General features: G+C 53.3%; 4 protein-coding genes across 12 annotated transcripts in view; 1 reads left to right on the top strand and 3 right to left on the bottom strand.

Moving 5' to 3' along the window:
• SIGLEC1 (sialic acid binding Ig like lectin 1) overlaps positions 1-3,447 on the bottom strand; it is a 24,974-nt gene extending 21,527 nt beyond the window's left edge. For 2 of the 7 annotated variants that reach the window (XM_009216491.3, XM_009216492.3), the window contains exons 1-2: positions 3,264-3,447; positions 2,178-2,273 (exon numbers count right to left, since the gene is read on the bottom strand). The gene's annotated coding sequence lies outside the window, so the exon portion shown is untranslated. Of the gene's footprint in view, positions 115-2,177; positions 3,183-3,263 lie in introns of those variants that run through there. The other 5 variants (XM_009216493.3, XM_021921197.2, XM_003905011.5 and 2 more) reach the window with 3 other exon arrangements.
• Positions 3,448-20,014: 16,567 nt separating this feature from the next.
• Positions 20,015-39,956, top strand: HSPA12B (heat shock protein family A (Hsp70) member 12B). The gene is made up of 13 exons (XM_003905012.2): positions 20,015-20,129; positions 25,959-26,018; positions 28,106-28,203; positions 29,560-29,684; positions 31,912-32,098; positions 32,512-32,616; positions 32,934-33,050; positions 35,041-35,215; positions 36,059-36,145; positions 36,577-36,681; positions 36,796-37,054; positions 37,631-37,734; positions 38,336-39,956. The coding sequence occupies exons 2-13, from the start codon at positions 25,976-25,978 to the stop codon at positions 38,989-38,991; spliced, it is 2,061 nt and encodes a 686-aa protein (XP_003905061.2). The 5' UTR covers positions 20,015-20,129; positions 25,959-25,975; the 3' UTR covers positions 38,992-39,956.
• A 398-nt stretch (positions 39,957-40,354) lies between these two features.
• Positions 40,355-55,570, bottom strand: C16H20orf27 (chromosome 16 C20orf27 homolog). 2 transcript variants are annotated; one of them, XM_003905014.3, is made up of 6 exons: positions 54,852-55,570; positions 46,954-47,058; positions 45,407-45,549; positions 42,334-42,472; positions 41,257-41,379; positions 40,355-41,021 (listed from the first exon to the last, which is right to left on the bottom strand). In XM_003905014.3, the coding sequence occupies exons 2-6, from the start codon at positions 46,970-46,972 to the stop codon at positions 40,921-40,923; spliced, it is 525 nt and encodes a 174-aa protein (XP_003905063.1). In that variant the 5' UTR covers positions 46,973-47,058; positions 54,852-55,570; the 3' UTR covers positions 40,355-40,920. The 2 variants fall into 2 exon arrangements, with proteins under 2 accessions (XP_003905063.1, XP_003905064.1); XM_003905015.3 differs by having other exon boundaries at positions 54,398-54,959.
• Positions 55,571-65,912: 10,342 nt separating this feature from the next.
• The window catches only part of SPEF1 (sperm flagellar 1), a 4,690-nt gene continuing 1,829 nt past the window's right edge, over positions 65,913-68,773 (bottom strand). Inside the window, exons 2-8 of one of the 2 annotated variants that reach the window (XM_009216496.3) lie at positions 68,115-68,226; positions 67,593-67,749; positions 67,349-67,388; positions 67,147-67,207; positions 66,829-66,952; positions 66,621-66,724; positions 65,913-66,380 (exon numbers count right to left, since the gene is read on the bottom strand). In XM_009216496.3, coding sequence (XP_009214760.1) covers positions 66,056-66,380; positions 66,621-66,724; positions 66,829-66,952; positions 67,147-67,207; positions 67,349-67,388; positions 67,593-67,749; positions 68,115-68,226 — 923 coding nt within the window. In that variant the 3' untranslated portion in view covers positions 65,913-66,055. Of the gene's footprint in view, positions 66,725-66,828; positions 66,953-67,146; positions 67,208-67,348; positions 67,389-67,592; positions 67,750-68,114; positions 68,227-68,773 lie in introns of both variants that reach the window. The other variant, XM_003905016.4, reaches the window with a different exon arrangement.

Genomic DNA, 68,773 nt, shown 5'->3' with positions numbered 1-68,773 from the left:
GCCAGAAACATATATAAGTAAAACGATAAAACTCTCAGAAGAAAACATAGGTGAAAATCTTCATGACCTTGGATTAGGCAATGCTTTCTTAAGTATGAAATTAAAAGCACAGAAAAAAAAATAGGTAAGTTGGACTTCATCAAAATTTAAAACTTGGCCAGACACAGTGGCTCATGCCTGTGAACCCAACACTTTAGGAGGCTGTTCACAAACAAACAAAGCAACACAGAAAATAATAAATATTGGTGAGGATGTGGAGAAATTAAAATTATTGTGTATTGCTGGTAGGAATATAAAATGGTTCAATCACTGGGGAAAACAATTTGGTCATTCCTCAAAAAGTCAACATAGAATTACCATATGATCCAGTAATTCCACTCCTAGGTATATACCCAAAAGTACTGAAAACAGGGACTCTAACAGAGTACACCAATGTTCACGGCAGCACTATTCCACTAAAAGGTGGAAACAGGTCAAATGTCCATCAATGAATGGATGTGGATAAACAAACTGTGGTATGTACATACAATGGAATATCAATTGGCCATAAGAAGGAATGAATTCTAACATATGTGAACCTTAAAAACATTATGCTCAGTGAAATCAGCCATATACAAAAGGGCAAATATTGTAGGGTTCCAGTTACATGAAATATCTAGACTACGTACATTCAGAGACTGAAAGTAGGATAGAGGTAACCAGGGGCTGCGGGGAGGGGGAGTTAATGTTTAATGATGGCTGAGTCTCTCAGATAATGAAAAAGTTCAGGAAATAGACAGTGGTGATGGTTACACAATATTGCAAACGTACTTAATGTCATGGGTTGTACACTTAAAGACAGTTAAAACAGTAAATTTTATATTATGTATATTTCACCACATACACACCCATGTTGCCAACTTTGCAATCCTCCCTGGTCCTAAATGCTGACTTGGCCAAGTGAACGGGGAGGCTGGAAGTGGGGACAGGAAACTCATGACCTCCCAGCCCCCAGCCTATCTGCCTCAGGGGCTGGGCTCAGCAGATTCCTATGACTACCAGGGGGCACACCTGGGAAGGGGCTGAGCCGAGGCCCAGGGCTGGTCAGGCTGACCAGGCGGGACTTAGCGCACTGCAGAAGGCAGAAGGTGCCCCAGCAGGGAGCACAGTACAGGGCGGGATTGGGACAGGAAGGACACCTCTCCCCAGGGGACCCAGCCCTCTCGTGGGCTGCTGGAGTGGACCGGTCTGGCCATTTGTGGAGGCCCAGGGGCTCATCTCCAGTTCTCTGGGAAGCCCTAGGCCTCCTCCCCTTCTGGGAAGATGCCCCCCAGCCTCCACACCTGGTTCTTGGCCACTGGAGAATAGTGTAGCTGGGGCCCTGGGGCCTGGACACCTCCCCGTGAAGAAAAGCAGCCTGCTGGGCATACTGGGGGTCAGATGTGTCCCTGGCCACAAGGGATGTCAGGGTCAGCTCTACTATGGCCAGGGCAGCTATCTTGTCCAAGCTCCCCTGTTCCTCCCATTTGGGGTCCCGAAAAGTACAACGTGAACCTGATGGAAGAATGGTGGGGTTCTGGACACAGCCACCCTGGAACAGGGCGCAGGGGAGGACCCTTTCCAGGACTACTACAATCACATCATGTAGAGGCCACCTATGCTTAGCCCGGTTCCAACCCCAAAGGGGCTGGCCCCACCAGAGTCCAGCCTATTGGTTCAGCCTGTTCCACCACAAAGACCAGCTTCAGCCCAGATAACTGTTCTGGAAAGAGAAAGAGCAGGGACAGCCCAGAAAGGAGACCTCTGTCCCTGTTTGAAAGCCTGGAGTTGAGGGGACAGTGCGCACCCCGCGCCTCCCCCTGTCCCCCTCCCCCTGCCCCCTGCCCCCTGCCCAACAAGTTGGGTTGCGGCTGTGGCCTAGTGAGTACCCAGCGTCCCCTGGTGGTCGAGGCGGGATTGCAGGTCCCGGGGAAGGGAGCGGCGTGCTAGGAACAGGGAGCAAGTGGCTCTGCAGCCCTGAACCATCTTGGGTGACTCTTTTGGAAATCGTTGTCCCCCAGACAGAAGTTCCTGAGGTTCAACCTTGAGTCTCCAAGTCTTGGGTGCTCTGAAGACAGGATTCTAAATCCCCACTCCTAGTATTGGTATATGTTGAATCGGCGTGCCTTGGGCTGGCCTGGTACACAGTGGGTACTCACGTTTGCTGCCTGTTTGAGACCAAGCGCCTCAGGAGGTCTTGGAGGGTGGGCTGGGGCCCCAGGTTCCTGACCTCTGATTCCAGACGCCAAGTTCAGCTGGGGAAGAAAGGGCAGAGGCAGTTTCCCTTTGGACAGCTAGGCCCTGGCGTAGGACTCAGTTTCTGTTTCCTGACACCAAGGTTTCTCCCCAACTTCCCCATTGGGCTAGAGAAAGGAGGACACAGGGTGACAAGGCCAGCTGGATGTTGCTGGCCCACAGATAGGGAGTCAGGGTACAGATGGGTAATTCCTAGAGCAGATTACGGTCAAAATAGTGGAAATCCCCAATCACAGGCCAAATGTTAATTATCAGAGCCATAGAATCCATAATGAATGCCTATTGGCTTTGACATGGGCAGTAGAAATTTCATACTTCATTCCTTAATCTGGCTCTAAATACTTCTGGCTGGAGTGCCCACTCTCCAAACTGTGCTGGACAGCACCAGAAGCCCTCCTGTAGACCGACAAAGTGGTGATGGATGAAGTGGAATGGGGCTGGGGTTAGAGTAAGGAGAGATTATCATTGGGCTGGGCTGGGGCTGAGGTCAGGGTGATGGTCAGGTTGGAATTTTGGAAGCAAATTAAGGCTGGGATTGGGGTGGACATTGAGGTTGAGTGATGGGTGGGGGTAAGGGTGAAGGTTGGAGTTGGTTACAGGTGATGGTTAAGATACGGTGGAGGCTAGGTTGAGATGAGGATGATAGAGTCGGAGTTGCGGTTAGGGTTGGGATGATGGATGGTTGGAATTGGATGGATGAGTAAATGGTTGTGGTTGGGTGCAAGTGAGGGGAGGGTGAGGTAAGGTTGGAATAAGGGCTGGGGCTGGGGCTAAGGCAGGGTCAGCGGAGGATGATGGTCTGGGATTGGGATGCAGGTTGGAAGGATTTGGGGTGGTGGAAGCATTTCAGTTGAGTCTAGCTTTGATTAGTGCCTTGGGCTTGGGTTGGTTTGGGGTCCACCACTCACACCCAGATGGACTCCCCCCACCCCTGCCCCTACCCCACTCAGACAGTTTCAGTCCAGCCCCGCTCCTAATGCTCCACTCACCCTCCGGGCCCAGGGACCAGGGACAGCGGTACCTGCTCCACAGGAGGAAGTGGCTGCGGGGGTGCTAGACCTGCGGAGAGGAGAACAGGAAGGCCGGGCAGAAGCTCCTAGTGCAGCTGGCTCCCCAGGGCTCTGCCGGCTGAAGAGAGAAGGATCCCGTCTCGGGGGCTGCTTCCTCTTTCCCAAAGCCTTAGCTCTACTGTCTAGCCCGGAGGCTGGTCAGGGAGGCATCTGCAGGCCTTGCGCAATGCCAAAATGGGAAAGACCTCCATAGGGGAAGGCCCTCGGCAAGGCCAGGGACTTAGGGACTCCAGCAAGCAGAAGTGGGACTGCTGCGATGCTGGAGCCTCCCCAGGCAAAGTGAGAAATGGGGTGGGGGGCTCCCATTCACCAGCCAAGTCCACACCCCACTCTCTCTGAGCCCCCTAGGGAGGCTGGGGGAAGTGGAAGGGGGCTTCCTGCAAACAGCTCCTCCCTGACACCTGAGAGGGAGGCACGCGCAGCCTGGGGTGGGGACACACTACACAATGCCCTGACCAAGGCAGTTATTCTCCAAGCCATTCGGGAGCCTCGCTGTACCACTGGGTACTCTTAAGAGCCCCCAAGAGGCAGTCTCTTGTTGTGGGGGACATAGGGCCCCAATGTCCAGGACACTCCTCAGGTTTTCTCTTCCCCTGCTTACTATCCTGTACATTTTTTGGTTTTTGGTTTCTTGTTGTTGGCTTTCTTTGTTTTGTTTTGGTTTTGCTTTTGAGATGGAGTCTCACTCTGTCGCCCAGGCTGGAGTGCAGTGGCACGATCTCGGCTCACAGCAACATCCACCTCCCAAGTTCAAGCGATCCTCCTGCCTCAGCCTCCCGAGTAACTGGGATTACAGGCATGCACCACCACATCCAGCTAATTTTTGTATTTTTGTATGTTGTCCAGGTTGGTCTTGAACTCCTGACCTCAAGTAATCTGCCTGCCTCAGCCTCCCAAAGTGCTGGGATTACAGAGGTGAGCCACTGCACCCGGCCACTATCCTGTATCTTCACCCCTACCTTGGGACAGGAAAGGAAAGCCCCCGCCACAGCTAGTTACTGTTACATTACTGCAGCCCATCTTATTGAGGGGCTACTTTGTGCAGGCACTTGACATGTGAAGCAGATGTTAATTGCTCCAAGCAATCCCAGATATAAGCAACAAGACTTTTTTTTTTTTTTTTTTTTTTTTTGAGACCGTGTCTTGCTCTGTTACCCAGGCTGGGGTGTCCTGGTGCAATCTTGGCTCACTTTGGCTCACTGCAGCTTCAAAATTCTAGGTTTGAGCAATCCTCCTACCCCAGCCTCCTGAGAAGCTGGGACTACAGGCGCTTGCCACTATGCCCGGCTAATTTTTTAAATTATTTTGTAGAGACAGAGTCTCCCTATGTTCCCAGGCTGGTCTCAAACACCTGAGCTCAGGTGATCCTCCCACCTCGACCTCCCAAAGTGCTGGAACTACAGGCGTAAGCCACCACTCCTGGCCATTTTTTAAAAAAATTTCACAACTCAAACTTAATTCAACTCAGTCCCTGCCTACCTGTACTGGCAAGGAGCTGGCCACAGCAAATTAGGCCCCTGTACCCTGAGGGCAAGGCCAAATGTGCAGGTATAAAAGGATGTGAAACCCTGAATTAGGGTGGATCCAGAATCTCAGGCCATGGTGCCCCAAAGCAGATGTCTGGTGACATTCTACCCTGAAATGCTCAGGCTCCAGAGATATTAGGTCTCTTTCACTCTGTTCCTCTTTATAGCCCCTGTGTCCACTGCTATGCTTGGGCCATTTCCTCTTTTGACCAAAACACAAAGGGTTCATCCCATTACTTCCTCCTTCAACAGCTGGTACAGAGACCCCCAGCTCTAGGCCTGTGGGGTTGTGACACATGTGTACTGATCCTTCAGTCCACTGGGACTGTATACATGGCTTGGCTGCATGGTGGGAAAGCATCCCTTTACTTTGACTTTAGGCATATGACTTGCTCTGGCCAATGGATGTGCATGGACATGACTCAAGCTAAGTCTTGAAACATACTTAAGCGGTTGGCCTCCCCTGAATTTCTGTCATTGCCAGGCAAGAGGCAGGCTCCAACTGACCTGCCGGTCCAAAGAGGATGATGAACACATGCAGATGACCTGAATCAGACCCATGGTTTGAAACAAAACTCAGCTGAGCCCAGCCTACGTCCGCCAGACCCCAGCCAACCTGTGGATGCATCAGTTTATTGCTGGATGCTGCTGAGAATTCTGTGGCTACATTAGCAAAATGATACAAGGCCTAAGTCCCAGAACAACACACCCAGAACTTGCTTACCTTTCCTTAGGGTGAGGAGAACAAAGACTTATCTACCTTGATTAGTCAGGGAGCATTGCTTCCTGTCATTTCCTTCAGTATACAGCAGCCTAAGTAAACAAATAAAAATAACTAGGTAAGCTGGGCACGGTGGCTCATGCCTGTGATCTCAGCACTTTGGGAGGCCGAGGTGGGCAGATCGCTGGAGGCCAGGAGTTCAAGACAAGCCTGGCCAACATGGCGAAACCCCGTCTCTACTAAAAATACAAAAATTAGCCAGGCCTAGTAGCGGGCACCTGTAATCTCAGCTACTCAATATGCTGAGGCACGAGAATCGATTGAACCTGGGAGGTGGATATTGCAGTGAGCCAAGATCACACTACTGCATTCCAGCCTGGATGACAGAATGAGACTCTGCCTCAAAAAATTTTTTAAAAATGCAATTTCTCAATAGGTCACACTGTTATACATTCATCTCATAATAATTACTCTTTTTTTTTTTCTTTGGAGACAGAGTCTCACTGTCACCCAGGCTGGAGTACAATGGCACAATCTCGGCTCACTGCAACTTTGACCTCCTAGGCTCAAGCGATCCTCCTGCCTCAGCCTCCCAAGTAGCTGGGACTACAGGTGAGTACCACCAGACACAGCTAATTTTGTATTTTTTTGTAGAGATGGGGCTTCACCATGTTGCCCAGGCTGTTCTCACCCTCCTGAGGTTTTGCCGGAGGCAAAACTTTTTGGTTGAAAAAAATAAGTTTTGCTACGAGTACAGAAAACACCAAATAATGGTGTTTTAAATAAAACAGAAGTGTTTCACCCTCTCCATCAAGTAAGTGTTGGCATCCGAGATGATATGGCAACTCCACAATCATGAAACTAGATCCCTTTTTATTTTTTGGCTCGGTCATTGTCAATGGGCTTCTTCCAGTCACGGTCCAAAGTGGCTGCTTGTGCTCCAGCCACTTTATCTGCATTCAGGAAAGCAGGATGGAGGAAGGGACAAAGTAGGCCATGCCACCTACTTTAAGATAACTCCTTAAATGGCTGATGTGGTGGGTCACTCCTGCAATCCCAGCCACTCAGAAGGCTGAAGCAGGAGGATCACTTGAACCTGGGAGCTCGAGGCTGCAGTGAACTATAATTGTGTTGTCACTGCATTCCAGCCTGAGTGACAGAGTGAGATCTTGTCTCTTAACAACAATAAAAAAGGTAATTCTTTAAATTGCACACTTCATTGCTGCTTATATTCCACTAGCTAGAAGTTAGTCACATGGTCTCATGTCTTTATTCTAACAGGTGATGTGCCCAGGTAAATCCTGGGGGCCCAGTGCTAAGAAGTAGGGGGAGATGAAGCCCTGCCCTCCTGTGCAGCAACCAGGACCTTCATTCATTCATTCATTCCTTGGACCTACCCAGATTCCAGCCTCAGGCCGCTGCCCACCTCCTTGCCAGTATCTCTGCAGAGCCTCCTGCCTCCCCCAGAGGGTGCCAGAGCCCTCTGCTTCCTCAGCCTTCGGACCCACTTGTTGCGTCTCAGGTGGGGACAGCTCAGTCTATAGAGGCCCAAGGGAGATCTTTGAGACCCATGCTGTAGTCAGCTTGGGGCAGATGGGAGTCATGTAGCTCAGTGGCTAAAAGCCTAAGCCCTGCATAAAGCTGGGTTCAAATCCAGACATATCCTTTACCTGCTGTGTGATCCCCGGAGTCGCTCAATGACTCAAAAGCTGGAGTCCTCTGGAAAGCTTGTATGAAGAGTTCCCAGGGCCTGGAACATCAAAAGAGCTCTGAGAATGTTGGCTCTCCTCTCTCCTCCACCCAAGGTGACCTCTGCTCTCATAGCCACACCCTGGACCCTCGCTCATTCAGTCACCTCACCCAGCCTGTCATCTGTTCCTCCGACTCTCCTCTCCTGTTCATGCATCTTGTACTCACCCACTTCCGTCCCTGAGTGTTTCAAGGCTCTGGGGTTTTCAGAGACACTGAAGAGACCTCCCTCCCCAACACAACCACAAGGTCTAGGTGGAATGACCCACTAAGGGACCGGCTCTGAAACCAGACTCCCAGGGAAAGTCAACAAGCCCAAGGATGCCTGTTACAAGAAAACTGAAAGACCCAAGTACATGTCCTCCCTTTTTATTCCCTGCACAGGATCTAGGCATCCAGTGTGAACACATGCAGGCCCCAAGGGACACCATCTGTGCAGAGTCAGATGGAGTTAAGAACATTTAGTCTGGGCACGGTAGCTCACACCTGTAATCCCAACACTTTGGGAGGCTGAGATGGGCAGATAACCTGAGGTCAGAAGTTCGAGATCAGCCTGGCCAACATGGTGAAACCCCATCTCTACTAAAAATACAAAAATTAGCTAGGCGTGGTGGCAGGTGCCTGTAATCCCAGCTATTTAGGAGGCTGAGGCAGGAGAATCACTTGAACCCAGGAGGCGGAGGTCGCAGTGAGCCAAGATTGCGCCAGTGCACTCCAGCCTGGGTGACAGAGCAAGACTCCATCTAAACACACACACATACACACACACACACATTTAAACTACCACATCAACATCTGGTTCAAGGTGGTGGACGAGAACTTGTCTCTGCCATCCCTGGCCCATCCAATACCACTGAGAGCACAGTAAGCAAAGGTAAAAGGAAATAGAAGGGCTGGGAACAGGATGTCTGGGGGATGGGGAGTATCCACTGCACAGGGATTTTGATTTTGATTTACTTCTGGAAGATAGAAAGAGGAAGGATCACGTTCAGGAACAGATGAAGGTAAAGGAAACCAGAGCCAAAGCACGCTGAGAGAAAGCTGCCCCAGAGGCCGAAGCAGGAGTGGACTCTCTACGGGGACTCAACATACCCCAAAGGGTCGACAGCTGGCACATGTACCTCTCCACCCCCACATGTAACACTGCAGGGCAGAGGAAATGCCCCATGTGAGTTCCAGTATAATCAACCTGTAATCCCAGCTACTTGGGAGGCTGAGGCAGGAGACTCGCTTGAACCCTGGAGGTGGAGGTTGTGGAGAGCTGAGATAGTGCCGCTACACTCCAGCCTGGGTGACAGAGTGAGACTCTGTATCGAAAAATTTAAAAATAAATAAATAAATAAAAACCAACAGCAAAGAGCTATTGCATCCTTACTGTGGGTCTGGCAGTGTTATGACAACTTTTTTTTTTTTTTTTTTTTTTTTTGAGCTGGAGTCTTTTTTCTGTCACCCAGGCTGGAGTGCAGTGGCTCAATCTCAGCTCACTACAATCTCCGCCTCCTGGGTTCAAGTAATTCTCCTGCTTCAAACTCCCAAGTACCTGGGATTACAGGCACATCCCACCATGCCCGGCTAATTTTTATATTTTTAGTAGAGATGGGATTACAACATAGTTTCACCATGTTGGCCAGGCTGGTATCGAACTCCTGACCTCAGGTGATCCACCCGCCTCAGCCTCCCAAAGTGCTGGGATTACAGGTATGAGCCACCACACCCATCCAGTGTTCTGACAATTTTATACTTATTAACTCACTTAGCAACCCTCTGAGCTAGGTGCTACTGTTATCTCCACTTATAGGAAACTGAGTCACAGAATGGTAAAGTAAAATAACCTTGACCGAGGTTTATATGGCTGGTAAGGGGCAGAGAAATGAAACTTGAACCCAGGCAACCTGTTTCCTGAGTTGAGCTCTGAACTACTGAGCCATACTGCCTATTTACTTATTTATTGAGACAGGTTTGGCCGGGTGCAGTGGCTCACGCCTGTAATCCCACCACTTTGGGAGGCTAACATGGACAGATCACTTGAGGCCAGGAGTTCGAGACCAGCCTGGACAACAAGGAGACAGGGTCTCGCCCTGTCACCCAGGCTGGAGTGCAATGGTGCAATCATGGTTCACTGAAGCTTCGATCTCCCAGGCTCTAGTGATCCTCCCACCTCATCCTCCCAAGTAGCTGGGACCATAGGCACCCACTATCATGCCCAGCAAATTAAAAAAATTTTTTTTTGTAGAGATGGGGGTCTCACTGTATTGCCTAGACTGGTCTCTAACTCCTGGGCTTAAGCAATCCACCCACCTCGGCCTCCCAAGGTACTAGAATTACAGGTGTGAGCCACCGTGCCTGGCCAATATTCTCTCTTTAATAAACTAAACAAAAAGTGAACAAACCAATCCCGGAGGGAACAGATAATTCAAGGAATACAAAGAACTTATGAAAAGAAAGATTCTAGTGCCAATATATTCATAAAACAAAAAAAAAGCAGCTATGAAAAGAAAGCAAAAAATAATTCTTGGAAATTTAAAATAGAATTGCTGAAATAAAAAGAAATCCAATAGAAAAGGGTGTGAACATCTGTGGTTTTGGTTTCCAAAATTAGTTCACTCTTCTTTTGGTAAAAATACCCTGATTTTCCTCCTGTATTCTCAAGCCCTGTGGGTTGGTGGAATTGACACCTCTTCCATTTACTGCACAAGAGAAGCATGTTGCTGCTCACAGTTCATTATGAGGAGCCAGCGGGTAAAGACAACACTGAGAGCAGAGGAAAGATATATACTGACCCTGGGTCCTTCTGGACATCATTGAGTCCCTGGATCAAGCCTTACCTGAAGCTAAAGGGATGAGTGCTTCTCACCGTTAATAGCTGCTGATCAAATCCCATAGAAGGACTCCAATTATCCTTGCCTCAGTTATGTTTCCAGCCCTCGGATGAGCTGCCATCAAGGGAAACTGCCAGACCTTGGTGACAGGTCCACCCACTTAAAATAGGGAAAAAACCTAAGCCACATCATTGAACTGAAAGAGCTGCAGTTCCCCAAAAGAGAGGAGAGAAGGAATGCTGGATAAACACAACAACTACTTCATCTCAGTGCACCTGCAAAGAATGCAGGCACAGGAAGGTGGGCACAGCAAGTAGTCTCTCTGGTTGACATAATGGAGACAACATCTGTTTCTTCTCTCAGAAAGAAATAAGAAAGGCAATTGGAGAACCAGAAACAACAAAATCTATTCCAGGACCAAATAGAAAACACATCTGAGGCATGATGTTGAGCAATTAGTGGAGTGTAAGAAAAGAGAATCCATTTGACCTTGACATCTGAAACAGCAAATATTCTCCATCAATCCACTTTAGGGTAGAGGAAATGATACTATATTTCCTTCTCAAAGGAGCTATCTCGTTACTTGGTTCTGCAGTAAATAATGTTTATACAATCATAACATTAGTTGGTTTTCAATTTTCAGAATCAACCTGAAGATAAAGCATGGAATATTTCATTATAATTACAGAACAGCATGTAAATGTTACAAACTTTGACCATGAAACATAAAAAAAGAGGCCAGGCGCAGTGGCTCACGCCTGTAATCCCAGCACTTTCGGAGGCCGAGGCAGGTGTATCACAAGGTCAGGAGTTGGAGGTCAACCTGGCCAACATAGTGAAACCCCATCTCTACTAAAAATACAAAAATTAGCCAGGCATGGTGGCACGCACCTGTAGTCCCAGCTACTCAGGAGACTGAGGCAGGAGAATCACTTGAACCCAGGAGGCGGAGTTTGCAGTGAGCCAAGATTGCACCACTGCACTCCAGCCTGGGCAACAGAGCAAGACTCTGTCTCAAAAAAAAAAAAACAAAAACAAAAAAGAAAACAGCATAAATTAGAGGGAGATGGCAGGTGGCACGGGGCTGAGGGGGGCACAATTTTTCTTACATAGTGATAGGGCTCAAGAAATTCTGTCTAAAATTGATGTATGAGGAACAAAATTTTAAATATAGATTGTTTAGAACTTCAAGGAGCACCAACATAGGACTCCAATAATAACACAGCAAACAAAACTGAGAAAACAGACATGGGGGGGCGCATGAGAAAGTGTGATTTCAGTACCCTGCTTTAATGATGAGGTGTCACTAGATGCTCTCTTGAGTTACTAAATTGAGAAACAAAGATAAAGTATATTGTTTAGAGGTGTGATGTTCAAACTCCAGAAAAGGCTGGGTGTGGTGGCTCAGGCCTGTAATCCCAGCACTTTGGGAGGCTGAGGTGGGCAGATCACTTAAGCCCAGGAGTTTGAGACCAGCCTGGGCAACATGATGAAGCCCCAAAAATTAGCCAAGCATAGTGGTGCACACCTGTAGTCCCAGCTACTCAGGATCTCACCACTGCACTCTAGCCTGAGGAATGAGAGTGAGACCTTCTCTCAAAAAAAAAAAAAAAAAAAGAAGAAGAAAATTCCAGAATATATAAAAATGAAAAGAGTGCAGAAGAGTGGAACTGCGGGGTAGGAAATTTTGCATTTTGTTTTATCTCTCTGTATATTTTGACCTTTTTTTTAACCTACATGTACTACGTCATATCTGTAGCCCCCACCCATCCACCAGGCTCCACCTGCTGTGTTTACATGGAGGGTTGAGCAATTATTCCTGCCTCCTTCCAGTTCATCTTCCTGTACTGCAGAGGCTAGAAAACTAAATTTATATCGCCCAGATTCCCTTCCAGCTACCTTAATGCCACCACCTCATTCAGCCATTACTGATTCTCCACTTCTCCAAACTGGTCAATAATTGTCTCTTCTAAAAATGTTAGAATTGGGACTAAAAGACACTACAGCTGACCCTTAAACAACATGGGTTTGAACTGTGCTAGTCCATGTATACACAGATTTTTTAAAAAATAAACTTATTGAAAAAATTTTGGAGAGTTGTGACAATTTGAAAAAACTCGCAAAACCATAGCTAGAAATATCAAAAAAAAATTGAAACAAAGTTAGGTATGTCATGATTGCATAAATATATATGTTAATTGGCTGTTTATATTATTAGTAAGGCTTCCAGTCAACAGAAGGCTATTAGTAGTAATTAAGTTTTTTAGTCAAACGTTATACACAGATTTTTGATGAGGAGGAGGATTAGTGCCCCCAAAGCCTGAGATGTGGAATGGTCATATGCATGGAGAATAAATAAATAAGCAGTTGTTGACCCAGCGCAATGGCTCATGCCCATAATCCCAGTACTTTGGGGGGCCAAAGCAGGCAGATGACTTGAGGTCAGGAGTTCGAGACCAGCCTGGCCAACATGGTGAAACACAGTCTCTACTAAAAATACAAAAGTTAGCCAAGCATAGTGGTGTGCACCTGTAATCCCAGCTGCTTGGGAGTCTGAGGGATGAGAATTGCTTGAACCCGGGAGTCAGAGGCTGCAGTGAGCCAAGATTGCACCACTGCACTCCAGCTTGGGTGAAAGAGTGAGACTCTGTCTCAACAACAACAACAAAAAAGCAATTGTTAAGAGAATAAAAAGACAACCCACAGACTGAGAGAATATATTTGCAAAACACATATCTGAAGACCCAAAATACAGAAAAAACCCTTAAAATCCATCCGCCTCGGCCTCTCAAGTGCTGGGATTGCAGGGGTGAGCCACCATGCCTGGTCTAAAATGTCCATTTTTAAAAGGCAGTCTGGCTGGGGCAGTGGCTCACACCTGCAATCCCAGCACTATGGGAGAAGGCTGAGCAGGGAGGATCTCTCAAGCCCAGGAGTTCGGGGCTGCAGTGTGCTGTGATGGCGCTACTGCACTCCAGCCTGGGTGACAGAGTGAGACCCTGTCTCTAAAATAAATAAGTAAATAAAAATAAAATTTAAAAAGGCAATCTGCAGCAAGAGAAGATGAAGGTAGCAGGTATACAGAGAGCAGGACAGAGGAGAGTCCATGAACAACAGGGAGAAGAAAGTGGTCGTGGTGGCAGCTCCCAGGCTCCTGGCATATGTTCAATTCCCTGTTCCCAGCCCTCAGGAAGCCCAGATGTCCCCGCCCACCCCTACATACAAACCCTGGATCCTTGACATCAACTTCTCCTTTCCTTCATGTGCTCTAATGAGTTTTTGTTACTTGGGAACATTTAACTAATGTCATTAAACAAGTGGACCTGTCTCAGAGCGGTGTTATGAGAAAAGAACAACCAAAAGACAGTTGTGGCTGAGCACAGTGGTCACGCCTGTAATCCTAGCACTCTGGGAGGCCGAGGTGGGTGGATCACCTGAGGTCAGGAGTTCGAGACCAGCATGGCCAACATGGCAAAACCCCCTCTCTACTAAAAATATAAAAATTAGCCAGCTGTGGTGGCGAGCGCCTATAATCCCAGCTACTTGGGAGGTTGAGGCAGGAGAATCACTTGAACCCAGGGGGCAGAGGTGGCAGTGAGCCAGGATTGCGCCACTTCACTCCACCCTGAGTGAAAGAGCAAAACTCTGTCTCAAAAAAAATAAACAGCTGCAACAAATTTCAAGTTTTGTGTGTTTTCTTTTCTTTTCTTTTTTTCTATTTACTTTATCTATTTTAGAGTCAGAGCCTCCCTATGTCACCCGGGCTGGAGTGCAGTGGCACAGTCACAGCTCACTGTAGCCTCAACCTCCTGGGCTCAGGCGATCCTTCCACCTCAGCCTCCTTCCTAGCTGGGACTACAGGTATGTGCCACCACATCTGGCTTGTGTGTTTTCTTACATACTGTCAAAAGGATACTCATACTAAAAGGCAGCACATTCTCAAGCGCCTTCCTTTTCTTCTCCTATCCTTTTTACCACACACCAAAGCTGCTCTTACCATTTTCTCCTTAAAAACTCAAAAAAGCTTCCCCCAACATATCTATCCACTTCTTGTCCTCCCCTCGACCCTGCTCCATTTTGATTCTGCATCATAAAAGCCAAGTAGAGTTCTGGGGAGGCAGAAGCCTCCTCATACGATATTCGAAGCAGGTGGATGAAATTGAGCAGACAAAGCCAGAATCCTCTTTTGTGGAAAGACGGGGGCAGTGAGTAGAAGGGAGCAGGCTCATCTCTTCCCCTCTCTTCCCTTCCCTTCTCTTTCACACCACACGCTCCGCCTGGGTGAGCTCATCGTCCTCGTGTCTTCAATTTCCACCTCCAGGAGATCGACTGCCAAATTTCTACCCGCAACCCCAAACTCCACTCTGAGCTCCAGACCCATCTACTAATTGCCTAGTCAACATTTTCCCTGTGAGGTCGAATCAGATAGGACTATATTCTGCTGTGACTAACAGAGACTGAAAATGAAGAGTCCTAAACAAAAGACTTTCTTTTTCTTGTGCTGAAAAGTCTGGAAGTACACAGCCCTGGGCTGGAATGGGGATACTGCTGGGGGGCTCCGTCTCTTTGCAGGCTGCCCCTCTGCTATCACCAGGGTGTGTCCCTCAACCATACTGTCCAAAGTGGTGACTGAAGGACCAGTCCTCCCACTGACATTCCAGGCAACAGAATGGAGAAGAACAGGCTGAGGAAGGAGGAACCACAGGCGCCCTCCAGATGTTTCAAGGACAGTTTCTGGAAGATGCTACATAACAATTCTGTTTATATCTCATTAGCCAGACTTAGTCACGTGGCAACACCTAGAAGCAAGAAAGGCTGGGAAATATACTGTTTCTGCTGGGTTACCGCATGCATGACAAAAAAGAGAACGCTCTGTTCTTAGGAAAATGAGAATAGACCGGGTTGCGGGAGGACAACCAGCATTGGCTACACTGCAGCCCCACAACCTCCTCATGCTTGATGTGGCTGAAATAAAAAGAGCATCTCCCCCCAGAATTTCGTTTCCCTTAGTCTTGTTCCTTTTCTGTACCCCACACCCTAGCAGAGGGGCAATTCTGTGGGGTGGGCTCAGTGGCAAGGGGAGGTCTCACCCAAGCTTAGTGAAGGGTGAGCAGAGAGAATTGTGCAAGGAAGCTGAATTTCCAGGGGTCTGGAGGAAACACTGAAAACCTCAAACAGAAGATGTCCAGGCGGAGCAAATGGGGCTGAGAGTTCTTGTCCAAGGGGGCAGAATGCCAGCAGAGTAGGACACAAGGGCAGGTCTCTACTGAAAGCACCAGGGGCAAAGTCACCCAGCCCTTCATCCCGCTGGCCACCAAGCACATCAACTCTACTCTGCCTCCTGCCTGTGCCACCCTTTGCACTTTTGTCTGTACCATCTCCTCTACCAGGAATGCCCTTCCCGCTCCTCCATGTGGTATACTCTCAGCCACCCCTCAGGTTCAGATCCGGAGTCACCTCTTCCAAGAAGTCTCCACCTGTCTGCTGGGAACCCTCACATCACACTGGGAGAAGAGGCCAAAAGTTGGGGAGTCAGTATAGAGGTATGGGAGGTGGGTCCAATCCTGGCTGGACCTGTCCTTGGGTGTCATTTGGGACAGGCTATTGGGGAGGTTCAGCAGGAAGGTGGGACCCCAAGGCTTTCTTTTTATTAAGGAGGAGGCACCAGCTGTTGACAGAGCAGTGACAGCAGGGAGCCACCAAGGCTGAGCCTTGAACCCTGGGGCACCAGGCTCCTGCAGGCAACTGGGAGCAGCTCAGCCTCTCACACTCGCGTTTCCAGGGAGGAAGATGATGCAGCCTGAGGCAACTGGCCACAGGGAGGAAGTTCAGCTGGGCGGGGCAGGCAGAGGAATTCCTGGAAGGAAGCTCACCCCTCAGCACTGGGGTAGAGGGACACTAGAGACAGGGGTGGCCCAGCAGCTGCCCACCTCCTATCCCTATGAATAAGCAGGTGGACCTGGGTGACCGGCTGGGAGCCACCCCTGGGTGCTCAGGTACCACGCTTCTGGCCCAGCCTCCTGAGCTGTGGCACAGGCAAGAGCATGGGCCCATGGGGGCTGCATGGGGCAGTGACCTGTTCTCTCTAAGCTTCAGCTTTCTCATCTGTAAAAAGAGGGTGAAGAGTGCTTCCCCACCATGGTTGTGGCGAAGGTAACTGAAGCATCAGGGTAGGCGACCCAGCAGGGCACCAGCACACCTGAGGTTCAGTCAACAAGGCCCACTGGTGAAGAAAGTCTCCTTGCCTGCCCTCTCTTCCCTCCTGAGGCAGGTGGTGGAGGCACCTGCCCTCCCCATTGTGTGTGCATGAGTGTGTGTGTGCATGCATGTGTGTGTGCATGCATGTGTGTGTGTGCACATGCACATGCATGTGTGCCATGCATGTGTGTGAATGTGCATGCCAGTGTGTGTGCATGAGTGTGTGTGTGCAATGAACATGCAAAGTTCTCTCCACAGCCCCTCAGTGCTAACAGGCTTAGGTGGGGGATGACATGTCTTAGAAACAAACTTCACCCTCTGCCCCAAAACTGCCTGTTGGTCTGTCACATCGGGCCAGGCAGTGGGCACTTCGAAACAGTGCCCTGCTCCTGCCTTCCAAACCCAGGAAGTCTTCTTGAAAGCCTCACGGAGGGGACCTGGGGCCAGGGGACTCCCCAAGCAGGCACAGCACCCACAAGGGTCTCAGGGACCACTTTCTCCCCAACTGCCTGAGGTAAGGATGGATGTGGACAAGCAGCTCAGGGCTGGGGCTGGCCTAGGTGGAAGGTTCAGAAGCACAGAAGGCAGGATGTGCCTGAGGGGCCGGAGATGGGGTTGGAGGCTAGGGCTGGGAAAGAGAGTTTGGGAGATCAGCCAAGGGTAGTCCATGCCTAGGCTCTTCTCTAGGTCATGGGGAGTCATAGAGAATGTAGGAGTGGTGATGGGATGGCACCATATTTGCACCTTTGAAAGTCACCTCTGGTTGCAGATAGAGATGGATTGAGGGCAGGGCTGCAAGGAAGGGCATCTCATGGGAGAGGAAGACCCTGGCCACGGTCCAGAAGAAAACAGCGGGCCTGGGGAGAGGCTGCTCCTGGGGAGGACCTACTCAGAGGCTGATTCTTCCTCGTGCTCCCCCACCCAAGGAGACACAGGAAGCTGGTGAGGTCAGTGGGTGGGCCTGCAACCCAACCTGCGCTGGAGAGGAGCAGGAGGGAGATGGGAGGGCACAGAGAGGTGGAGGGCAGGGACTCTGAGGACCCTTATCCATGCCCACTTGGGCAATTGAATCGAGCTTCCTCTAGTGTGGAATGTGGGCTCACTGGGGCCATTTGCTATCCTTCTCTCATGTCAGACTAGACGCGGCCCAAGGGTGGGGTCTGTGACTCCCTCATCAGACTGAGGGGGCCTGAAATGTGGGGGAAGGAGGGAGCTTCCAAGCAGGAGGGTTTGGAGGGCGCTGGCACTGAGGACAGGGGATACGCCCCCCATGAGTCATCACCCCTGCTCAGAACCTGTTGCTGTGGCCCTCAGAGATGAGCCCATCTTTGGAACTGGAGGTGGGGATGGAGGAAAACCAGATGGAAGGGAAAAAGAAAAAAGGAGCAGGCATGAGTCTGAGGCGTCAGACCCTGCAGCCCCCAGGACATGCACAGCAGACACACTTCAATCCCTCTTGACTCTGCCCAGCCTCAAACGAGGTGCAGGCCTGCAGGCCCTGACCAAGGACTCCTGTTATACACAGACAAATGCAGACACACACTCACACACAGATACAAAGACACAAGATGCAGCAACACACACACAAAATACACAAACACAGTCACACTAGTGCACACACAGACACAAATAGACACAGTCAGACATTCCAAGAAACATACTCACACATGAACACAGATGTACAAGCACAGTCTTACATATACAAAGACACACTTAAGCACAGACACAAACACATCAAAAGATGCACAGATGGACACACATAGAAGCACACTGGGAGGCAGCCTGTGGAGACTGCTGATTGGATGCCATGCTGGCTTGGTATCCAGAATTGTTGGTGCAGCGCACCCCACGTGCCTGACCTCATTAAGGAGACCCTCTGGGGCAGTGGCCCTGAGAAGAAAGGCAGCAAGCCTAGGGAGGTGACACTGTAGCTGGGGAGCATTTTGGCTGGGCAGAGAGGAGGAAGGAGACCATTCCAGGGAGGGAAAATAGCCCCTGCAAAGGTTTGGAGTGGAAGAACGGGATGTCCCAAGAACTGTGCCTTGTTTGATGGGGCTGCGGGGCCCTTGTCTGACAGGCAGCCTTCCCCGGCACAAAGGGAGGTGGACTCAAAAGCATCTGGAACTTCTGTGGGGGCACATGGGGCAGAGGGGAAGGGGAGCAGGCAGAACCAGTCAGCTGTCTTTGAAAGCTCCAGGAGGGACCTAGCAGAAAGTCATTCATTCATTCATCCGTTCATTCATTTATTTGTGACAGGGTCTCTGTCACCCTAGCTGGAGTGCAGTGGTGTGATTACACTCACTGCAGCCTCAAACTCCTGGGGTAGGCCGGATGCGGTGGCTCACGCCTGTAATCCTAGCACTTTGGGAGGCCAAGGCGGGTGGATCACCTGAGATCAGGAGTTCGAGACCAGCTTGGCCAACATGGTGAAACCCTGTCTCTACTAAAAATACACAAAATTAGCTGGGCACAGTGGTGGGCGCCTGTAATCCCAGCTGCTTGGGAGGCTGAGGCAGGAGAATTGCTTGAACCTGGGAGGTGAAGGTTGCAGTGAGCCGAGATCATGCCACTGCACTCCAGCGTGGGTGACAGAGCGAGACTCCATCTCAAAAAAAATAAAAATTAAAAATAAAAAACCTCCTGGGCTCAAGCAATCCTCCACCCCAGCTTCCTGAGTACTGACGTGAGCTACTACAGACGTGAGCTACTACACCTGGCTAATTTTTAAATTTTTTTAGAGACAGGGTCTCCCTTTGTTGCCCAGGCTGGTCTCCAACTCCTGGCTTCAAGCCATCCTCCTGCCTCAGACTCTGAAAGCGCTGGATTACAGGCATGAGCCACGGTTCCCTGCCCAGAAAGAGATCTTCACCCCACAAACCCCCTATTTGGAGGCCAAGTCCCAGCATCCCCAATAGGGTCCCGGTTATGACAAGAAAAAATGCTGTGAGACTCGTAAGAGAGGCTGGGCGCCCCTTGCTGCAGAGTGGTCCCCTTACCAGGCATGGGGCCTCAGTCTGTGAGACTCCTCGCCTCGGTCGTCTGAACTCGAGCAAGGACAGAGCTAGGCCCAGCCTGGAGACCTGAGGGCCTGCCCTCATCCGCGATTCTGCCTCTTTTCTGGCCACTGGGGACCAGGCTAGGGAAACTGAAGGGGCAGCAGGGGTGGGAGGAGAGAGGGTTCTGGGTCAAGGGACTGGACAGGTCTGGGTCAAGGGACTGGAGGAGTCTGGGGCAGGGAAGTGGAAGGGTCTAGGGCGGTCCCTTCCCCCTCAGCTGTTGGACCCTCGCTGAAGGGGCCGAGGCTGAGCCCCAAGGTGGGCCTGTGGGGGCGGGGCAGGGGAGCCCCTTCGCAGCTGGACCGCAGGAGGCCGACGAGGGTCTGGAATTCCTCTTCCCCTCCCTCCGCCGCCCCCTCTCCCTTCTCCCACCCCCGGGCTGCTCGCGGAGCGGGGGAGGCGCAGGAGGGGCTCAGGGAGGGGCCCTGGACGCGGGACCAGGCTGGGCCCCTCGGCGGAGGCCCGCGCAGGCAGGCCCCGCCCCGGCCTCGCACATCTGGGCCGGGAGCGCGGGCCGACCCGGCGGCGCAGGCGGCGCGGCCATCCGGCCTGGGGGAGGGGGCGGCGGGCGGGCGGGGTGGGCGGCGAGAGGAGGCGGGAGGCCGCAGGGTCGGGCGCACGTCGAGGGCTGCGGCCGCCACAGCAGGCAGGGCTAACGGGCTGCGGGCCCGGGATCGCACCGGCTGGACGGGGCTCGAACTGTAGGGAGGGCGGAGGTGAGTTCTGGGGCGGGGGCTGCTGGGCGCCCTGAGTGGAGAAAGGCGCGGAGGTTTGCCGTCCTGGGCTGTCGGCTGAGACCCCACCAAAAACCTCCAGACTCCACGCGTCTGGTGGGGGCAGATCTGCAAACCCCTCTCTTCAGCGAGGCTGCGGGTTCGGGAAGGCACTTGGGACTGCGACCTTGGGCTCCCACCTGGGCTTCGGGGGACCACCTCCCGTGTCCCTTGCACAGCTGCTCAGAGGCTGAGGCTGAAGAAACTCCTGTGTCTTATAGGCTGGCAGGACTGGTGTGGACTGGGGCCCGCTCCAGGGAGCCAATTTGGGGGACCCGGTGCCTAGGCCTGAGGTGGAAACTTGGGGGTTGAGGGTATGTGTGTGTGTTGGGGGTGCCTCAGGGGTCTCAGGCCCTGTGGTCCCGAAGTGCAGCAGAGTACCGAGTGACCCAGGTGCCAGGGTCTGAGGCCGGGACCTGGTCTTCCGGGCCAGCTTGAGGTCCAGGTGGGGTGGGTCCAGGTTCCCGCTGGGGCAGTGGAGCCTGTCTGTGAGGCTAGCGTGTGTTGATGAGAGAGACTGGAAGGGAGTGAGCACGAAAGGGACTCTCCGGAGAGCAGACGCAGCGCAGGAATCCCAGGAGAGAGGGGTAATGGGGGGCTGTGGGCAGAGCATGGGAGGGGCTCTGTTGTTTGTGAACTGGCTGCTCCCATGATGAGGACCCAAGGGGGTGCGGCAGGATGTATGGAAAGCAAAGATGAGGACAGGGAGGGGCCATGGGAGGCCATTTCTGTCACTCCCTGCCCCAGCGCAGGATGGGGCAGCCACCTCACTCAGCCACCCATGGTCCCTTCTTCTTAAGGGCTCCCCTCCAGAACAGAGTGGGGCAGCCCTTTGGGTGCCGTTTCTGATCCGTGCTTTGGGCCCTGGTTGGCCCAGTCTGTGGCTTGGAATAAACGCCTGTGGCCTCACTTAGCCCGCTGACGGAGTCCTGTTCCATTACAGGGCTGGCTGGGTGCTGAGCAGAGAACAGCAGGCGGAAGAGGCAGGGTCCTAGCCAGGAGGGGAGCTATAAGGACTTTGGTGGGCTCTTTGTCTACACAGGCATCATGTGGAGCCCTGAAACCCAGAACACTGCATTCCCATAGTGCTCCTGGGGACATGAGTGCCCAGCTGAAACACCCCACCCAGGAAGAGATCCTCCAAGGATTCTCTATCAGGCAAAGGGTCTGGCCCCTGCAAGGTGGCTCACACCTGTAATCCCAGCACTTTGGGAGGATGAAGTGGGAGGATCGCTTGAGGCCAGGTAGTCGAGGCTGCAGTGAGCTGTGATTGTGCCACTGCACTCCAGTCTAGGCAATAGAGCAAGACCCTGTCTCAAAAAAAAGAGCAGGAGTGGGCTGGGGGAGGGGGGCAGGGTTCATCCTAGGCTATTGTAAGACCGGGGCCACTCTGGGATGGGAGTCTCTGGTTGTGAGTTCCTGCTGGGCCACACCCTATCCTGGTCCCCAGTGACTAATAGGCCCTGCCTATTGGGTAGAAGTCAGGGCCAGGGGTCAGGGAGAAGCTGATGACTAGAGGTCAATATGAAGCCAGGAGTTAGGGGTCAGTCCATGGGCAGGGTTAGGGATCAGGCTGGGGCCAGAATTTGGCATGTGCTTGTAGCCAGGAAATGGAGTTCCTTTCTGTGTAAATCAAACTGTCCCACTCAATTACTCTCAAACCCATAGGCACCACCAGTCTGAAATTAGGTAGGCCCCTGAAGCGGAGGTCAGCCTCGCCTCATTTTCAGCTATGGACTCTGCCCAGACCTAGCTTTTGGGAGCTGGGCTTGTCCCATGTTCTGTGGTCAGCATTCTCCTTAAGTGTTCCTGGGTGTGTGTGCTTGCTTGGCAGTCAGCCACCTCTTGGCTTACCTCCACCTCTCGGGGAATCCGTGGGATCTTCCTTCTTTAACACATTTTTATTTTATTTTTTTGAGATAGGGTCTCACTCTGTCACCCAGGCTGGAATGCAGTGGTGTGAGCATGGCTCACTGCAGCCTCAACCTTCCAGGCTCAAGCAATTCTCCCACCTCAGTGTCCAAAGTGGCTGGGACTCTAGGCATGCACCACTACACCTGGCTAATATTTGTATCTTTTGCAGAGATGGTGTTTTGCTGTGTTGCCCAGGCTGGTCTCGAACTCCTGAGCTCAAGCAATCCACCCATTTTGACCTCCCAAAGTGCTAGAATTACAGGCATGAGCCACCACACGCAGCCTTTAACACAAATTGATTTAGTTCCTACCTCCTTCCTTAAAGAACTCGTGATGACTAGAATGCGATTCTCAGTGAGACCAAAATCTCTAACAAGAAAATTCAGAATCCGCATCACCAAGGGAAAGAACACTGCTCAAACCTGCCCAACTCCCTGCTTTTATCAACACCTTGCATATCTGGACTTGTTAACATAAGCCCTCTGTGTCACCCATTCTACCGGAAAGGGCGCTGAGGCACAGAGATGTGGCATGATGCACTCATGCCACGTGCCCTAATAGGCTCTTGCCATCCCTGAAACCCCAGCATAGGGGCACTCAGCATATCGTATGAGAGACAGTAGATAACTGGACAAGCTTCCGATAGCTGGGAAAAGTATAGGCCCATGGTTTGGATGTGGAATCTAGCATAGAAGGAGGACTCAGAGTTTTTTTGTTTGTTTGTTTTTTTCTTGAGATGGAGTCTTGCTCTTGTCGCCCAGGCTGGAGTGCAATGGCGTGATCTTGGCTCGCTGCAACCTCTGCCTCCCGAGTTCAAGCGATTCTCCTGCCTCAGCCTCCTGAGTAGCTGGAATTACAGACATCTCCCACTACGCCTGGCTAATTTTTGTATTTTTAATAGAGACGAGGTTTCACCATGTTGGTCAAGCTGGTCTCGAACTCCTGACCTCAGGTGATTCACCTGCCTCAGCCTCTCAAAGTGCTGGGATTACAGGAGTGAGCCATGGCGCCCGGCCCAGAGTCTTTTTTTTTCTGGTGGTTCTAGGTTGTTTCTCCTCCAGGTACAATAGCCTTAGTCCAGAAAATCCATTCATTCATTCAGCAAAGTGGTTCCCCAGTGCTAAGCACAGAGCCTGGCATGAAGAATCTCGATAAGTGTTTGCTGAAGAATCAGAACAACATACAAATAGGGCTGCCAGCTCCTCCCTCGAGGCCTTGATCCAGTAGTATGCTGGTTAATGGTTTCCAATCAGCTCTGGTAGAGGGATAAAATCCTGATTTGTAGTGCTTGCCAATTTCTGTGGTGTAAATACTCCCAGCCATGACTGATTTCAAGCTACCAATGTGATATCATTGAATGCAGAACTGGGAAGAGATAGAAATAATCAGCTCACATGAGCTGGCGGGACCCAGCTCAGCATCCCACTCCATCACCCTAAGCTGGGCTCCTGCCCCGGGCTCCTAAGACCCCTCCCCTCCCCTCTCTGTGCTTTCCCTTTTCTCCACAACAGCCAGCTGCTATATGCGTGCCCACAACCAGCCCCCATCCTTTTTCTGATTCTGATTCCTGAGCATCCAACTGTGTACCTCCAATGGTACAGAGGACAGCAAGAGTGTCTGGAAATCTCCATGGTGCTGGCCATGCAGGAGAATCCTGGACATACAAGAGTGTGCGGGAGTCCAGGTGTCTGTCCACGGTGGGGCTGGTTTGTGTGAACTGTGTGAGCAAGGGTGTGTGCATGTGTGTATGGGCATGCCAGAGCCAGCTCTGTGTCTGCCTGTGTTCTATAGCAAAACTTTCTGATCGGGCCGCTGGTGACAGAGAGGGAATGGATTGGCCCTGTGTAGCCTCCCCCTTTGTTTAGGGGAGCAGCCAGGCTCACCAATGAGAACATAGTGTCAGTGGTCTGCAGACTGGCTGAGAGACACTGTTGAGCAACACTTCTCAAACTTCAATGTGCACCTGAATCACCTGGGAATCTTGTTAAAATAGGCCAGGCACGGTGGCTTACGCCTGTAATCCCAGCACTTTGGGAGACTGAAACAGGCGGATCACCTGAGGCCAGGAGTTCGAGACCAGCCTGGCCAATATGGTGAAACCCCGACTCTACTAAAAATACAAAACTTAGCGGGGCATGGTGGTGCATGCCTGTAGCCCCAGCTACTTGGGAGGCTGAGGCAGAATAATCGCTTGAACCTGGGAGGTGGAGATTGCAGTGAGTTGAGAACTGAGATTACGCCACTGCACTCCAGCCTGGGGAACAGAGTGAGACTCTGCCTCAAAAATAAATAAATAAATAAAAATAAAACACAGGTTCTGATTCGGCAGGTCTAGGATGAGGCCTGAGGTTCTGCATTTCTAACAAGCTCCCAGGTGATACCAATGCTGCTGGTCCTTAGCCCACACTTTGAGTAACAAAGCTGTTGATGGTTTGGAATATCCTGCCTATAGCCTGGCCCCAGAACTTCATAGACAGGATTGAGCCCCTCCCATCTTAGAAAATAAATATGCTTCCTCACCTCCCTTCAGCTTTAGCACCCTCCAACTACTGCCCTCACATGCATTCCTGATCTCAGCCAAGCTTCTCAGAAATTCTAGCTCAATATGATTACATCACTACACTCCAGCCTGGGCAACAGAACAAGACCCCATCTTAAGAAAAGAAGTTCTAGCTCATGTGACCTCTTGCTCACTCCTCACCTGAGCTTACCTGCCTTGGGCCACTAAAACAGGTGTTTCCAGTCTCATCTGAGGACCTCTTACAGGGATCTAGCTTTACCCATCTCTTGGTACAATCTTCATGAGACCATGGGGCATCTCAATCTCCTTGGCCAGTCCACGTTCCTCTGTTTGGCCTTTAAGTGTAGGTTCTCCTCGTGACAGAGTGACATCCTATCTCAAAACGAACAAACGAAAAAAGAAGGCCAGGTATGGTGGCTCACGACTGTAATCCCAGCACTTTGGGAGGCCGAGGTGGGCGGATCACTTGAGGTCAGGAGTTCGAGACCAGCCTGGCCAACATGGTGAAACCCCGTCTCTATTAAAAATACAAAAATTAGCTGGGCATGGCATACAGCTGTAATCCCAACTATGGAGGAGACTGAGGTAGGAGAATGGCTTGAACCTAGGAGACAGAGGTTGCAGTGAGTCAAGATCGCGCCACTGCATTCCAGCCTGGGCAACAGAGTGAGACTCTGTCTCAGAGAAAAGAAAAGATTAATTGAGTCATGCCCCCACCCCAGCCTGCCACCTCAAACCTTTCAAGATTTGCTGTTGCCGTTCATATAAAACCAAATCTGAAATAGGGTGCACAGGCCCTGCCTGCAGGGTGAGAGCCCAGCCCAGCCCTCCGTCCAGACTTACCATGTCCCCTTCCCATCCCACATTATACAGCTTTGACCTTCCCAGCACCCAGCAACCCTTGTCATTTCAAAATCACTTGCCTAATTATCTTCTCCATCAGACTGTTGGTTTCTAGGGCAGGGACAGTGTCTCTCTGGGTCACTGATATCTCCTAGCACCTGGCACAGAGCAGGCACCAGAAAACATTTAGGAGGATCCTGATTCCAAGAAAGTAAAGCCATTTTTTGAGACAAGCTGGGAACTGTGGGACTTTAGATGAGATTTAAGGAATTACTGTTAATTTCATTGGACATGAGAATGGTGTTTCGATGATGTTGAAAACGTCTTTATCTGTTGGAGAGATATATTAAAGAGTTCATAGGTGAAACAACATGATGGCTGGGATTTGCTTCAAAGGACTCCAGCCAAAAGTAAACAAATAAAATAAATAAGCATTCAGTCAGGGAACAAAGGGACAAATAAATCCCACTCTGCTTGTCTGTTCCTGTTGACAGCTACAGGGCCTGCAAGGATGTTGACTGTCCCGGAGATGGGCCTGCAGGGGCTGTACATTGGTAAGAACCCCCACCACTCTGCCCTGCCCCACCACCCATTCACCCCAGCAGGCACTGAGACCCACCTACAGGTTGTCCAAGGTACCTCTCCCGCAGAGCTTCCCAACAGCCCTTCTGTGAGTGTGTGTGTGTGCGCATGTGTGCAGGGCAGGTCTGTGCTTACTGGACCCTCCCGTGTGTGCAGGGAGGGTCTGTGTGCAGAGGTTTGTGTATGTTAGTATGTGTGAATATGTGTGCACACAGGACTTGTCTATTCACAGGACCTCCATGTATATATGAGTGTGGGCTGAGTGCATGTGTGTGTGCCAGGAGGGTCTGTGCACACAGGAGTGTATACATGTGCATGTGTTTTGTTCAGGCTCCGTCCACAGGACCCTGTGTGAGTGCATCAGTGAGTGTGTGTCTCTGCGGGTAGGTCTCTGTGCACAGAACCTGTGTACAGGACTATAGTCTGCAAGTGGGCACACATGCAGATAATTCTGTGTGTGCATGGAGGGTCTGTGTGCACAGGAGTGTTTGCATGCCCATGTGCTTTGTTCAGGCTGTGTGCACAGGACCCCGTGTGAGTGCATCAGTGAGTGTGTGTCTCTGTGGGCAGGTCTCTGTGCACAGGATCTGTGTACGGGAGTATAGTCTGCAGGTGGGCATGCATGCAGAGACTTCTGCGCGTGCATGTGCATCTGCCCATAGCCTGGTCTGGGAGCAGGCTTGGTTCTCTGCAGGGGTGGGAGGCCGGAGGCAAGAGGGACACTCCTCAGGAAGTCCATTCACAAAGACCTGGTGGGCTGGGCCCTTCCTTCCTGCCTCCCTTCCCAAGCTCGAGCCACAGCAACTTGGCCTCTCAGGCTGCAGCTGGTGGCAGGGCCGGAGCCTGCCCTGGCTGCCTGAGGAGAGACAGCCCTTGGAATGTGGCCACTTTGTCCCTGCCCCTCCAGCACCTCAGACTCTGGCCCTGTCCAGGTGCTTCCCAGAGTCCCCCTCATGCCTGGCCCTTCACCTATGTTCCCAGGTTACCCCCAAGGCCAGGGAGAGTGGAGACCTGCCTGGCAGCACATGGCAGGACTGTGGCTGAGGGAGAACAGGGCCTGCCTGATTTGTCCATGGAGCTTCCTACCAGATCTCACTCTCCCTCCCTAGCCAGCCTCCCTGGCCTGTCCATGGATCTCAAGGCTGCCCCCAGTACTCTTCACATGCCCCTTAGCAATGCCCAGTGTGGTGGTGGCAGCTACTGGCCCACACCTGTGGGGGTCCAGTCAGGCAGGCCCTCCTGCCCCATGAGCTGCCTGATCCTTGGAGCCAGGCCTGGGGCTGTCCTCCAGGGCTACTCCACTCCCTCCCACCAAAGGTCCAGCTCAGTCCCAGGCCTGCAAGAGGGTCTTGATGGGGCCTCCTGCCCTGAAATGCTGGCTCAGGGTGTGTGTATATGTGTGGGTGGAGGGTGGGAATCAGAGTTCCTAATGGTGTGGACACCCCCAGTTCAGGACTGGGCTGTCTTTATGAGTGTGGGAGGAGATGCTGCCCCTCCTGGATCCTCCCCAAGCAGCCAGCTGGGCCTGTCTGTGGCCCTTGTGGGCATGGGAGCTGGGGAGTTCCCTCAAGTCCTGATTAGAACCATGTGGCCCAACTTTAGGGTGGAGGGGAGCAACCCCACCTCCGAGCCCGTTAGGTCTGTAGCCCCACCTTTTGAAGGAGAAGGGCTTCTCTCTCCTCCACTCCCTCCCAGGAGCTCACCTGCCCTATCTCCCCTGCCCTTCTGTCTCTGGACTGGGTCTCCCTGCCACACAATGCTTTTCTGTCTCTCTCCCCTCCCGCACTGTGTTTCTGAGGGGCCCTAGTGGGGAGACAGTGAGTCCCCAGAGAAAGCACGGGTCACCCGCTAGGGAAATGTTGCTTCTGATAGCAGACCCTCAGCTCCTGCCCCTACGTCATGCGTGTCTTTCCTACACCCCCCAGTCCTCCCCCCTAGCAGAGAGCCCCTTGCCTTAGCCCAGCAAGGACTGATGGAGAACCTCTGGGTGCCTAGCTTGGGGTCCACTGCCATCCCTACCCTGCTTGTGCCAGGATGAACTGCCCTCTCTTCTCTGCAGGCTCCAGTCCGGAGCGGTCCCCAGTGCCTAGCCCACCCGGATCCCCAAGGACCCAGGAAAGCTGCGGCATTGCCCCCCTCACACCCTCGCAGTCTCCAGTAAGCGCGGAGCAGGGATCAGGTGGTGGGTAGCCTGGGTGGTGTGGATGGGATCGTGCCTGGCAATGTCATGACAGGGCCTGGGCTAGGAAGGAGGAGGGGATGGGGATACCACCATGCCTCTTGTCCCCATACACTCCAGTCATGTGCCCCCCAGAAGGATTGGCCTTGGGCGGCCCTGGACTATAAAGGTAACAATTCTACTGAGAAGGTGAGCCCCATGTAACTAATCCCAACCCCCACAACACAGGAGGCACCCACAGCCATTGAAGCTGGCCTGGCTGAGGCAAGTGTTCCTCTGAGCATGTGGCTCTTCTAGGTCCCCAGAGCACTGGGCCTCCTGTTGACCACAGTCCACCTTAATCCAAGTCATATCTGAAGGAGAGGAGACATGTTGCTAAAAAAAATAGTCTGGAAACTATTAGCTCGGGCTGGCCATGGTGGCTCACACCTGTAATCCCAACACTTTGGGAGTCCGAGGTGGGCAAATTGCTTTGAGCTCAGGAGTTCAAGAACAGCCTGGGCAACGTAACGAAACCCCATCTCTACAAAAAAATACAAAAATTAGCTGGGCGTGGTGGTGCACACCTGTAATCCCAGCTACTCAGGAGGCTGAGGGTGGAGAATTGCTTGAACCCAGGAAGCGGAGATTGCAGTTAGCCAAGATCGAGCCACTGCATTCCAGCCTGGGTGACAGAGTGAGACCCGGTCTCAAATAAAAAGGAAACTACTAGCTTGAAGTATCCAGGACATCACCTCCCCACCCCCAAGCTCCCTGGGTCATCCCATCTGGATGACCTTGCCCTGGTGATCCCTCTTAGGGACCCCCTTATTCTCAGGGAGTCCAGCCCTGGCACAGGAGAAGGCACACAGTTCTCTGGAGACATGCACGTGCTCTTCTGTCTGCCATAGAATCAGTCTGGTTTGTGTCACTGTGGCCACAAGGAGCAAGAGGGTAAAATATATGCACTGGTCCATGTGCTGTAAAACTGCCTGGAGGAGCAAAATTGCTCCCAGCTGGGCCCAGACTAGTGGCTGCCTCTGAAGATGGTGTGAGGTGGGGGTGGGGCTAAGGCAGTCCGGGGGATGGTGGGCAGAGACTGGAAGCAGGAAAGCAGGAGCTTGAGACGAACCCTGCCTGGGGCTACCTGAGAGACATGTCCAAGGCTCAGCCTGGAGCCTGGGAGGGCAGAGGAGCCTGAGCAGGTGGGCAGGTGGGGTGAGCCAGGTCCAGGGCTGGTCTGGACCACAGTCAGTGGAGGGGAGTGTCCTCCCCATGCAGAGGAAGCGTTGGGGGTGGGGGGGGGGGGGGTGTCCCTGCTGGCTACTTGCTAATTCTAGGTCTTGCACTTGCAGAAGCCCGAGGCCCGAGCCCCCCAGCAGGCCTCCTTCTCCGTGGTGGTGGCCATTGACTTTGGCACCACGTCTAGTGGCTATGCTTTCAGCTTTGCCAGTGACCCTGAGGCCATCCACATGATGAGGTGAGGGTAGCTGGGCTGGGAGAGTGAGGTGGGGTGGGTGGGGAGTTCCTCATAGCCAGGGATGAGCTTGGTCCCAAAAGTACTGTCACCGAGACATGGGGGTCTCCTCAGAGGCCCTGCCACCCCTAGTCTGGGGCTCCCCATTGGGGCAAAAGGTTGGAGGATGGGCCCCAGGCCTGGGTTCCTGGTCTCAACTGGAGCAGCTCCCAGCCTTCTGAAAGAAAAGTAAGACTTTGTTTTTAATTTTGAATTTTTTTGAGATATACAATAAAATATGCAAATCTTTTTTCTTTTCCTTTCTTTTTGAGATGGAGTCTCACTCTGTCGCCCAAGCTGGAGTGCAATGGTGTGATCTCAGCTCACTGCAACCTCCACCTCCTGGGTTCAAGCGATTCTCCTGCCTCAGCCTCCCAAGTAGCTGGGACTACAGGCGTGCGCCACCATGCCTGGCTATTTTTTTTATTTTTAGTAGAGACAGGGTTTCACTATGTTGACCAGGCTGGTCTCAAATTCCTGACCTCAGGTGATCCGCCTGCCTTGGCCTCCCAGAGTGCCTCACAGACATGAGCCACCACACCTGGCCTTTTTTCTTTTCTTTTCTTTTTTTTGTTTTGAGAGACAGGGTCTTGCTCTGTCACACAAGCTATGTGCAGTGATCATACCACAAGTGCAGTGATATGATCATAGCTTACTGCAGCCTCAAACTCCTGGGCTCAAGCAATCCTCCCACTTCAGCCTCCTGAGTAGCTAGGACTACAGGCAGTACCACCACACCTGGCTAATTTAAAAAAAATTTTTTTGGAGAGACAGGGTCTCACTGTGTTGCCAGGGCTGGTCTTTAATTCCTGGCCTCAAGTGATCCTCCCACTTTAGCATCCCAAAATGCTGGAATTACAGGCGTAAGCCACCATGCCCAGCCCACAAATATTTTTCTAAGCTTGTAGACAAACACACCATATACAAACATATATGTGTTTTTTAAGTAAAAGTGAGATATACAGCTTGCTTTGTTTTAAAGCTTCAACATTATTTTGTAGATATTTCATGTCAGTACATACAAAGCTACCACTTTCTTTGAACGGTTGCCTAGTATTCCATAGTACAGATGTGTCATAATTTATCCATTCCCCTATTGACCGTTTTAGGGGTTTTTTCCCTCCTCTCATTTTTCACTATTACAAAAATGCAGCAGTAATATCCTTCTATGAAAACTTGTGCTGTAGTCTCTATGGGGTAGATTCCTAGAGGTGATTCCTAGGTCCAACATCTCAAATAAAAAACAAGAAAATGAAGGTTCTAAGGGTTGAGTTGACAAGTCACACAGTTGTTATGAAAGACATGTTTCAAAAATTCATTCAGATGTTGGTGGGTTTTGTGTGAACACTCCCCTTGGGACCTCAAGACCCCAGTCCTCCGAATGTGTCCTAGAGGGTTGGCAGGCAGTAGGTAAAGCTATAGGAGACCTCAAAGCTCTCAACCCACACTGGGATGGGAGGTAAGAGGGGCTTCTCCAGGCCTGAGACTGGACGGAAGATTGAATGGAGAGACAGACAGACAGGTAACTGCTTCCAAAATACATGGGACTTGAGCTTTGTGAGATTGGACTGTCCTTCCTTCTGCATCACAGAAAACCGCAAAGGCTCCGGGCACTTACGGCCCTCTAGGAGCTGTAGGACATCCCAGATGTCTTGCTTATCAACACACACAGCTGAGGCCATGCTGGGGCTAAGGACACATCCAGGAACACTGTCTCTGTCCTGTGGCGGTGAAAGTCACAGGAAATAACTGGGGACATCCCGGCCTCCTCCTAAGCCCTCTTTCCCCACCAGACACCAAGCCCCTAACATCTCTAGATGTGTCCCTAACATCTCTAGACCCGACCTGCTCTCACCTGGATGGCTGCAATATACTCCTCCTTGGTTTCCTTTCTCCATGCTCTCTTCCCTCCATTCTGTTGCTCCATGCGAGCCAGTGACCTTTATTTCTAAAGGCAAATGTAGTCATACCTCTTCGCTACTTAAAATCCACGAAGACAGAATTCTGAATGGCCTTCTGTGCTCTTCATGATCTCATCTTAGCATTCTTGTATTTTCTCCTGCTGCCTATCCAACCGACCCATAGCTAGTTCTCCCTGCTCTTTCACATCTGTAAGTTTTTGCACATGCTGTTCCCTCTGCCTGGATTCCCACCCAAGGAGGGTTGCACTGACGGCCCTGTGCCTCCGCAGGAAATGGGAGGGCGGAGACCCGGGCGTGGCCCACCAGAAGACCCCGACCTGCCTGCTGCTGACCCCGGAGGGTGCCTTCCACAGCTTTGGCTACACCGCTCGCGATTACTACCATGACCTGGACCCGGAAGAGGCGCGGGACTGGCTCTACTTCGAGAAGTTCAAAATGAAGATCCACAGCGCCACGGTGAGTCACAGGGCTCCAGACAGGGAGGCGGGGCCAGCATTGAAAAGGGCAGGGCTAATGGGGGGGTGGGGGTGGGGCAAAACCTAAACGCTTGAGGACCGACCCGATGGAGTCGTGGCTGAGAGGGGGCAGAGCTAAAGGGAGACGTCGGACTCCAGTGTGGGCGGAGCTCAGAAATGAGACAGGTGGAGGTGGGGCTAATGTGGGTGGGGCTAAGAGTGAAGCTGGGGTTGCAGGAGGGGTGGGGCTAAGGAGAGGGGCTGGGACAGAGCTAATGTCAGATTGGGGCAAGAGTGGGATGGTGTTAAAGAGGTGGGGAAACTCCAGGAAACGGGGCGATTTTAAGAGCGAGGTCGTCAGGAAATGAGTGCCGAGCTGAGGCCTCCTGCAGAGCCGCCCTGTGTCCCTGCCAGGATCTCACCTTGAAGACCCAGCTAGAGGCAGTAAATGGAAAGACGATGCCCGCCCTGGAGGTGTTCGCCCATGCCCTGCGCTTCTTCAGGGAGCACGCCCTTCAGGTGCGCTGCGGCCCCACCTCTGCCGACTGTAGCAGGGACCCCCTCTTGTGCCCTCATCCGAAACCGCTCCCCCATCCCGTCGCCGACATTGGATGGGTAGCCACCGCCGGAAGTCAGAGGTCATCTTCTCCAGTACCCTCCTCCCTTTTTGTCTGGTAGAGCCTGCACCAAGCCATACTGATGGGAGGGGGGCCGATTCTTCCAACTCTGCTGGGAAGTCCTTCCTGTGGTTTGATTAGTACCTCCAGCTCCTCGGAGGGCTGAAGACCACCCTCCCTCCAAGCCACCTTTTCTCTGACTGCCCGCTCCTGCACCAGGAGCTGAGGGAGCAGAGCCCATCGCTGCCAGAGAAGGACACTGTGCGCTGGGTGTTGACGGTGCCTGCCATCTGGAAACAGCCGGCCAAGCAGTTCATGCGGGAAGCTGCCTACCTGGTGAGGATGTGCAGATGGGTCAGAGAACACTGCTCAGGAAGGCCCGGGCCTGCCCCCATGCCTGCCCCCGCCTGCATGCACCCCACCACCCTTGAGACCACAGAGTCATTGTGGAAAGAACTTCAGCCTGCTCCTGCTGGGAGTTTGTAGGGTTGCTCCCACCAGGAGAGGGAGTGGGCCTGCAGAACAGGGGACAGAGGGACAAGAGGCACAGCCCAGGCCAGTGTAGACAGTGCCTTAAGTCAGGTGTCCTAGAAGCAGAGCCCAAGATGGAGAGTCTTATACGTGAGGTCTATTGAAGAAGGGTTCTCAGGAGAAAGGCAAGGGAGGGAGGCGGGAAGTCAGGTGTCCTAGAAGCAGAGCCCAAGATGGAGAGTCTTATACTTAAGGTCTATTGAAGAAGGGTTGTCAGGAGAAAGGCAAGGGAGGGAGGTGGGACAGGAGAAGGAGCTATGAAGGATGTGGTCTTGGCTAGAGTCTAGCCTCAAGTTTAGCCTCAGCTAGATCCCATGGGGAGCTGCAGAGGGAGAACTGTAGCACAGAGCTGGGGCCAGCTTCTTGCACATCCGTATCGGTCTGTCACTGGTTCTGGGGGAATGGGAGGGATACCTCTCCAAGTGAGGCCATTCCCATTCAGCTGAGGGCCGTTATCCAGAGGAGGTAGCAGCTGTGAGCCAATAGCAGCCAACACTCACAGTGGCAGGCAGGGCACCTAGAACATTCACTTCACTTGGCATCAGTATTTTCAGGGACACCCCCACCACCGCCCACCTTTGTTGGTTCTTGAGCAGGGGAAATAGGACTATGAAAGTATAAAGAGAGGCGATTCTGGCCAGTGCATACAGGTCTTCCTACCACTGAGATGCTCAAAGGTCTAGAGCAAGGAGTTGGGGGGCTCCATTGGAGACAGAGAGGGTGTAGCCTCAAGACTCATTGCTTGGTCCTAACCCTGGAGCCTTGGAAACAGACCCTAGGCTGTCCAAAAGGGATCTCAAGCCTGCCTGTAGACACCCTGGAGGGGTCCCCAATCCTCCCATACCTATGGGCCAGGCATGACCCAGGGCCAGGTTTGTAGATGGCTACCCTTTTCACTGGAAGGAGCTAACTCTGAGCACAGTGAACATACCTGTGCAAAGATCAGAACAGAAGCAAGGCTGTCCCCAGCCGGAACAAACACCTGCTCCCCCAGCGTCCCCTTGCCTATTTCCCCACCCCCTTTCCTCTCACGCTGTTCCCTGGCTGCTCAGGAAAGCCTGGCCCTGGGTAGAAAGTCTCCATTCACACCCTTATCCCTCTTCCCTATCTGGTCAGAATCTGGGGAACCCTACAAAACCATGATGTACTTGCCACAGGGATCCCCTGCCCTGATGAAGGAAATAACTCCAGATCTCAAGTGTTTTTCTCCACCCAACTGGCCTGTCTTGTTGCCTGGAATTTCAGCTTCCTTCCTGCTGTATCAGATTCCCTGGGAACAAAGTTTTCCTGGGAATGGGGTGGCCTATGGCTACCGTCTGACACCAGCCTGGTGGAGAAACAGGGTTCAGTGAGCTAAAAGGGCTCCCCACCATCTCCTCTGAGCCACCACACCCCCCACATTGTGCTAGAGTCTCTGCCAATACCCCCAGCTAGCGCTCAGCTGGCCACTTGAACCTGTGAAGGGGAACCTTGCTGCAGCCCCGCTATCTTGGGAAGTTTGAAGGGACACATCCCAGGGGTTCTAGGTCTGCATTCTGTCTAGAGTCTTTTCCTGCTAGGCAACTTCTTCCCCATCTTTGGCCAGGGCCATTCCCTCCCCAGCCTGGTCACAGTATGGCTATAAGGCAGCTCCAAATTTGTGCAGCACAGAGGGGCCTGAGAGGCCTAACATGGGTGGGGTGTGATGGAGGAGGAGGTGGGAGCCCCCACAGGCCCGCGATTCTCCACCTCCCGGTGCCATCTTAGGTGTGACAGCCCACGGTGCCACCTGACCCTGCCCACCACCCATCCCCAGGCTGGACTAGTGTCCCGAGAGAATGCAGAGCAGCTACTCATCGCCCTGGAGCCTGAGGCTGCCTCAGTATACTGCCGCAAGCTGCGCCTGCACCAGCTCCTGGATCTGAGTGGCCGGGCCCCGGGTGGTGGGCGCCTGGGTGAGCGCCGCTCCATCGACTCCAGCTTCCGTCAGGGTGAGCTGCCCCCAGGGACACCACCCACCCTTTGAGGGTCAGAGGGTTACTGAAGCCAGAAGCTCAGCCATGTCCAGTATGAAGGGGAGGGGGTCCCCACCCCGGAGAAGCCCAATTTGAGCAGGCAGAAACATGCCTGGTGGAGCCCATCTGAGGGAGGGAGGCACAGCCCTGCCCAAGGGCAACCTCGTCTCAGGGTGGGACATGTCCTACCTGGGGGAACCCAATCTCAGGGTGGAGATTTCACCTTGCCCTAGGGGAGCAAGGTCTGAGGAGGGCAGGACTCTGCCCAGCCCTGAGTCTGAGGGTCAGGGGAAACACAGCCTACCCCAGGAGGAAATTGCTGGGGTACTGACAAAGGAAGAAGTCAACCCACTGCATCGGCTGTCCCCTTCACTCCCATCATCTTCCCTGACACACATCAGCCCCAAGCTGCTGCTGCCAGGACCAGGCACCGAGGCCAAGGACAGCTATGGTCATCCTCCCAGATGCCATCTCCCAGGGCAGGGAGAAGCCCTAAGTCCTGAGTCCCCTCTGAGACTCCAAGGACACCTACCTGCCTCCACTCCTCCAAACCCTCTAACCCTGATTTTGCCATGACCTGAGACCTCCTGGGTTAAAGGAAAGCCCTGTGTCCATAAATACTTCCCCCCCCAGCTGTTGGATACAGGGTGGGAGTTTGGGGTTCAGGATTGCCCTCTCCCAGTCAGGAGCAGGTTGGAGTTTCAGGAGCACTGGTTGCTCCCAGTGCCCATGGAGGGCCTGGGCAGGAGGATGGGAGTTGAACGCCATAGCTGGAGCACCTCCTTCTAATCTCACTCCCTGCTGTCTCCTGACCCCCAGCGCGGGAGCAGCTGCGAAGGTATCGCCACAGCCGCACGTTCCTGGTGGAGTCGGGTGTAGGAGAACTGTGGGCAGAGATGCAAGCAGGTAGGGGGAAAGGGGGATGGAGAGTTATCCTTGGCCCCTACCGGGCACCATATACTGATGGGGGGAAAGGCATGTTTGCAAAGCCCGTCTCTTCCTCCTCCATCCGCTGTACCTAACCTGGCCGTCCCCTCACAGTCACCCGCACCCCCACCCCACTCACAGCGGCGCCCCTAACTCCCACTCCTCCAGGGGATTCTCCGCGGACGCTCGGGTGGAGTTGCAGAGCCTCTGGAACCATTTCTCCCCCACACCCTGCGCCCATATGTGGTGGTCTGAGGTTCAAGCACCTGAAGCCCCTCACGTCCCTCCCCCAACCCTGCAGACAGGCCTTGGGACCCGGGTCAGGGCTGGAGGCTGGGCGAGGCTGGAGGGGGCGCAGGGCTGAGGGTGCGAGGCCGCCCACGAGTGTGTGCCCACGCTCGCCGCCGCAGGAGACCGCTACGTGGTGGCCGACTGCGGTGGAGGCACAGTGGACCTGACGGTGCACCAGCTGGAGCAGCCCCATGGCACCCTCAAGGAGCTCTACAAGGCATCTGGTGAGTAGCCAGGCGGCATCCCGGTACCCAGCGTGGCCCGGGCCCCGGCCCCGCCACCGCACCCTGGCAGCCGGGTGAGCGCTTAGGCCCCCTCCGCCCCCTGTTCTACCCCAGGGGGCCCTTATGGCGCGGTGGGCGTGGACCTGGCCTTCGAGCAGCTGCTATGCCGCATCTTCGGCGAGGACTTCATCACCACCTTCAAAAGGCAACGGCCAGCAGCCTGGGTAGATCTGACCATCGCCTTCGAGGCTCGCAAGCGCACTGCTGGCCCGCACCGTGCAGGGGCGCTCAACATCTCGCTGCCCTTCTCCTTCATTGACTTCTACCGCAAGCAGCGGGGCCACAACGTGGAGACCGCTCTGCGCAGGAGCAGGTGGGTCCCGGGCCCGCGGGCTCAGGCAGGGTTTGCCGACCCGGAAATGACCATGCACGGGAGGGTCCCGGGCCCCAAGGAACGGTGGGGGATCTGCCTGATTCATCCCACATATACACCAAGCCAGCAGGGTGTCGGGGTGGGGCGGCGGGGAGCAGCGAGTGAGTGCCCCAGCCCAGCAGGCTCCACCCACGGAATCCGCAGCCCGAACTGGGGCAAGAGAGAGAATCATGGCCGGGAGGCGGCAATGACTGGTCTCCTCCCAGCCTTCTCTACACCCGCACCCCGGGGCCCTGCTGGCCCATGCTCCTTGGCTTCCCTGCACCAAAGCAAGGGGAGGCCTCCCCCAGGACCTCGTACCTGGAACCTGGAGCAGGCTGGCAACTAAATCCTGACTGAGTAGGGTGGGGATAAGGGCTAACATCCAGCAGGTCCAGTCCTCCAGACACCACGTGCAGTCGATGCCCAGGCACTTCTGCCTGGTGGCAGAGGTAGAGAATAAGAACCACGGACCCCAAACTGGGGCAAGCAGGTGGGCCCTGACCGATAGGTCTGTGCCCCTTTCACCACTAACAGCGTGAACTTCGTGAAGTGGTCCTCACAGGGGATGCTCCGAATGTCTTGTGAAGCCATGAATGAGCTCTTTCAGCCCACAGTCAGCGGGATCATCCAGCACATAGGTGAGCACCTGAACTCGGTCCTCCACCCGCCCCCACATAAAACAGATGCGGAATAATTCCCCCCCCAATCAGTGCCTAGGACTCTCCACACATCCATACACTGGGATGAGACCTAGAATCATCTAGAACACCTGGAGGATGAAGTGCAGTGGTGATTAAGAGCTAGGGGGTTGATATGTAGTCTTGCCAAGGCAAAAAAAAACCTCTGGTGCCTCAGTTTCCCCATTTATAAAATGGGGTGATAGTATTGGGTTCTCAAAACGTTATCACAGGGATAAAATGAGCTGAAGTATCTACAGTGAGCATAATGTCTTGCACACAACGTCTAGGTGTTTAATACGTGTAAATGCATATCCTTATCTCTTGTTCTCCACGTCGTGGTGGGAGAGAAGTGGGGAGCGTGAGTGTTGGGGAGGCAAAGCCCTTGAGGACTCGCGGGAGCTCTCAAAGAAAGTGCTCAAATGGCTACTCTCTAGTTGCTAGGCGGATACGAGCTAGGGAGGGGAGGCGCCGGTGGCCGCCTAGTGGTGGCCTCAGTGGCTCTCTCTCTTTCCCCGCCTTCTCCGCCCTCTTCACCCGCGTCCCCCGTCCTGCACCACAGAGGCGCTGCTGGCGCGGCCGGAGGTGCAGGGTGTGAAGCTGCTGTTCCTGGTGGGCGGCTTCGCCGAGTCAGCGGTGCTGCAGCACGCGGTGCAGGCGGCGCTGGGCGCCCGCGGTCTGCGTGTCGTGGTCCCGCACGACGTGGGCCTCACCATCCTCAAAGGCGCGGTGCTGTTCGGCCAGGCGCCGGGCGTGGTGCGGGTCCGCCGCTCGCCGCTCACCTATGGCGTGGGCGTGCTCAACCGCTTTGTGCCTGGGCGCCACCCGCCCGAGAAACTGCTGGTTCGCGACGGCCGCAGCTGGTGCACCGACGTCTTCGAGCGCTTCGTGGCCGCCGAGCAGTCGGTGGCCCTGGGCGAGGAGGTGCGGCGCAGCTACTGCCCGGCGCGTCCGGGCCAGCGGCGCGTGCTCATCAACCTGTACTGCTGCGCGACCGAGGATGCGCGCTTCATCACCGACCCCGGCGTGCGCAAATGCGGCGCGCTCAGCCTCGAGCTTGAGCCCGCCGACTGCGGCCAGGACGCCGCCGGCGCTCCTCCCGGCCGCCGCGAGATCCGCGCCGCCATGCAGTTTGGCGACACCGAAATTAAGGTCACCGCCGTCGACGTCAGCACCAATCGCTCCGTGCGCGCGTCCATCGACTTTCTTTCCAACTGAGGGCGCGCCGGCGCGGTGCGAGCGCCCTCTGCTCGGCCCCGCCCTCTTTCGGTCCCCGGGCCTGCGGAGCGGGGTGGGGCGGGGGAAAAGATGGTTCTGCTGTGTGCGCCTCTTTCCCCGCCCTCCGGCCCCGGGGAGATGAGGTCATGGGAGGGTGGGTGGGGACACACCCAGAGACTGGCTTTGGGATTGGGCCCTGGTTCGCTGACTGCCAGGCTGAAGGAACCCGCCAAGGACTGAACGGGTAAGGGTGACTGAGAAGAGGTCTGCAAGACAGAGCGCGCAGCCCTGCAAGTGGCAAGTGACCCCGAAGGAAGAACGCAACAGAAGATGGAGTCCTGGTCTGAACTTAGCCGAGTAGGGGTGGGGGTGGGATGGCAGGAGGAGCCGCAGGAGGAAGGTTGTGCAGGGTCTGGACCTGCAGGGCTGGAGTTCACTCAATGATGGACCCAGCCTGAACCGGGAGGCAGGCAGAGGAACCTTGTGCTGTAAGAAAGTGACTGGAAGTGGACTCCAGAGGGACAGGTGTGGTAGCACAGTCCTGGTGTGGTGCTGACCACCCAAATATGACTGAATTGTAGAAAGGGCAGTAGATCTCTAACGGGGAGGTGGGAACATTATTATGGTGGAGGCAATTATGAGGGGCTATGAGGGTAGCATTTCCTTCTAGACAAAACACCCATCTGGGAAGGCCCCAAGGGCAGCTTATGAAGGACCCCACTTGCACCCCACCCCAGCCATGGAAGGGCAGCTGGAAGGTGGATGAGGAGGCCAGAAGGAGCACTGAGGGGTGGTCCCAGCTCTGCTATTGACTCGGTGTGCCTTTAGGACATTCTCTGACCGCCCATGGGCCTCAGTTTCCCAAAGTGTGAAATGTCAGGCACTTCCCTCCAACTGTGACATGCAGCAGCCCCACCTGCCTGAGAGCCCTGAGGTGACAATAAAACATTTATGCTCAAGGGGAAGCCATAGCCTGCTGATATGGCGTGGAGACCCTAATAGTGGGAGGAGTGTAGGGGTTCCGGGTGCTATAGAGAGAAGGGAGAAAGCTTTCAGTTGTGCATAGGGAACTGACCAGAAGGGGGTGCTACTGTCTCCCCATCAAGCATCCCAAACAACTCCACTGCTTAAGACCTCTCTTGCCTACACGAGGTCCCTCCCTCCTCATTCAAACTAATTGTCTTGGCAGCCAGCTTCTGGCCTAAAATGCCACCACCTGTGCATACCTCTTGTTGGGCTAGGTGGTATAATACCACGCGGTGCCCCTGCCTCCTGAAAGAGTGAGTCTACCCAAGTCCTTCCTTGGCCCATCTGCAAAGGAGTAGGCATTACCCCAACCCCAGAGAACAAAAATCCACCTGGCTTCCGGTATCCACTGAACGTTTTATTTCTTTAGGGTTCTATCCCAACCAGTCGCTTAAAAACCAAGTAACACAGACCTGAGGGCGGGGGGGGGGGGGGGGGGGGGCTGCACCTCCCTCCTACTCATGGTGGACAGCAGTGGGGACGAGGGAGGGGCAGGAGAGGTGGCTGAAGCAAGGCAGCAGCAGCAGTAATGGGGCCACGACGCCACAGAGCCAGCTCCATCCTCTCCCAGACCCTGGTTGGAGCCCCTATGGCTTGGGGTGGGGAGTGGGAAACACACCCCAGGCCCTCCCTCTCCCTTCCTCAGACAGCCTCCTTTCGGGCTCAACCCATTTCTTCCGGCAGGAGACTGAGGCACACGGAGAGGAGGAAGTGGGAGAGGAGGACGCGGGAGGGGCAGGGTGGCGGCACAAATGAAGGCAGAGGTGAGAGGCGTGGGCAAGGCCACTCCACCCCCACGCCCACCCCAGAGAGGGGCGAGGAAGCCACACCATCACGCAGCATGTCGGGGGGACAAGGCAGGGTTTAAGGCTGAGGGGCCCGGGGCAGGCGGGACCTCAGGCCTCAGTCAAAGCCATGCCAGTCGCTGTGCTCTGAGTCATATTCCAGCTCGGCGCCCACGCACTTGACACCGTCCAGCAGCATGGGCGTGCCGTGGTGTCGGTCTGCAAGGTGGGGTGCAAGTCAGTGCCATGCTGGCCCCTGGCCCCACCCATGCGGCCCACTAAGGGGACCCCTCCCCTTCCCTCAGGGATCAGCTGGAGGTGGGGACCCACCAAGGAGGTTGAGAACCCCCAAACTGGGCAAGGAGCCCTTGTTCAGCCCTGGTTCCCTGAGGACAGAAACCCTTGCAGTCGAGCTTGTGCATCCCTCCTCCAACCAGGAGCCTCACGCTCTCACCCATGACGCGGGCCTGCACCGTCACGCGCACACAGGTGCCGGTGCCACCTTCGCAGGCTAGCAGTATCTCCTCTTTGAGGACGCCCTCTTTGTGTGCTGAGTACTCGCACTTGACACTATAACCTGCCCGGGGACAGGGGCAAGTGGTCAGTACCTCCCTCAGCCTCCCGATCCTACCCCTGGCACTCACTGGCCCCTACCCACCACCATGGCGGGGGGCTACATGCTGAGTTGCCCCAAGAAAGGGGCAGGGATGGCCCTTCTGGAGCCCAGAGACCCATTCCCCCTAGCAGGGGTGCAGAGGTCTCAAAAATTTACCCATTCTTCAGTGAGCTGGACATGCCTCCAGCCTGTGGGCCACCCCAATGTGGCTCCAAGAGTGAATGAAGTAGGGTCCAATTCAGGCTTCCAAAATAAGGTCTGGCTGTTTTCTCCCAAAAGGAAGGCAGGGAGAGGCGGTGATGAGGAATGAGGGGGGTGGGGCAGGGTAGGCTTTGAGCAGATCAGATGGCAAGAGGTAAAGGCCTGAGGGGTCTCAATCCATTGAAGGACAAGGTCATGGGGAGGCTGGTGATGGGGACAGGAAACTGAAGCTGGAGCTCCATGAAACTGACACCCTAGCCTCTGCCAGCCTGGGAGCTGGGGGTGGGGCAGGACCTGAAGGGAGCCTGATAGGAACAGCAGCCTGAAATCCAAGGTCTGGGACTGGTGGGTGCTAGGAGTTTATCCACAAGGTGTGTGTAGCTCCAGCAGGTTTTTCTCGAGGGTTAGGGAAGCAGGAGGGAGAGCTGGAGGCTTCAAACAAGTTCCTCAGCGGCTCCCGTCTTAGTTACTGCCCCACAGAGGTAACCATCACACCATGGGCAGGTACAGGCAAGTACGAGCTCATGGACTTCTGTTCAGGGACAGGGAGCAAGGCCTGGAGTGTGGGACCTGCTGTGTTGCCACACTGCAAGCTCACAAAGAGGTGCCATGTCCCCGACTTGCTGAGCTGCCCATCCACCCTAGTTGGGGGTAAGGGAGCACCCCATGTTCTCACTCCCACTCCCTATGGGCCTGCTGGAGGAGGGGACGCACCTTCAGGGACGGGCACCACGCTGAGGAGCTTGAGGTGCAGGCTGGGGACAGGTGCCTCACGGACGTCCTTGCTCAGCCTGTGCACTGGGGGCAGAGTGAAGGTAATCTCATACCTGTGCAGGATCTTCAGGAAGCCAACCTACAGCAAGAGAGGTGGGGGAGGGAGGCACCTTCACTTCCTGCTTCCCCCAGGCCCACCCAGTTGTGTCACCTATGATCCCATGGACCCCAGCACCTGCTTCCCCAGAGAGCCCAGAAAGCCCAATTCCCTCCATCACTCTAGCTGATCGACCACCCAGCCCAGTGGCCCCAGCCCTTTCACAGACCCCTTCCCTTGAGGGTCCCAGCCCTACAGCTTGGCCAGCAAGATCCTCAGCATCTGTCTCACAGGCCCCAAAGTCCTCAGTGGCTCATTTCATAGACGAGAAAATGGAAGCCACAAAATGACTGGCCAAAGGCCACATAGTGTGGCCAGGGTCAAGTCCTCCCTAGACTTCTTAACCACTCCTGCCATGCATGGCACCCAGCAAGGTACCACCCACTGCCTACAAGGAAAGGTTCAAAGTCTCACAGGTCATCCACCTGTCCCCATCACTGCCAGTATCCCAGGGTCAAGGATGCTGGTCTTCCATTCGCTCATAGGATGACACCAGGCCACAGACAGTGCGGGATGAGGGATGGGATCAAATTAGAGACACGACAGTAGACCAGCTGTGTCAGCCCAGAGCTGGACCACAGGCCTGGCACCAGCCATTGAACTGGGGCTCCTGGCTGCCCTGCTGGCACCGGATTGTGGATGCCCGCCTGCCCACTCAAAGGCTGACTATGCCCAATGGCCCATACTCACAACCCAAGCAATTTCTGTTGTTCATTCACAGTGCTTGGTGACAGCCACCCTCTGGAACAAATGCCATTCTTGGAAACTCCAGTAGTATGAAGGGTCACAAGCCAGGGTGGTTGCTAAGCAGGATGACTGGCAGGGGTGTCAGGCCAGCAGGCAAAGGGTGCATGCTGTACTCCCAGCTCACATGAGCACACAAACTCCTGCTCACAGTTACTGGGGCTGGGCAGCCCCATCCCTGGGGGCCAACTGGGACTGGCTGCAGAGAGTTTTAGCTGTTCAATGGGACCAGGTCGATATTGCTACGTGACAAACCTCAGTCCATGTGCCCCCCTCATGCTCTGCTGGTAGAGGGCACACCCCTCAAGAGGGCTTTCTGGCTGTACCTGCTAACTGTGACCTTGTGACCCAGGGGTACTACTTGTAGAATTTTCCAGGGGAAATAGAGATGTGCAAAAAAATACTCTTCGCTGCCTTATTTATAACAATGAAAACAAAAACAGCCGTAACACCCAGGAATAGGGAGCCAGCTAAGTCAATGATGACACATATCATGGAGCAGTAGGCAGTTGTAAAATCTCGTGGAAAATTATTTACTGACACAGGAGACAGTTCACAACAGAAACAAGCAAAAACCAGTGTGGACATGGTGATGCCAGCTTTTGTTTTTGGAAACAACGCTTTTTAAAATAAGCTGGATCCATCACCATAGTGTTTTCAGAAAAATAAATAAATAAAATTTTAAAAAGCTGGAATAAGCCAGGCGCGGTGGCTCACGCCTGTAATCGCAGCACTTTGGGAGGCCGACAGGGGCAGATCACGAGGTCAGAAGATCGAGACCATCCTGGCCAACAGAGTGAAACCCCGTCTCTACTAAAAATATAAAAAAATAGCTGAGCGTGGTAGCATGTGCCTATAATCCCAGCTACTCCGGAGGCTGAGGCAGGAGAATCACTTGAACCCAGGAGTTGGAGGTTGTAGTGAGCCGAGATCACGCCACTGTACTCCAGCCTGGTGACAGAGCAAGACTCCGTCTCAAAAAGAAAAAAAAAAAAAGCTGAAATAACACACATCAGAATATTAACCATGGTTATTTTGGGATAGTATGACTGTGGGTACTTTTAAATTTCTTCACATTTTCTCTGTCTTCCAAATTTTCTCATGTCTATTAAGACATGAGTGGATTTTGCAATGAGGGGAGAGAGCTATTTTTAAGTGTTGGTTTGTTCCGTTTATTCTCTTGGGGAAGCTGTCAGCTGTAAGACAAAGAGTGGGAACTTCAGAGTTGGACAGAAATGGAGACAAAACCCACCTTTTTTGTTTGTTTGTTTGAGACGGAGTCTCTCTGTTGCCCAGACTGGAGTACACTGGTGCAATCTCAGTTCACTGCAACCTCAGCCTCCTGGGTTCAAGCAATTCTCCTGCCTCAGCCTCCCAAGTAGCTGGGACTACAGGCGTGCGCCACCACACCCGGCTAACTATTGTATTTTTAGTAGAGATGGGTTTTGACACGTTGGCCAGACTAAACCTGGGCCCCTTTTGAGCAGCACAGCAGACCCCCCTGCAGGTCCAGCTCAATAGGCCAGACCTCCCCCGATCCAAGGGCACTCCTGTTCAACTCTGGACCCCTCATTTATTGACTGAATAAATAAGGCCTCAGTCTCCATTTTCCCCAACCCAGCTCCACCAAGCAGAAAACAGGGGATGATAATACTACTTCAAAGAGCCTAACTCAGCCAGAGATTTGGCAAAGAAGGGTTAAAAAAGAAAGTTGCACCTTGTTATTGCTGTAATTAGCTTCACACCTGTATCACATACATACATTCTTCCATTCTCATACCAAGTCTAGGTAATGTGATTGTCTCCACTTGAGAGAAGAGAAATTCAGGTCCCAAGGTCACAGAGCCAGAACGGCTGGCCCAGACCTGAACCTGGGCCAGTGGCACCATAGCTGCAACACTGCCTTCCATTGCTATTGTCTGGGTAAAGCAGATGACAGCAATGGCTCTGCTCATCTTGATCTGGATGACATTCTTGATCTGGATGACATTCTAAATGCTCTCATCTCATTGAAATCTCACTGCCTCCCATCTGACAGATGGGGAAACCAAGGCACAGGGAAAGGCACAGACATGCCTATAAGCCCAGCTGAGAGGAAAGGGGACAGGCACCCAGAAGCCAGGCAGAGCCGGGGAGTGGGAGAAGCTGCTGATGGGGGAGGTGTGCATGTACCTTGACCAGAAAGCTGCTGTCACTCTCCTGGGTGACCATGACCACCGAGTCATGCAGCTTCTCATCAAAGTGGACGTGGCTGTGGGATCCTTCCGCATCATGGCCTGCCGCAAAGCGGATACTCCGGACTCTGGGCTTGTTGCCTAGGAAGAGTGAGAGAGGGCTCTGAGGGCTTTCCGTGTCCCCAGGAAACTCCTCCCGCTTGTCCCCTCGTCGCCCCCAAGACTGCCGTTGACATCATCCAGCTCCCACTGGCTGGGCTCTTTTCAAGGCTAGGTGGACACTGGGATCATGAGGCTTGAGGCCCCCCGAGTCCTCCCACAAAAGTGCATCCCCTGAGAGTGGGTGTGGGGGGACTCAGGGACTGGCTAATATGACCCTTGCTTGAAGGGGATGGGGCTGGTGCCAGAGATAGGAAGGGACAGTCTTCCAGACTCCCACCAAGCCAGGGCAGCGTGGGGCTCAGGCCAGTCCTCTGGATACCCTGCCCAGTGCTCTCCTTCATAGTGCAAAGCCCCCCATCCCTGGGGCCTACCCCCAAGCTGTGTCAGTGCATGAGGCCCCTGCCTGCCCATCCTCATGACCCAAACCTGAAGGGGCAGGGACAGGAACAGGCTCTAGGGGATCTGCCTAGGGGTGGCAGAAACAAAGGGGATCAAAAAACACACTCAGCCCACCTAGGCAAGGCTGCAGCTGCCACTAAACCTCACTGGCCACTGGCAAGCAAGAAGAGAGAACCCAAGGAAGCTTCCAGACCCACCCCAAGACCCCCTTCCTTCCTCTGCCTAACCCACCATCAAGGTCCTCAGCTGTCTCTGAGCTGGGTCGGGTTCTCCAAGACCAGAAAGGGCTGAGGGATGGGAAAGGTAGGGTAGCCAGGAGCCGCGCTGAAGGCCTGGACTGGATGAACACTCAGGCTGGGGAGGCCGAGAGCATGGCCCTAGTCCTCTCTGACCCCTGGCCCCTAGGCCCTCCCACCAAGAGCTCTGCCCAGGGTCCTCTTAGTGGGAGGACCTGATCCAGCTTTGAGCCGGCCTCTTGGATACTCGGAGGCCCAGGGGGCCAGCCTAGCACATCCACAATCCCTGGTGAGCCCCACAGAACTAACCCTCTAATCTCACCAGATCACCCTGGCCTAAAACCCTCCCTTATCCCTTCTGGATTCTGAACGAAACTCAAATTCCCTTCCACAGCCTGATGTGGCCCTCCCATATCACTAGTCTCGGTGCTCACCACAAGCCCCTCAGCTCCCCCAACCCCCACAGTGGAAGGGCAGAGACACAAGAGCACACATCTCCACAGATGAGCCTAAGGAGTCAGCAGGGCTCCACAGGGGTCCACAGGGGTCCCTGCTAGGGCTTGTATGAGCCCCAGGACCTGGTACAAACACTGACATATTCCCAATCACATTCGCACACCAACACACACGCACTCACACATGCACACACATACACAGGTGGTGCGGGCCCTACCTGCAGCAATGGCCCTCCTACCAGGGCCCACTGGAAGAGCTTGTGCAAGCCCCACCAGGCCAGGAAGGCACTTACCCTTGTTAGCCGCAGCCATGGACGCCCTCCCTGCCACGCAGCTCCTGCCGGACACCGCCACTCACACTCAGCGGCCTCCCATGCTCCAGGGACACCAGCAGGAGCCTGAAGATAGGGAGTGGGGAGGGCAGGGGTCAGGGCCACCCACGGACCCATGGTTTGGGAAGAGCAGAGGAGCTCCCTTTAGGAAGGACTCAAACTGCTACTGCTCTCAGCAGCCCAAGTGGTGTCTGTACTCTCTAGCATGGGGGCTTCTGCCCACATTCACCAAGAGCCCTCACCCCTTCGTGATACCGCAGTGACTCAGGGTTCTGCCAGCATGTGCTGAGCTACAGCTTCTAGGTGCCAAAGCAACAGCATAGGACTCCTATCCCCAGCACTCCCAGAGGCTAGCAGGAGGGGCAGCCTGGAAAGGAGGATTTTATGGGTATTTTCCAGGGACCAGTTCTGGTCTTGCTGACCCTGAAGGCTGGGCCTAGAGCTACATTATTCAGGTTGCACAAGCAATGCAGCTGGGTGAGGTCAGAGGCAACAGTGTGCTTGATGGTGGGCAAGAACAGGGGATCACATAAAAGAAACATGTTCTTAGAGCTTTCCCTCCTGGTGATTGGTCAGAGCCACGTGCAAAACAGATGCCTGTGGAGAGGGTGTGCCCCCATCTGAACCCGCCATTCAGACCCTGCCCCGAGTCTCAGGCCTGCCTCCGGCTCATCTCCCCAACGGCAGCCTCAGCACAGGGGCAGTGAGAGGCACCCCAGGAAGCCTCCAATGGGCCGAGCTGGGACTATCTGAGCATCAAAAAGAATAATGAGTGCAACTGATGGAAACAGATGGAACACATAAAAGCAGGGCATTCACAGAGATTATTAAAAAAGACGAGGGAAAGCAAAACAAACAAACCCAAGCCCTCAAAAGCCCTCATTTGTCACCACTGACGGTAGCAGTGCCCTCTTTACTCTGAAAGCTAGGGATTAAAGAGAAATAATTCAGCCTGTCTCTTGGCCTTTCTTGTGACCAAATTGCCCTGGTGGTTGACGGAAAGCTCTTCTTTCGGGAAGAATTCCTGCTAATAAATAACAAAGAAATGACCAAATGCTAAGTCATTCTGCAACCCCTAAAGAAACAAATGCTGGGCCAGGCGCGGTGGCTCAAGCCTGTAATCCCAGCACTTTGGGAGGCCAAGACAGGCAGATCACGAGGTCAGGAGATCGAGACCATCCTGGCTAACACGGTGAAACCCCATCTCTACTAAAAAATACAAAAAACTAGCCGGACGAGGTGGCGGGCGCCTGGGGAGGCTGAGGCAGGAGAATGGTGTGAACCCGGGAGGTGGAGCTTGCAGTGAGCTGAGATCCGGCCACTGCACTCCAGCCTGGGCGACAGAGCGAGACTCCGTCTCAAAAAAAAAAAGAAAAGAAACAAATGCTGGAGGCAACCAGAGCCAGTGGATGCTAAACCAGAGGGGAAGGTTGACAGGAAGCAGATACTCACAGGTGCCCAAGTGTCACTGACAGAGGACCTGGTTGTGTGTGTGTGGTTTTTTTTTTCTTTGGTTTTGTTTTGTTTTGTTTTGTTTTGTTTTGTTTGAGACAGAGTTTCGCTCTTGTCACCCAGGCTGGGGTGCAATGGCACAATCTCAGCTCACTGCAACATCTGCCTCCTGGGTTCAAGCGACTCTCCTGCCTCAGTTTCCCAAGTAGCTGAGACTCATGCCTGGCTAATTTTTGTATTTTTAGTAGAGATGGAGTTTCACCATGTTGGCCAGGCTGGTCTCAAACTCCTGACCTCAAGTGATCTGCCCACTATGGCCTCCCAAGTGCTGGGATTACAGGCGTGAGCCGCCATGCCTGGCCGAGGACCTGGTGTTTAAGAGGAATAGCACGAGTTTGCAATGGAGGGATGTGACTACTCCCAGTCACCCACTGGTCTCTCTCTCTACTTTGTGCAGGACAGCCTGTCACACTGATGCCTCCTGAAGTGAGGCAGCCCAAAGTCACAGCATCACTGACAAGGGATTCCGGCCAAAAAGGTTTAACCTGGATCTAAACCAGCCTCTAGCTTCAACTTCTTATTTGCTGAAAACACAAAGGAGAGTGGAACAAATTTAATGACTCCATGAGAAAGCAATGAGACAAGCCCAGAAGGCAGGACATTCTACAGGATGACTGACCTGTTTTTTGTTTTTGTTTTTGTTTTCAAATGTCAAGAAGAAAAATAAAACAGGGTAGGCATGGTGGCTCACACCTATAATCCCAGCAGTTTCGCAGATCACAAGGTAAGGAGTTCAAGACCAGCCTGGCCAACATAGTGAAACCCCGTCTCTACTAAAAGTACAAACATTAGCTGGGTGTTGTGGCAGGTGCCTATAGTCCCAGCTACTTGGGAGGCTGAGGCAGGAGAATCACTTGAATCCAGGAGGCAGAGGTTGCAGTGAGCCGAGATCGCACCACGACACTCCAGCCTGGGCGACACAGTGAGACTCTGTCTCAAGAAAAAAAAGAAAAAGAAAAAGAAAACAAGGGAGATTGTTCTAGATAGGAAAGCGGCAAACTACAGCTGATTATGCAGCTGATGGTAGAGTTGCTGCCTGTTTTTTTGTTTTTGAGACAGGGTCTCACTCTGTCCAGCCCAGGCTGGAGTCCAGCTCACTGCTGCCTTGATCTCCCAGGCTCAAGCAATCCTCCCACCCCAGCCTCCCAAGTAGCTGAGACCACAGCCACACACCACCATGCCTGGCTAATTTTTGTAGAGACAGGGTTGCCCAGGCTGGTCTCAAATTCCAGAGCTTAAGCAATCCGCCCACCTCAGCCTCCCAAAGTGCTGGGATTACAGGCATGAGCCGCCGGGCCTGGAAAATAAAGTTTTTTGTAAATAAAGTTTTACTAATAGAACACTACACTTCATTCACTTACATGTTGTCTGTTTTTGCACTAAAACAAAGCTACTTCCAAGTAGTTATGATAGAGACCATATGGCCTGCAAAGTCTAAACCATTTATGATCTGGCCCTTCAGAGCAAAGGTTTGCCAACCCCTGTTCTAGATCAACACACACTTACAGACCAAAAAAGGATAATCTTCAGGACAACTGACCTGTTTTTTTCACCACATCAGCTGCGAGAAGAAAAATAAAGTAGAGGGTGTTTCGAACTACCTATCAAAGAAGACATCTGTGGGGGCCAGGTGCTGCGGCTCATACCTGTAATCCCAGCACTTTGGGAAGCCAAGGCGGGAAGCCTGAGGTCAGGAGTTTGGGACCAGCCTGGCCAACATGGCAAAACCCCATCTCTACTAAAAATACAAAAATTAGCCAGGCGTGGTGGTGTGCGCCTGTAATCCCAGCTAGTCAGGATGCTGAGGCAGGAGAACTGCTTGAACCTGGGACACAGAGGTTGCAGTGAGCCAAGATCCCGCCACTGCACTCCAGCCTGGGTGACACAGTGAGACTCTGTCTCAAAAAAAGAAAACAGGCTGGGCACGGTGGCTCATGCCTGTAATCCCAGCACTTTGGGAGGCCAAGGCGGGCAGATCACCTGAGGTCGGGAGTTCGAAACCAGCCTGGCCAACATGGAGAAACGCTGTCTCTACTAAAAAATACAAAATTAGCAAGGCGTGGTGGTGCATGCCTGTAATCCAGCTACTCAGGAGGCTGAGGCAGGAGAATCACTTGAACCCGGGAGGCGGAGGTTGTGATGAGCCAAGATCGTGCCATTGCACTCTAGCCTGGGCAAAAGGAGCAAAACTCTGTCTCAAAAAAAAAAAAAAAAAAAAAGACATTTGGGGGATCTGGAAAATGTAAATGGCCTGGACATGAGGTGACACTAAGGGCCTGGACATGAGGTGACACTAAGAAATGAGTTGATTTTGTTAGGTACGATCATGGAATTGTATTAGGTAAAGAAGTATGTCCTTATTTTTTCAGGGAAACACACTGAAGAATTTAGAGATGAGTGACACTGGCTCGTCAGTCCAGGAAAAGAAGAGGAACTACAGGGTGGCCTCACAGTCTAGGGCTGGGCCTGTGGAGGGCATGACCTCAAGGTCCCTCTGGTGCCAAGCTGCCCTGGGAGCAGGTGTGGCCTCACCTCACTCCCCACTCCTCAATGTGGGCAAAGTCAACCCATGCCCAAGCCTTGCTCATGGGCAGGGTGTTCACAGTTTGGGTACCACCAGGAGCCCCCTCTGGCCAATGGACCAGGCCAGCAACCCCCTCTTAGAGGTGAGCTTCCAGGCCCCAGCCTAGGGCGCAGGAAGTGGAGCTACACCCACTCACCTCTGGCCAGGGCCACTGTGGGGTCGGTTGCCTCAGCCCTAGAAAGCTCAGCTTGTCCCCAGGGAACTTGGTCTTGGAGAGCAGCCTGCCGTAACCCACCACCGACTACAGCTGCCCCCAAAGCTGTGAACTCAGAGCATATGACAAATGGCCAAGTGCAAGAGTGTGAGGCCCTCCTCCTATCCTGCAGAGGCTGCCCCAGCCACACCTCTGCAGCCAGGAGGCAGTGACAGCCCAGGGTCCACAAGGTCCCCCCATCTCCCAGGATGCCCCCTGAAGGCTCAGGTCAAACTGCACTAGTGGCTGGTGAGCAAAGGCCGCAGGCCCTTTTCACAAAACACTGACCCGGTCCATGCAGGGCGCTTTCCCTGTCTTCCCCCCAACTACTGCCTGACCCGGCCCCCTGCCTTTGCCCAGGTCATCCCTTCAGCCAGAAACAATCCCATCCCTCCCAGCCACACCTTCGACAGGGTCTCAACCCCAACATTTCTTTTTTAAGGATGCATACCCTGCAAATCCCAGGACAGGACTACAGCTCTTTACGGAATCCCCTTTCTCACGTCTGGGATCGTTTGATATCCCTCTTCCTCACTTTACGAGGGTAGTGACTGTGTTTCTGTCAAACCCTGTGTCCCTGGCACTCAGCGCAGCACCAGACAGGGAGGAGCTGTGTTTGGTTTATGTTTGTTGAATGAATGATCACATCACATTTGCTTAGAGGGCCTGGCCAAGGCCCGTACTTCAGCACTAAATGATATGGTCAGAGCCAGTGACTGCACTGGGGGATCTCAGGAAGCAGAACTCCTCACCCCACTCTCTTACCCTACCCCTGCCCTGGGGGCACTTCCCTCGCTGGCCCCCACCAAGTGGCCTCCCACTGGCATTCCTCAGGCCTTGCTGCAATCAGCTGGTTACCTGTCCATGCCTGCTTTGAGAGGGACATGCCCCATCCCCACTGAGGGTGGGACCCACATCTCATTGCAGTGCCCAGTATTCAGTAAAGGGCAAACACTCAGGGCCTGTAACCCTCCGGACAGTGAGGACATAGAGGCAGGAAGCAAGTGACTTCAGGAAGCCATAGGAAACTGGGAAAACCAAACCTCCTTTCTCAATGGAGAACCTGCTGGTTGCTGTCCCCTGGGAGCTGGACTCTTGTCCACATACAATTCCTCATCAGAAACAGGCAAAGAGGGCACTGGACCTCCCCTGCTGCAGCTGTGTCCACAGAGAACAGCTAGGCCACCACACAAACCCAAGCCTGGCCCTGCCTCCAGCCTCCTCCTGTGCTAACCAAGGCTTCACCGTGGCTCAATCCACAAGGCCCCCAGAGGCAGCAGTCCTGGTTCAAATTCAGGATCTGCCCTTGCTAGCTGCATGGGTGAGTTCTTTCACTTCTCTGTCCCTGTTTCCTAATGTGTAACACAGGAATAAGCAGTGGCCTCTTCCTCCCAGGGTTTGCTGCAACTGTGTCTGAAGCTCTGTGACAATGCACCCCCACCTCTGCAAAAGCAAACCCCCAAAGGCCTGGTTTCTAAAGCAACAGCAATTTCAGCAGCACCGTCAGAGAGGCACTTCAGGCCAATCCTGGAGGAGTCAGGAATGACCCTTAGAGTGGGCCCCAGGGACGTCAGCCTTCTTGGAAAACAGCTCAAGGGTTGAGGGGGCCTCCCTCCTCCTGCCTGCCCCTTCTCCCACTCCCACAGCAGCCAGGTCCCTAGGGAGGGTCAGAGAACAGATGCTGTGAGTTCCCAGTCCCCCTAACCAGAGGGGCTCACAAGGAAGATGTGCAGAATGAACATCCTGGAAAACTGGGAAATAACCAGGGAGGAACATGGTGCCCCTCCCCCCAGCAAAAAAAAAATATTTTACCCTCCCTGCTGAGATGGGGTGTCAGCAAGCTTCCAGTCCCCAGCCCAGGGTGCAGGAAGAGGAGTTACACCCATTCACCTCTGGCCAGTATGCTCCCAACGTATGAGACCTCATTTCTCATTCCTTCTTCAATCCCCATTCTCATTGTGGTTCGAAGTCTTTCTCTCTTGAGCCAGGAACTCTGCAACCTTCCACCCTCCCTACCTCTTCCTCTCCTACCCCAGCCTGGGGCTCAGTCCTGGCTCAAGCACTCAGTCCAGCAGAAGCACTGCGTAGCCTCCCATTAAAGCTCACGCCTGTGAAAAGAACACCCATTAAGGCCTTGAGATGGGGCCACATTGACCTGCTGACTCTCAGCACTGGACACAGCAGGGGCCACACATACTCAGAACAAGGCCTGGAAAAGCGAGGCTGGAGGTCAGAAGTTGTGGCAGCTACACATCAACTCAGCCTTAATGTGACTTCATTTCCTTCTCCCTCCAGCGGGCCAAAGGTGCAAAGATAAGTATGGGTGTTCTCTCTCCCTCTAACAGTGAAGTGCTGGGGGTGGGGGTGGGGGAATATGGAGAAGGGACCCTCACCACCCACACCTTCCTGCCTCCCCAACAAGTGCTGCCCTTCTCTGCCCAGCATTCTCCCCTCTTTGCCCTCAGCTAGTGGGTGCTTAGCCTCCAGATGGCATGCCCCACCTAGGCCCTGCCCTGGGCCTGTGATCCAGAGGTCCCAAGAAGCAGAGGCCAGGCTGGGTCCAGGGAGTCAGCCGAGGTGAGGGTGGGAGTACACAGGATTATCTCCCAGGGACAGGGCTGCTGCCTCGTAGCTCAGGATGGATAGAATGTGGGGGGTTATCCAGCTACATTTTCCCTCCACAGAAGACCAAAATGGGAGGGAGATAGGGATGCCGCCCCGACTTTCTTCAACTCCCCGGGGCAGAAAAATGCCCTAATCCTACTTTCCAGTGCCAAGATTCAAGAAGAAAGGCAAGCGGAGACTTCCCTTTCTCAGTCCCTGCTTACTAATGGAAACATCGGTCCAGAACCTAAATCCAGTCCCTCCTCCTTCGTGCCACCGGGGGGGAGGTGGAGGCCAAGCCCCCGAGGCCCCAGGGGCCCAGGTGTAGGACCCTTTATCCTCTCCGGCAGCCATCCCTGTGGGTGTGGCACCCCCGCCACACCCCATTCTTGTCATCTCAGGGGGAGGGGGGAAATGCAATCGGACATCCCCCCCATCCAATCCATCCCTAGCTGCGAGGCAGCGGCTTTGTCCCTCGGAGATAATCCTGTGCGCTCCCCACCTTCGCTCACCTCGGCTGACGCAGGAGTCTCCGGAGCCCGCACTCCCAGACATCACTGCCCTCCTTCCTGAGGGTGCTGAGGCTCGGAGGCTCAGAGATGCTACTCCTCCAAGGTCATGCAGCGAGGCAGCGGCAATGAACAGGGTCGTGGGGAGGGTGGGGCGCTGACCCCATTACGCCCCCGCCCTCACTACCGCACTCGTGCCCCCGGACAATCGCTTCGCAGAAAACACCCCAGCTGCACCAGCTAACGGTCACTAAGCCCCGGGAACCTGACATCACTCTAGTTTAGGTGCTGGGGAGTCCTCCAGGCCCGGCCCCGACAGCGGAGCCCCCCACCCTAGCCCTGCCATCACAGCCGCTGGGGTCCCAGGCACTGACTGCTCAGGACAGGGCCGGGACCGGGAGGGGACCTCGGCGAACGGGAAGGAACCGGGAGGCAGGGAGCAGAGAGGTGGCCTCACCTTGAGGGGTGCACCCCGGGGCCGGGGAGGGCAGGGACGACCGCTGCGGGCGGCTGCAGGGGCTCAACGCCGAACACGAGGAAGGGAGCCCCGCGCGGCTGCCGCCCGCCCGTCGGCACGCCCCCGCCGCCGCCCATTGGTTGATCTGGGGGTGGGGCAAGAGATGCTTCGGACCAATAAGCGGGCTCCAAAGAACGGCCAACTGGCGAGGGCCGCCTACGTCACGTGCAAGGGTCGATGAGGCTGCGCCCTGCGAGTCCGCGCCTGCCGGGCGAGCTCTCGCGAGGAAGGTGGGCAGGCGGCCCAACTGGGCCAGGGGCCAGAACCCGGCACGGGAAGAGGGGGAAGGAGGGCCGCGGATTGGCCCCGCCCCCGCCCCCGCCCCTTCTGCCTAGGGGATAGCGCCTCCAGCCTTGACGCTTGCTAGGACGCGCCTCCCTTGGGCCCTGCGTTGTCGGGAGGGCTGTGGGGCGCGTCTCGGGGCTGGGTGGAGCTCCTGAAGGTGGCCTTTCTCCCAGGGCTTCCACGCTGGCTTCGGCCATCGATACGGGCCGTGCTAGTCTCGTTCAGGAGCTGAGGAACCCTCCATCACTCCTATTTCGACCCCAGGGTTTGGACCTCTTCCCCTTCCACCCCATCCCCTGTGTCGGAAGAAGCGCCCCCGTGCGGGCCCGAGACACGTCCCGGGAGCCCGGCCCGGCCTGGAGAAGCATCAGAACAAAGAAGGCACGCGGGCTGGGGGCTGGGAGAGCCTGTGACGTGCCCCCGGGGACCGCAGCCTCTGCTCCCGGTCTCCATGGAGGCGGTCGCCATGGCAGCGAGATGCGCCTCTTTCGGCACTGCAGGGTGGGATGTGGGCGCCTGCAATGAGCCGGGGAGCGAGAGGCGTGGCTCTCCGTTCTGCGGGGGTTCTTGCCGGTGCTCTCCGCCCGCCGGTTCGCGAACACCCCACCTATACTTCGCCCGTGGGGACGGATTCCCCAAAGTGCCCGCAGTAAGCCGTCCGGAGCACGCAGCGCCTTCCTTCCAACGGAACTAGAGGAGTGGCGGCCTGGGCGGCTGAAGGCCAGCTTCCCTTCAGCAGGGCCGGGGTCGCTGCCTTAAAGGAGCTCTCAAGTCTGCCACCCTGTGGTCGATAACCTGTCTGCTGATCTCCTGTCTGCACACTGTTGGCAAATTAATCTTTCTGAGCTCTTGTTTTCATCGCGTCCCTCTCCTGCTCCAAAGCCCTCTGGGACTGTCTCCAGTAGCGCTTCACAAACTTTAGCAGCATTTTGGGTGATTCATGTGCCCTCGCGTTTGAGAGACAGCACTTACATTGAGAGCTTTTCACATTCTGATCTCAGCCCACTCACTCCTGCCCACTCTAACCACTCCCACACCACTACCTTTAGACCTTGTCTTGAAGGTCTAAAGTTGGCAGACGGTGGGCCCCAAGTGGCCTGTAGATGTATTTTGTTTAGCCCACATGGGGCTTTTTAAAAAAGTTCTTCCCCCTCCTGCCTCCCCCTCCTCTTTCTGGAATCAGGAATCTGGTTTCGTGGCTTCTTTTGAAATATCAAAACATCTAACGACATGGGCTCACATTCCAGCCTGGCATTACAAGCCCCGTAAGAGCACATCACTTTACCATAGTCCCCACCAATCCCTGTTTCTCATGGTTAATTACCTTCTGGGTCAGTGCAGACATTTGTGATCCCCTCTCCCTCCTTACCCAACCTTCCAACCTGGAAGGTCCTCCCCACTCTCTTATAGCCAAAATTCAAGCCCTCTTCAACCAGGATAAGGTTTGCCTATTTATTTATTTATTTTTGAGACAGAGTGTCACTCTGTCGCCCAGGCTGGAGTTCAGTGGCACCATCTCGGCTCACTACAGCCTCCGCCCCTCTGGGTTCAAGCCATTCTTCTGCCTCAGCCTCCCAAGCAGCTGGGATTACAGGCGCTCGCCACCACACCCAGGGCTCATTTTTGTATTTTTAGTAGAGACAGGGTTTCACCATGTTGGTTAGGCTGGTCTTGAACTCCTAGCCTCAAGTGATCTGCCCGCCTCAGCCTCCCAAAGTGCTGGGATTAAAGGCGTGAGCCACCGCACCTGGCCCAACCCTGCTTTTTTCAAAAGTCTTTCTAGCCAACTCCTCAAAACCATCTCTGGTGTGGGCTCTCTCAAACACAAACTAGCTGCTAACTGCACAGCCCGGGGTTATTTCCGAATTGTCAACTCCTTTCAGCAAACATTTACTGAATGTGTCTGATGAGTAAGTTATTGTGCTAGGCTCTGTGGAGTGGAAGGCACTCACAGTTTAGTGTAGGAGGGACACCACACACAAAGAACTGTGGTCTCCTGTCCTTGCCAAATGTTCCTCACACTCCCAGGCATTGGGCAGTCTGGCCAACTGGGAGGAGTTGAAATACAGACCTGCCCGTGCCTGGGGATACTACATGCTCTCAGGGAAAGCCAAAGATGGTTCTGGAAAGCCTCCAGGAGAAAATGAGACTCTTCATGTCAGGAGGAAGTCAGGGCAGGAGTTACATGGCTGCCCCATCACTGCCCAATGTGTCTGTTTTACCATACGAGTGGTGCCCAGGCTCTGGGGCTTCCTGTGCAGAGGGCCTTACCAAAGTTAGATGGTTCTGCAAGGGAAACCACAGGCCCCTACTAAGCTCCCTGGAGATGGAGGCAAGACAAGAATTAGGGGCAACTCCAGGTTAGGAGAACAGATGGAGCACATATAAAACATCCACACACCATGAGAACCTGGTGAGTTTTAAAAACAACAACAACAACAACAACAACAACACTCGGCCAGACGCGGTGGCTCAAGCCTGTAATCACAGCACTTTGGGAGGCCGAGGCGGGTGGATCATGAGGTCAGGAGATTGAGATCATCCTAGCTAACATGGTGAAACCCCATCTCTACTAAAAATACAAAAAATTTAGCATGGTGGTGGGCGCCTGTGATCAGTGAGCCCAGATGACACCACTGCACTCCAGCCTGGGCGACAAAGCGAAACTCCGTCTCAAAAAAAAAAAAAAAAAAAAAATACACAACACTCGCTATAGCTCCAAACACATGGTATTCTGCACTCTCTTAGTTTTTTTATTTTTATTTTTCAGAGACAGGGTCTCACTATGTTGCCCAGGCTGGTCTCAAACTCTTAGCCTCAAGCGATCACTCAACCTTGGGCTCCTAATGTGTGAGACCAGACCAGCAGCACAAGCCACTGTGCCCAGCCCTCTATTCTTTTTAATTAAAAATTAAACAACTATAACCTCATTGGAAAACTGCTTGGCAGTACCTAATAAAAATGATCAATGAAATGAGTAATTCCACCTTTTTTTTTTTTTTTGAGACAGTCTCACTCTGCCACCCAGGCTGTAGTGCAGTGGTGCGATCTCAGCTCTGCAACCTCTGCCTCCTGGGCTCAAGCACTCCTCCCACCTCAGCCTTCCCAGTAGCCAGGACTACAGGCACATGCCACCACACCCAGCTAATTTTTGTATTTTTTTAAGAGATTACAGGCATGCGCCACCACGCCCAGCTAATTTTGTATTTTTAGTAGAGACGGGGTTTCTCCATGTTGGTCAGTGTAGTCTCGAATTCCCAACCTCAGGTAAACAGCCCACCTCGGCCTCCTAAAGTGCTGAGATTACAGGCATGAGCCACCATGCCTGGCCAATTTTTTTGTATTTTTAATAGACACAGGGTTTCATCATGTTGGCCAGGCTGGTCTCGAACTCCTGACCTCAGGTGATCAACCCACCTTGGACTCCCAAAGTGCTGGGATTACAGGCATGAGCCACTGCACCCAGCCATGGCATGTGTTTAAAAGAAACTGGCAAATTGTTTTCCAAAATGATTGTACTTACACTCCCATTAGCAGAGTATAAGAGTTCCTGTTGCTTCACATCCTCATCAACATAAAAATTTGCAATTTTGTAAAAAACGCTACACCATGCAAACCAAACAAAGCAGGGCAATGGACTACCAGTCTTCAGTCTCTCCTCTGAGCCATGCCCTTGTAGAGGACAATTTCACAACAACTATCAAGATTACAAATGCATACACAAAAAAAAAAAGAAAGAAAAAAAACAGCCTGGTGAAACCCCATCTCTACTAAAAATACAAAAAATTAGCCAGGCATGGTGGCAGGTGCCTGTAATGTCAGCTACCCAGGAGGTTGAGGCAGGAGAATCGCTTGAACCCGGGAGGCAGAGGTTGCAGTGAGCCAAGATAGCGCCATTGCACTGCAGCCTGGGTGATAGTGTGAGACTCCGACTCAAAAAAATAAAAAAGAAAAGAAAAAGAAAAACACAGCAAAGATTACAGGTGCATATATTCTTTGATCTAGCAACCCCAGTTCTGGAATTTATCATTCAGATATACTTCCACATGATACTAAATCATGAATGTATGAGGTTATTTATTGTTGCATTCTTGTAATAACAAAAGATTGGAAATAACTCAAATGTCCATAAATAGAGGACTTCTTAAATAAATTTGGTACAGACAATATAATCTTATATGACTTAAAAAAAAAAAAAAGAGGAAGTTTTCAATGTCTTCCCAAGTAGCCAGGATTACAGGCATGAGCCACTATGTCGGGATAATTTTTGTATTTTTAGTAGAGATGGGGTTTTGCAATGTTATCCAGGCTTATCTCGAACTCCTGGCCTCAAGCGATCCACCCACCTCAGCCTCCCAAAATGCTAGGATTACAGGCGTGAGCTACCGTGCCCAACCTGCTAAGGAAAATTTTGTATTAGCTAGGATTCTCCAGAGAAACAGAACCAGGAAAGAGGGCGGATAGGAAAGACTGACATATTATAAGGAATTGGCTCACAAAATTATGGAGTCTGACCAGTCCCAAGAGCTACAGGGTGAGTTGGCAAGTTGGAGACCCAGGAGAGCCAATGGTTTAGTTCCAGTCTGAGTCCAAATACCTGAGAACCAGGAAAGTCAATGATGTAGCTCCAGTCCAAAGGCCAGGAGGTTTGAGACCAAGGAAGAATCAATGTTTTAGTTTGAGCCCAAAGGTAAGAAAAAAGCTGATGCTCCCATTCAAAGGCCACCAGGCAATAAAAATTCTCTCTTATTTGGGGAGGGCCAGCCTTTTTCCTCTATTTAGGTCTCAACTGACTGGATGTGGCCCACTCACCTTAGGGAGGGAAATCTGTTTCACTCATCTGCTGATTTGTTTCTTTTTTCCTTTTGTTTTTTGAAATGGATTCTCACTCTGTTGCCCAGGCCAGAGTGCAGTGGCATGATCTTGGTTCCCTGCAACCTCCACCTCCCCGGTTCAAGCGATTCTCCTGCCTCAGCCTCTCGAGTAGCTGGGATTACAGGCACTCATCACCCCGCCTGGTTAATTTTTGTATTTTTAGTAGAGATGGGGTTTTCATCATGTTGGCCAGGCTGGTCTTGAATTCCTGACCTCAGGTGATCTGCCCGCCTTGGCCTCCCAAAGTACTGGGATTATATAGGCGTGAGCCACTGCGTCCAGCATTATTTATTTACTTTTGAAACAGGGTCTCACTCTGTTGCCCAGACTGGAGTGCAGTTGCACAATCTTGGTTCACTGCAACCTCCGCCTCCTGGATTCAAGTGATTCTCATGCCTCAGCCTCCTGAGTAGCTGGGATTACAGGCTTGTGCCACCACGTCCAGCTAATTTTTGTATTTTTAGTAGAGATGGGGTTTTGCCATGTTGGCCAGGCTGGTCTTGAACTCCTGACCACCTAGGCAATCCACCCGCCTAGGCCTCCCAAAGTGCTGGGATTACAGGCATGAGCCACCATGCCCAGCCTCATCTGCTGATTTAAATGTTAACCTTAGGCCGGGCGCGATGGCTCACGTCTGTAATCCCAGCACTTTGGGAGGCTGAGGTGGGTGGATCACAAAGTCAGGAGATCAAGACCATCCTGGCTAATAAGGTGAAACCCTGTCTCTACTAAAAATACAAAAATTAGCCGGGTGTGGCGGCAGGCACCTGCAGTCCCAGCTACTCGGGAGGCTGAGGCAGGAGAATGGCGTGAACCCAGGAGGCAGAGCTTGCAGTGAGCTGAGATTGTGCCACTGCACTACAGCCTGGGCAACAGAGCGACACTCTGTCTCAAAAAATAAATAAATAAATAAATAAATAAATAAATAAATAAAGTTAACCTTAGCCAGGTGCAGTGGTTTACGCCTGTTTTCCCAGCACTTTGGGAGGCCAAGGCGGGCGGTTCATTTGAGCTCAGGTGCTCGGGTCAACATGGCGAAACCCCATCTCTACTAAATATATAAAAATTAGCCAGGCATGGTGGCTTGTGCCTGTAGTCCCAGCTACTCAGGAGGCCAAGGCACAAGAATCACTTGAACCCAGGAGGTGGAGGGTGCAGTGAACTGAAATTGTGCCACTACACTCCAGCCTGGGTGACAGAGCAAGACTCTGTCTCAAAAATAAGAGTACGACAAATGTGCATGTTTGTTTATAGTCACATAAAGTCATTCTGGAAGGATACATAAAAACTAAAGATAGACATTCCCTATTAGAGATGTGCTGGGAACAAGAAAATGTTTCACTTTTTATGTGTTTTTTTTTAAATCATATATATGTTTTATCTATTGAAAACATTAAGTAACAAAGTTTAAATAACCTTGCATGCCTTCCTCTCCTGTAGGGTTGTGAACACTGGAGGGAACAAATCATATTTTATACTCACTTTTGTATTCCTGGTATTTAGTACGTAGTAGGTACTCAATAAATATTAGAGGAAAGAACAAATGAATGAACCAGAAGATAGCGGATTTAGTGTCAGTTAGAGAGAGGAGAGGGGCCAAGCACTGTAATCCCCAGCACTTTGGGAGGCCGAGGCAGGAGGCTCACTTGAACATAGGAGTTGGAGACCAGCCTGGGTAACAAAGCGAGATCCTGTCTCTACAAAAAAAAAAAAAAAAAAGACCAGGTGCAGGCCGGGCGCGGTGGCTCAAGCCTGTAATCCCAGCACTTTGGGAGGCCGAGACGGGCGGATCACAAGGTCAGGAGATCGAGACCATCCTGGCTAACATGGTGAAACCCTGTCTCTACTAAAAATACAAAAAACTAGCCGGGCGAGGTGGCGGGCGCCTGTAGTCCCAGCTACTCGGGAGGCTGAGGCAGGAGAATGGCGTAAACCCAGGAGGCGGAGCTTGCAGTGAGCTGAGATCCGGCCACTGCACTCCAGCCTGGGGGACAGAGCGAGCCCCGGTCCCAAAAAAAAAAAAAAAAAAAAAGACCAGGTGCAGTGGCTTACACCTGTAATCCCAGCACTTTGGGAGGCCGAGGTGGGTGGATCACCTGAGGTTAGAAGTTCGAGACCAGCTAGATCAACATGGTGAAACACCATCTCTACTGAAAATACAAAAATTAGTTGGGCGTAGTGGTAGGTGCCTGTAATTCCAGCTACTCAGAAGGCTGAGGCAGGAGAATCGCTTGAACCTGGGAGGCGGATGTTGCAGTGAGCCGAGATCATGCCACTGCACTCCAGCCTGGACGACAGACCGAGACTCTGTCTCATTAAAAAAAAAAAAATTAGTTGGACATGGTGGTATGCACCTGTCTTCCCACCTGTTCAGGAGGCTGAGGTGGGAAGATTGGTTGAACCTGGGAGGCCGTGGTTGCAGTTAGCCAAGATTGTGCCACTGCACTCCAGCCTGGGCAACAGAGTAAAACCCTGTCTCTAAAAAAGAAGGGTGTTATGGCTGGGCGCCACCGGCGGCTCACGGCTGTAATCCCAGCACTTTGGGAGGCCGAGGCTGGTGGATCACCTGAGGTCAGGAGTTTGAGACCAGCTTGACCAATATGGTGGAACCCCGTCTCTACTAAAAATACAAAAATTAGCCAGGCGTGGTGGCACGTGCCTGTAATCCCAGCTACTGGAGAGGCTGAGACAGGAGAATCACTTGAACCAGGGAGCTGGAGGGTGCAGTGAGCCGAGATCGCACCACTGCACTCCAGCCTGAGTGACAAAGCAATACTCTGTCTCAAAAAAAAAAAAAAAAGAAAAGAAAAGAAAAAAAAGAAAGAAAAAATTTAAAAAAATTTAAAAATAAGGGAGTTATTATCTTATCTAATGTAATCACAAAAGTTGACATCCTATCACATTTGCTGTATTCTACTTATCAGAAGCAAGTCACTAGTCCAGCCTATATTCAAGGAAAGGGATACACATGGGGGTGACGACCAGGAGTCAGGGATTACTGGGAGCCACGTTAGGAGCTGTCTACCACAAGGAGGAAAAAGCAATGGAAGGATGAAATCTAGGATGGTGGTTATATCTGAGTGGAAGCAAGTGGGAGATGCAAGAAGCACATGGCAGGTGTAAGTTATTTGTAATAATTCCATTCTTGGGGCAGGAGGTGGGTTTATAGGTGTTCATAAGTGAGTTGATTATGGACAAATGGGGAGAGAGTGTCATGAACAAAGGATTATATTTAGTCCCATTCAGTAATATTTAAAATATTCAATAATAAATGAAATAAAAATTGCTGACTACTCCTGACCTTGTTCTGAGCCCCATCCATGCGCTCCACCTGGTCTTAGGTTAACACTGGCTCCACCTGACCCTCCACTTGCCCTGAACTAACCATTAGCCTTTCACACACACTGACCCTTGCTCTAGCACCATGATCTCTCCATAGTCTGCAATGTGCCCCCAGAGTTCTATTTTCTGAAACTTTTATCCATGTAACCTCACCTGTAGGCTGCTATATGTAAAGCTAGTAGGAATGGCTGATGGAGTGGCCCAAGGACCAGGAGACAGGGCAGGCTAATAGTTCTGCCTTAGCAGTAGCACTGTGGGCCCAGAATACAGGTTTGATGACTGGTGTCACAACCTCACCTGTTGGCCTCCTGCATGGCAGAGGCTGGGCCAGGTCCTGAAGGTTCTTCCTCTTTGAGGCCTCTGCTCCTGGTATCCAGATATAGCTAAGTCTGTCTCTGAGAAGTGCACCTCTGCCACAGCACCAGGCCTGTAACTCCCTTGTTGGTAGCAGATTATCAACTCTCTCCCTTCCTGGCTTTGATGAAGTAAGCTACCATACTAGAGATGGCCATGTGTCAAGGAAATGACAGTGGCCATCAGCCAACAACCAGTAAAACACTAAAGCCTCTAGTCTGACAGCCCACTAGGAAGTGAATTGAGTCAACAACCAAGTAAGCCTGAAAGCCTAGATCCTTCCCCAGTTGTGCTTTCAGATGAAACTGCAGTTCTGGTTGGCCCTTTGCTTCCAGCCTTGTAGGAAAGAAACACTGAAGTAGAGGACCCAGCCAAGCCTTGCCTGGACTCTTGACCCACAGAAAATGTGAGATATAATAATAAGTATGTGTTGTTCTAAGCTGTTAAATTGGTGGTAATTTGCTACATAGTAAGGGATAACTTGTACAGGTTCTTTTCAATTCTTTTGCTATTACAAAGAGTGCTCCTATAGGCTAGATATGGTGGCTCATGCCTGTAATCCCAGCACTTTGGGAGGCCAAGGCAGGTGGATGACTTGAGGTCAGGAATTTGAGGCCAGCCTGGCCAACATGGTAAAACCTGTCTCTACCAAAAATATTAAAAATTAGCCAGATGTGGTGGCATGTGCCTATAATCCCAGCTACTTGGGAGGCTGAGGCAAGAGAATCGCTTGAACGCAGGAGGTGGAGGTTGCAGTGAGCCGAGATCGTGCAACTGCACTCCAGCCTGGACGACAGAGCGAGACTCCATCTCAAAAAAAAAAAAAAGAAAAAACAAACAAAAAGAGTGTTGCTATGAACGTTGCTGTTACATGTCTCCCACAACACAGAACACAAGAGGCTAGGTTTCCCTTGGGTATGTGCTGAGTATATGCCTAGGAACAGAATTGTTGGATCTCAGGATGTTTGTTTTGTTTTGAGACAGAGTCTCATTATGTTGCCCAGGCTGGAGTGCAGTGGTGTGATCTTGGCTCACTGAAACCTCTGCCTCCCAGCTTCAAGCAATTCTCCTGCCTCAACTTCCCAAGTAGCTGGGATTACAGGTGTCTGTCACCACGCCTGGCTAATTTTTTGTATTTTTAATAGAGATGAGTTTTCACCATGTTGGCCAGGCTGGTCTTGAACTCCTGACCTCAAGTGACCCACCCGCCTTGGCCTCCCAAAGTGCTGGGATTACAGGCCTGAGCCACCACGCCCGGATGGATCTTAGGATTTACAAATGTTCCACATTACTGGTAGTCAGAAAACCATTAAAGTTAGGGTCACGCCATGGCTGTAGTGTGTGGGCCAGGGTTAGGAGTAAAGCTTGGCCTCAATCCATTGAAGTTGGGATCATCTGTGGGCAGGGTTGGAGTTGTACAGGAGTAGGGAGGACAGTCCTACAGAGGGCCGGGTTAGGGGTCATACATAGGGTTGACTGTGAGTGCGTGGCAACATTTGGGAAGAATCTGAAACCTGGGTTTGAGGTTGGGTTTGGACAAGGTTGGAGAACACTGTGAGGGTGGGTTTGGGGGTCAATCTAAGGCCAGGGTTAGAAGTTAGGCTGTGGCGGGGTGCGGTGGCTCACGCCTGTAATGCCAACACTTTGGGAGGCCAAGGCGGGTGGATCACGAGGTCAGGAGATCGAGGCCATCCTGACTAACATGGTGAAACCCTGTCTCTACTAAAAATACAAAAAAAAAAAAAAATTAGTCAGGCGTGGTGGCGGGCACCTGTAGTCCCAGCTACACAGGAGGCTGAGGCAGGAGAATGGCGTGAACCCGGGAGACGGAGCTTGCAGTGAGCTGAGATCTCGCCACTGCACTCCAGCCTGGGTGACAGAGCGAGATTCCGTCGCAAAAAAAAAAAAAAAAAAAAAAAAAAAAAAAAAAGTTAGGCTGTCATCCTGCCCATAACCTGACCCCTGGTGATATCATCAACCTACCAAGCTGTGGCCACACAGGACCCAGCCACCCACAAGATGAGACCCACTCTGGGTCCAGAAAGCTCTTTCACTCAAGGCGGAGGTGGGGAGATCGAGGACAAGGGAAGCAGAAACTCCCTCCCCTCAGAGATCAATGCAGAAAGAAAAGGCAGGCACAGGAAATAGAACAGAACACTAACTTTAATGGGGCAGCCCTGAGCCTTATCCTTCAAACCTTCCCCCTCAGTACCCCGTGTGCGAGGAGGGAGGGGCGACTGCTACAGGCACATCGTTGATGTCCTCCCTCCTCCTGGCGATCCCACTCCTCACCCTGTCCTCTCCAGCTGCTGCGGTCTCCATCGCCGAGGTGGGTCCCAGGTAAGCTCCCAGGAGGGGCAGGGGAGCCCCTCAGCGACCCAGGGCAGATTCCCCCATGGCTGAGGGCATAGGGAACTAGCCCGGGTGGAGACGCAGCCGTCCTCGGAGCTGCGCGGGTACCTGATTCTGGGGGTGTGGACAGAGCCACGGGACCACCCCCCAAGGCCCAGCGCGGGGGGCTGTAAGGCCGGGCCCGAGGTGTTGGACACTGCTTTGGGGGGCAGGCTAGGTCTCTGCACGTGGCTTCTGGGCTCTGGAAAGCGGTCCATTCTCCTGACCCGGATGGAGTGGGAGGAGGCGGCTCAGTCCCGGGCCTCCGCTCCCAGAGTTCCTGTCCCACCTCCTCCCACGCTCACCCATCCCAAGGAAGGAGGGCACTCGGGCCCCAAGAGGCTCCTGAGAGCAGCGGGCTCCGCCCTCCCAGTGGTCTGTCCATCGGTGGGTGGGTCGGGCGCGGAGTCGGGGCTCTGGCGGGTACCGGAGCGTCCCCGCGCGGCCCGGGCAGCCGCTCACCGCTGCTTCCGCTCCGCCTGCTGGAGCCGCCGGGAGAGGTCTTCGATCCGCACGTTCTTGAGCTGGAGCAGGTGCTCCAGGCGCCTTACCTTCATCTGTAGGACCTAAGCCGCGCCGCACAAGGGTCAAGTCCGGCGGCCTGCTCCCTCCTACCTGGCCTCTGCTAGCCACGACCCCCCCCCACCCGCAGCCTTCCTAGACCCCTCACCTGCACGGTCTCCTGCGAGGCCAACAGCTCCTGCTCCTTTTCAGCGATCTGGAGGACGAAGCTCGGGTCGCCCTGCAACGCCTGGTTATACGCCGGAGGCCGAGGCGCCGGCGGCCGTACCCCGCTGGGGTGGGAAGCAGCTTAGCCGAGGCTTGGACCTCGGGCCCTACACTCACCCTTCCAGTGCCCTCGACCAGGCCTTCCCTTCTCCCCCTCTAGCCCCTTTCGTGCCTCAAGCTCAGCCTACCCTGCCCCCCAACCCCAGCTGTGTGCAGAGATCACCAGCCTGATGAAGTCGGGAACTCCCAGCTTCTTTACCTGAGCTGACCCTCTCCCTGGGGGTCCAGGGCACCTTCACCTCGGGCCTTCTGGGATAAACCTGAGACAAGGCAAGTGGAGGAATGACTGTGCTGGAGTCTCACTTTCCTGCTTCCCCCGCCCCAGTTCCACTCTCACAAGCGACAGGAAGGACAGAAGGAAAGCTCCACTGGGGAGGAAGAAACGGAAAAGGCCACCTTACCCACATCCATGTAGCCACTGCCATCCTGGGGAGCCAGTTCCTGAAAGAACCCCGGGGTCCGCTGTGAGCCCAGGCTCAGTCATCCCCAAGGAGCCCTATGTCCCTTCCACCAGCCCCCAGGCCAGACTCTATTAGCCAAGCACCCCTCCCCCACACTTATCACCCAGGCTGGCCTTTCTGTGGTCGGGGGAGTGCCCCCCACCCAGCCCCCAAAGCGGTGGGAGAAGCTCGAGCGGGGTGGCACCTGTAAGGAGCCAGTGCCCTGCTTCCTGCGCCTCTGCCTCTCCTCCAGGCGCTGCCTCAGCGGTATAAGCACCAGCTCCACCACACCTGGGGAGCACTCTGCGATCTTGCGCATCACGTCATCCGGTACTGAAAAGTTCAGCCTCTTCAGCACCTTCCTGAGGGGTAGACACAGGGATAGCGGATTGGGTCCTGGGGAAATGAAGCGAGGGGACTGGGGGAGAGGGAAGGTGGCATGGTGGTTGCAGTTCTGAGTGCACAGCCCTGGGGGAGTGGAAGGGCATCCCATCTGAGCTTCCTTGTGTGGGTGTCCCGAGGTTCCTTGCCTCCTTCCGAATAGAATAGTCTTTTCATTTTGTAATCAGACGAATTCTGTCTGCGTTGACCCTCCCCACCCTGCCACCAAAACAGTCTCAGCCTGGGCAACCAAGACCATAGGAGATGATGGGGCTGGGGTAGTCCTTCCTGGGAACCCAGGGTGGGGGCTAGAGATTCCCACTCCTGCACCCAGGTATTCTGTTACCTGTTCAGATGACCCCAGTTGCTGAGTTTCTGCTGGAGAGAGTTGGCGGGGACATAATTGTGCATCTCCACCATCTTGGGGAAGTAAAACTTGATGACCTCTGCAACTAGGACTGAGGGAGAGGGGAGCAGATATGGAAGGTGGGGGCATGGGTAAGGAAGGAAGAGGGGAGAGAAGGTGGGTGGGAGAATCAGGCATGGCAGAGCAGTGGAACCCAATGGAGGGGTGGAGATGCAGAAAGGGGAAGGATAAGGAGGGAGACAAAAACATTAAGATTAGTCATAGGTAGAGGAGACTAAGTCTCCAGCATACCTCAGAGGAGCTGCATCCCTTCCCCATGAATTTAGGAACGGGAATACTGAGTCCCTGGTCCTCTAGTACAGAATGAGTCAGCCAGCGCAGTGGCTCACACCTATAATCCCAACATTTTGGGAGGCTGAGGCAGGCGTATCACCCGAAGCCAGGAGTTCGAGAACAGCCTGGCCAACATGGTGAAACCCCATCTCTACTAAAAATACAATAATTAGCTGGGTGTGGTGGTGCATGTAATCCCAGCTACTTGGGTGGCTGAGGCAGAAGAATCGCTTGAACTTAGAAGGTGGAGGTTGCAGTGAGCTGTGATCATGCCACTGCACTCCAGCCTGGGCAACAAGAAAAAA

This window comes from Papio anubis, chromosome 16, assembly GCF_008728515.1.
Source record: "Papio anubis isolate 15944 chromosome 16, Panubis1.0, whole genome shotgun sequence".
In the NCBI taxonomy this organism is placed as follows: Eukaryota; Metazoa; Chordata; class Mammalia; order Primates; family Cercopithecidae; genus Papio; species Papio anubis.
This window is presented reverse-complemented; position numbering and strand designations above follow the sequence as displayed.

Coding starts and splice junctions, on each gene's coding strand:
- C16H20orf27 (XM_003905014.3), bottom strand. Junction 42,473..45,406: donor ACAGCAGCTTTCTGGTCAAG/GTACATGCACAC, acceptor CTCTTGCTGTAG/GTTGGCTTCCTGAAGATCCT. Junction 41,022..41,256: donor GGTGCAGGCCCGCGTCATGG/GTGAGAGCGTGA, acceptor CCCACCTTGCAG/ACCGACACCACGGCACGCCC.
- HSPA12B (XM_003905012.2), top strand. CDS start 25,976: ATGTTGACTGTCCCGGAGATGGGCCTGCAGGGGCTGTACATTG. Junction 36,146..36,576: donor GTGGGCAGAGATGCAAGCAG/GTAGGGGGAAAG, acceptor TCGCCGCCGCAG/GAGACCGCTACGTGGTGGCC. Junction 36,682..36,795: donor GGAGCTCTACAAGGCATCTG/GTGAGTAGCCAG, acceptor GTTCTACCCCAG/GGGGCCCTTATGGCGCGGTG.